This window comes from Phoenix dactylifera, chromosome 2 (assembly GCF_009389715.1).
Source record: "Phoenix dactylifera cultivar Barhee BC4 chromosome 2, palm_55x_up_171113_PBpolish2nd_filt_p, whole genome shotgun sequence".
Classification (NCBI taxonomy): Eukaryota; Viridiplantae; Streptophyta; class Magnoliopsida; order Arecales; family Arecaceae; genus Phoenix; species Phoenix dactylifera.
The window spans coordinates 19,369,788-19,441,876 of NC_052393.1; the positions used below are offsets into that span (position 1 = coordinate 19,369,788).

Here is a 72,089-nt window from a genome sequence, read left to right on the forward strand (position 1 = left end):
CCTGCCCAACCCAAACAGCGCACCAAAAGCCGCATTTGTCGGTGCCGAACCGAACCCAGAACACTAGGCAACCACTAGTTTTTTACGCAGGAACGCAACCGGCCATTGGACAAACGGAGAGCACGTAAGCAGAGACTAGATCTTTCGATGCATATTTACCCCAAGGCGGACCAATTTGTTCACGACAACGACAAGTTGCTCACGGTAATAGAAATCTGTTTGGCAACTTTATAAGTTATACCTTCTCTTGCGGGCTTTGATTCCAGTTGGAACCTGAGAGAGTAGTGTCCTGCAATGGCGTCGAAATTCCCAGCGCTCAGAGTTCTGGAGAACTCCCGGGTCTCTCCACCACCCGGATCAGTTGCTCCTGCATCTCTCCCCCTCACCTTCTTTGACGTAATCTGGTTAGTTCAACACCCTGTCGAGCGCCTCTTCTTCTATGACTTCCCCAATCCAATTGCTCATTTCATAGACTCGTGCCTCCCCAACCTCAAATCCTCGCTGTCTGTCACCCTGCACCACTTCTTCCCTCTTGCCGGTAATATCCGTCGCTCCCCCGGCAGCGATGACCGGTACGAGATAGCCTACGTCGATGGCGACTCTGTCTCCTTCACCGTGGCGGAGCACGACGGTGATTTCCACGATTTCTCCGACGACCATGGATGCGACATCTCCAAGCTCCGGCAGTTGGTCCCCCAGCTGCCGAAGGCCCAAGATGCTCAGCCTTCGCTAGCCGTGCAGGTGACCGTGTTCCCGAATCATGGCATCGCCATCGGGGTCTCGATCAACCATGCTGCATGTGACGGCTCTAGTTCCATGCATTTCATGAAGTCATGGGCCTCCGCATGCAAGTCGGGAGGCTCGATGCCCGAGGTGGCGCCGCCGCCCCTGTTTGACAGGACCTTGATCTCCGATCCTCGAGGGCTGTACTCGGTTTTCCTTGATGATGTAGCAGGAATGAGTGCTCCTGAACCATCAGCGGAAATTCCTTTCGCCGACATGGTCCATGCCACGTTCTCTCTCAAACAAGATCAGATTCAAAGGCTCAAGAGACTGGTTCTGGCCAGAGCCGCGGAGCGGGAGACATCGTTCCATTGCTCGACGATCGTGGTTGCGCTTGCTTATGTATGGGTCTGCTTTGTTAAGATGAGAGGCCTTGCAAGTGATAGGAAAGCTTATTCAGGATTCCCGGTGGATTGCAGGGGACGACTGCAGCCGCCACTCCCGGCATCATACTTCGGAAATTGCGTAGGGCCTTGTTTTGTAGAGGTAGCAGTAGGCGATGTAATTGGAGAAGAAGGGTTTGTAGCAGCGGCGGAGGCAATTGGGAAAGCAATTGAAGGAATAAAACACGGAATTTTGGATGGTGCAGAGATCTGGCTACGAAGATTTGTGTCTGTATTGCCTGAGCAACCGATGACCGTTGCGGGGTCGCCAAAGTTCAGAGTTTATGAGACTGATTTCGGATGGGGAGGACCAAAGAAGGTTTTGGTGACGTCCATCTCGGGTCCCCGAAACATTTCGGTGGCAGAGAGCAGAGCAGAGCAAGGTGGAATCGAGATCGGTATGGTACTCCCGAAGCATGTGATGGATGAATTCAGTGCTCACTTCTTTAATGGCCTGAAACTGATCGCAAAATAATCCCCAGGCCAGTAGCCGACAGAATTGGTAACCATAATGTTTGTGTGCGTCCGTGTGTGTGTGTGTGAGTGTGAGTGAGTGAGTGAGAGAGAGAGACTTGTTCTTCTCATAATGCAATGTATCCGTCCAATTAGCAGAAGGAATTGCTCTTCAAGTCATCAGCATAAGGCTGGGCTAGAAAAATAGTTTGGATAATTATTCTTCTCGAATATATTATGTGAAAGCCGAATTAACTTTACATGTATGAATGAGAGAAAGGTGCGCAGATTAATCCTCAAACAATTTTTTAATTGTTTATTTATTTATTTAGCGCCTCTAAGGTTAATTAATTCAAACTTCCACATTCAATCCGCTGGAATTTAGTCATATGGGTAGTTTCCTTTTGTCTTCTCCTTGGATTCGGTCAAATAGTTCTAGATGGTCACTGTTGAACATATGGCATATGCTTCTGTCTAGCTATCTTGCCGTCTACGAGCGGCTGTCTTTACTAATCCGGTCCTTTTCACCAACTTGCACATTTTTTATAGAAAATGTTGAAGAAAAAATAGTAACAAAGAGTAGGTGATCATAACGTGTGGTTTTTGATAGAGCGAGACAAAAAAGTTTGGATCGCCAATTTATTGTTGTAATTATTCCTCTCCAATATATTGTGTGTATATATGTTGAGGAACACATGCTCACACTTGTAGTCCAAAATAAAAAAAAATGTGCAAATATGCTAAAAAATTAATTATGATTATTAACAATTTGATTTTATAATTTGTTTCGATAGATATTTAGGATAAAAAGGATGAGAATGGTTTGATTTTTTTTCTTTTTCCTTCTAAGGAGGTGGGTTGGGGTTTGGAGAAAAGTGGTGGAGACTAGCACAAGGGATGGCAAGGTAGAGTCAAGGTTAGAAGAGTAAATGAGTATGACAGATTAAAAAAATAGAAAGGACCAGGTAGGACCGTGGGGAAGTAAATTGATTGAGAGAGAAAAATTAAAAGAATTATCTTAGAATAAAATTATTTTGCACATTCATGAAATTACATACTAGGGATACGACAACCATTATATACTCAAAAGATTTTTCTTCATTAGAATATTTTTTCTAAGAATTAAGCTGATGCTTGAGTATATAATGTCTAAAAAAATAACTTTTTTTATATTTAATTAACTATGAAAAATGACACATTCCATAATAACTTATATTTGGTTGAGCATCTATTTTTTTAGAAATATTATGTAAAATACCTGTTATGCTCTTAGAAAAGAAAAAGACTTTACTCTATTCTATCTAAAAGCTTGAGGATATTTTTTTTGAAAAAAATATTTCAATTTTCAGTTGGTGAAAGTTGGACTTTTTTACATCCTATATGAATTTCTCTTTTTAATATAGAAATTTTATTTTTATTGGAAAGCTACTTTTCTATCTCTCGCCTTTGAAAATTCTATCCCAACATAAGATATTTTTTCATTATTTGTTGACCATAGTTTCTCTCGTCCTCTTCGCACGAACCAAACAAGTACATAGGGAACTCTTTCCATAAGCATGCAAGTACACGACATTTTATCATGATATCATAAATTAAGAAATAAAATAAATTTAAATAACTAAAGTTCAAACTTTAATTTTAAATAACTAAAATCCAAACTTTAATATCTCACACAAAATTCAGAAGTTTGACATCAAATTTTAATAAAATTCTAATCTAAAATAAACAAACTAAAACTTTGTTTCTAATCACTCTATCGAAGCATAACCCTGTGCTAGTATAGTTCTTAGGATCTGTAAAAATAGTAAGATATTTTAACTAGATAACTCAAACAATAAGATAAATAGCGGTTTTACAATAAATAAGCATATGAAAATGCATTAGTTCAAAAATTAAATCTAGATATGCAGCAATATCAAAACATCATACACATGAATCATATTCTTCTCAAAATTTAAAATTTACTTTCACAAATTCAAATTTACAAAACATCAAGTTTATCTCAGCAGCCATGAACTATAATGATACTTATACCATATGGTTGGGCGAGATAACAAGCTCAGAAATAAGCAAAGTGTTAACGTATAACCTATGATGGCTGAGTATACCCTCATTATTAGTGTACCAACATATAAACTCCACTGGCAAGCTATCAATGTGCCAATATATAAACTCCCACTAGTAAGATATTGGTACATAGTCGAATAAAAGCACTTTTTTCTTAAAAAAATGTATTCCATGTTCCAAATTGAAAGATACATAAAACTATGCGATATCAAAAATCAATCGAATATAATTTATATCAAAATCAATATGTTTGATCATGAATCATATAATGTTTCAAAAAAAAATATACTCAATAATAACATACTATGCATTAAGTTCATAAATTATGAATAATTTATTTTAAAAATATTTTATAATTTATTGATAAATTTAGAAAAATGGTTATATTATTTATCTTGCAAACGATTAGTCATTGAGTCATCTTCAACACCAGAATACACATAACATAACAAGGATGGAGCTTAATGGGGCCGATATGCTGCATAGCTTCCGGGGTGGTTCTGAATCCCTTTACAAGGTCAATCAAAGTTGTAGGGAGGGACCCTTTTTTTTTGGGTAAATCGGCTGCTCACACTACCCTAGCATGAGCACAACCAGCTATATCAGCATCCAGCAGACAACATAAAGCGAAAGGAACGAAAGACTGCTGAGTCCAAAGAAACTCTCCAGAGTGGTGCGCAGTGAAGGAGACGATCCAGTCAGCAGCCTGATTTGCCTTCCAAAAGACATGCCTGACCTGAAGAACTCGGCACTCCTGTAGCATCCGACGAATGTCGCCCAGAAAAGGGTCCTCCACCTTCTCCCGCCCCTCTTCCCTAAAGTGTGCCATCAGGGAAGATGAGTCTCCCTCTAAAATGATACAACTAGCCTGCAGAACATATTGGAAAGGACCCTTTGTACCCAAGAGAGAATAGAGAAAAGATATATATAGAGAGAGAAGAGGAATAACAAACAGGGAGGGCCATCATGTCCTTAGCAAACCAAAGAGAAGATGGGAGGCGGTGGTGGTCTAGTGACGATGATGGAGCATGGCGACTAAAGGGCAGGTGGTCAAGGCGGCAGTGTGCAGTGGCCACGGCGGTCACCACTGGATGGCTAATGATAGATGATGGCGGTGGTGGTTGGAAAGAAAGGTAGTATGAAAGGAGGGAAAGAATACTCTGTTCAAATGACGCCACTAAAGGGTTGGATTTTAATGCAACCCAAAATCTGAACGAAGCAACCAAAAAGCACAAATATTGGATGACCTTCTTGCCTTCGGAAATAGGTTGTATCTTTGGCGCCAAAGAAGGATTCCCCTTCCTCGGTGCGAATCCACTGTTGGATCATTCCTTTTTTTTCTTTCTTTTTTTTGAAATGGATGATAATACATAGTGGATAGAAAGACACCCAAAAAAATCAAAAGATAACAAGTCTCGAAATGCACCGGATAGTCTCCTCTTCCCTAGCCACAGGATCTCCCCAGAGTGATTAGCTACTAAAAAGGCTACCCAATCTATTGCTCCGTTGGCCTCTCGATACATATGCTTGGCCTGCAGAGCTATCCCACCACTCACCATCTCCTAAATATCACTAAGGAGAGGATGGTAATCACCCACCTCTCTCACACTCTACTGGATCCAACCAATGACAGTAGCCAAGTCGCTAGGCAACCACCAGTCGCAATCACCTTGGAGTTTAGATCCCTAATGACGAAACACACTCCTCCCCTACTATTAGCGCCAAAGAAGGATTCCCCTTCTTTGGTGTGAATTCACTATTGGATCATCCATTGCTTGCTGTGACATCAATGGAAATAGATAAATGATAGAGTTTGGGGGAGCTTTTGGAGGGCCAAAAAGCACTTTCTGGCCCTCCAAAAGTACTTGAGGATGAAAAAGGATGTTCGGTAAAAACTTTGAAAAGTTGATTTAGCTTTCTCAGAAATCTGAAAAATAACTTTTCGGGAGAAGCTCCATTTTAGAGCTTTCCAAAAACACTGTTTTAAGCTGTGTCAAGAAACTATTTTTTTGACCAAAATACCCCTATTTAAAAGACCTTTTTTTCTCCCAAAACCTTCCATCCCACCGTCTCTTCCTCTCTCACCCTTCCCTCTCTCTCTCCCTCTCTGTCTCTTCTTCTTCTCAACGCCGTTGCCCCCTGATCCTTTTTTTTCCTTTGTTTTGGGAGGCAGCCCGTGGCTGCCCACGGTGGTAGCCACCACGCCGGCCATCACCCAAGGCCAGCGACACTTTCGTAGGTCGTGCCAGCCCGTGGAGGGCCGGGCTCGACCATGGGGTGGCCGGGCCTCCGCCAGACGCTGGACCACGGCGTCCCAGCCGCGGGACCGAGAAGCTGTGGGGCAAGCCGCTTCGGCTCCCTTCCGCCGAGCCCGGTCATGGCATCCTAGCCGCGGGACTACGGTGTCCCAGCCGCAGCGAAGCCTCCATGGCAGTGGAGCTGTGGGGCGGCGATGTCCGCCTGCGGTGGTGGCGAGCAAGCCGCCTCGGCTTCCTTTCGCCGGGCCCCCTTCGGGGCCCCCTCCCGCGGCCGCCGCAGCCCGGCCCCCTTCCAGCGCTGCCGGCCTCACGGGAGGAGAAGAAATGAGAAGAAGGAAAGAGGGGAAGGAACGAGAAGAAGAGAAGAAAAAAGAAAAGAAAAAGAAAAAAAAGAAAAAGAAGAAAAGAAAAGAAAAATAAATAAATAAATAAATATGTATATAAATGAATAAATAAATAAATAAATAAGATAATAAATAAAGATATTTCAATAAAATAGAATAATAAATAAATAAATAAAATGAGTGAGTAGCAAATAATCTGATCTAAATAAATCAATAAATAAAAATAAATAATAGTAATTATTTAATTAATTTTATCATTTAGCTAGAAAATTTGTTAGATAGATATATAAATGGTCATCAGAAGGGTGAAAAAATAATTTACATTAATAATTATAATATTTTATATATTTATTATTGTATTATACTATAAATATAATATTATATTATATTATATCATGATATATTGATATGTTATGTTAAATAATTTAATATTATATTAAATTATCTTATAGTATACAATGTTATAGTACTATATTATAATAATCTTATATTACATTACATTAATATTATACTATATCATATATTTATGTATTAATATATATTATATTTTATTATGCACTGTTGTATAATACTAGTAATATCCTTTATGGTCATTTTGTTACACAAAAGTACTTTTTCAGTTTGTTTATTAAACATATGTTAAAATGCCACAGCTCTTTAGAAATGTAGTTAGCAAACAACAAACCACTTTTTATAAAAACTCTACTTCAGACAGTTCTACTTCCAACAGTTCTATTTCCAAAAGCTCAACTGCCAACAGCTCCCCCAAACAGGACCTTAATGACCTGTGCAATGTGTGAGCGATCCAATGATGGATTCGGGCGAAGAAATAAGAGGGTTCTTTGGAGATCTAATGGTGGACACGTACGATCCTCCCCTTCCTTCATCCTTGCCTCTTGGGTCCTCAGCAATGTACATCCACGAACTTTTTATTTTTTATTTTTCAGAACAGAAGGGATGTTAAATCCCGCTGGCGTTGGCTTTATGCAGTTGAAAAGGAGAGGGAAAAAAGATTTGTGAACTCTATTCATCTTTATGAATTAATATACCACCAATATTTTACAATTTTCTCATACTAAATTACAAGAAAAGAAATTAAAATAAGTTCCTGCAGCAATTATTTCAAGCAGGATGGACATAATCTCTTGTATGCACACATCCGTATTAATAACCTGGATATGATATCCAACTGATTCATATCAAAAATATCTTCTTGAAGATTCTAGCTAATGAAATTTTGCATATCAAACCCATTATTTGAGGTTCAGTTTGCATCTTCCGTGTGAAAAAAATGATTAGTATTTTTTTTTTGCAACGTCCACTGTTGGAGTGCAACTTGCGCAGCACTCCAATTTTGTTTTTGAGCACTCCAATGTATAGACCTCGAAATGGCTGCTGTGTGATCCAACTGTTGATGTCATGAAACAAGGAGAAGCATTTTTTCATGAAAAAGATCGATGCAACAAGAACGCTTTTATTTGAATGTGGTGAAGAATTCATTTTGATTGATTTTAACTTATGTACATCATCAACTCAGGAGTAGTCTGGCCCTTCCATAAATCTCTTTGGAAAGTTCACGTGCCTCCAAAAAAAACCAATACTTTCATGTGGCTAGGGTTGTTCAGTAGATTGCATGCACTGAAAATTCTTGCCAAGAAGGATTTATGGACGGTGCTCCTTATGCGACTCTAATACCAAGCCGATAAACCAACTCCTTGTCTTATTCTGTTGGTATGAAGACTTGGGACCAGCTAGCTGCTGGCTTTCTTGGAATGAGCAATGCAGAAGAATCTTCGTTGACCAATTGCCTCTTGTTATTTCCGCTGTCATGCATCCTGTTCAAACAGTGGCGAGCTATGAAAATTTCTGATGCTCGGTTTTGTTCCTCCCCAGACACAGGCTTACTGCCCCAACTTGATATGTTAGGACTTAAACTTCCTTCTCTTTCTTTGTTAATATTTTTAATTTTCTAATAATAGTTGGGGAGGGGTCTTAACCTTCCTGAGAGAGGCACTGGGGCCAAATTTTCTTTTCTTTTTTTTTTTGGCTAAAAATGGAAGTATCATACATAACGTGTACGGATACCGCCAAAAAATTAAAAAGTAAAACATCGCGGAGAATCCTGGGCAACTCCGTCTCTCCCATCAAATTTTCTTTGAGCACCTCACTTTTCAACAGGAGTTCCATACTCCCAGCCATCCATTAATTGCATGCACTCCCATGTACAACGTGACCATCGTGCAATACATAGATGACCATGATCATGAAATTGGACCGTCTAAATTTAATCCTTATCCAGAAAGTACCCAAGCTTGCCATGAAGGATCGATCTATGGTTCGGTTTGCTCCAACCACGAGCTTTCACATCAAACAGTCACAAAGAAAAGCCATACCCTGCCCAACCCAAACAGCGCACCAAAAGCCGCATTTGTCGGTGCCGAACCGAACCCAGAACACTAGGCAACCACTAGTTTTTTACGCAGGAACGCAACCGGCCATTGGACAAACGGAGAGCACGTAAGCAGAGACTAGATCTTTCGATGCATATTTACCCCAAGGCGGACCAATTTGTTCACGACAACGACAAGTTGCTCACGGTAATAGAAATCTGTTTGGCAACTTTATAAGTTATACCTTCTCTTGCGGGCTTTGATTCCAGTTGGAACCTGAGAGAGTAGTGTCCTGCAATGGCGTCGAAATTCCCAGCGCTCAGAGTTCTGGAGAACTCCCGGGTCTCTCCACCACCCGGATCAGTTGCTCCTGCATCTCTCCCCCTCACCTTCTTTGACGTAATCTGGTTAGTTCAACACCCTGTCGAGCGCCTCTTCTTCTATGACTTCCCCATCCAATTGCTCATTTCATAGACTCGTGCCTCCCCAACCTCAAATCCTCGCTGTCTGTCACCCTGCAGCCACTTCTTCCCTCTTGCCGGTAATATCCGTCGCTCCCCCGGCAGCGATGACCGGTACGAGATAGCCTACGTCGATGGCGACTCTGTCTCCTTCACCGTGGCGGAGCACGACGGTGATTTCCACGATTTCTCCGACGACCATGGATGCGACATCTCCAAGCTCCGGCAGTTGGTCCCCCAGCTGCCGAAGGCCCAAGATGCTCAGCCTTCGCTAGCCGTGCAGGTGACCGTGTTCCCGAATCATGGCATCGCCATCGGGGTCTCGATCAACCATGCTGCATGTGACGGCTCTAGTTCCATGCATTTCATGAAGTCATGGGCCTCCGCATGCAAGTCGGGAGGCTCGATGCCCGAGGTGGCGCCGCCGCCCCTGTTTGACAGGACCTTGATCTCCGATCCTCGAGGGCTGTACTCGGTTTTCCATCATGATGTAGAAGGAATGACAGCTCCTGAACCATCAGCGGAAATTCCTTTCGCCGACATGGTCCATGCCACATTCTCTCTCAAACAAGATCAGATTCAAAGGCTCAAGAGACTGGTTCTGGCCAGAGCCGCGGAGCGGGAGACATCGTTCCATTGCTCGACGATCGTGGTTGCGCTTGCTTATGTATGGGTCTGCTTTGTTAAGATGAGAGGCCTTGCAAGTGATAGGAAAGCTTATTCAGGATTCCCGGTGGATTGCAGGGGACGACTGCAGCCGCCACTCCCGGCATCATACTTCGGAAATTGCGTAGGGCCTTGTTTTGTAGAGGTAGCAGTAGGCGATGTAATTGGAGAAGAAGGGTTTGTAGCAGCGGCGGAGGCAATTGGGAAAGCAATTGAAGGACTAAAACACGGAATTTTGGATGGTGCAGAGATCTGGCTACGAAGATTTGTGTCTGTATTGCCTGAGCAACCGATGACCGTTGCGGGGTCGCCAAAGTTCAGAGTTTATGAGACTGATTTCGGATGGGGAGGACCAAAGAAGGTTTTGGTGACGTCCATCTCGGGTCCCGGAAACATTTCGGTGGCAGAGAGCAGAGCAGAGCAAGGTGGAATCGAGATCGGTATGGTACTCCCGAAGCATGTGATGGATGAATTCAGTGCTCACTTCTTTAATGGCCTGAAACTGATCGCAAAATAATCCCCAGGCCAGTAGCCGACAGAATTGGTAACCATAATGTTTGTGTGCGTCCGTGTGTGTGTGTGTGAGTGTGAGTGAGTGAGTGAGAGAGAGAGAGAGACTTGTTCTTCTCATAATGCAATGTATCCGTCCAATTAGCAGAAGGAATTGCTCTTCAAGTCATCAGCATAAGGCTGGGCTAGAAAAATAGTTTGGATAATTATTCTTCTCGAATATATTATGTGAAAGCCGAATTAACTTTACAAGAGAAAGGTGCGCAGATTAATCCTCAAACAATTTTTTAATTGTTTATTTATTTATTTAGCGCCTCTAAGGTTAATTAATTCAAACTTCCACATTCAATCCGCTGGAATTTAGTCATATGGCTAGTTTCCTTTTGTCTTCTCCTTGGATTCGGTCAAATAGTTCTAGATGGTCACTGTTGAACATATGGCATATGCTTCTGTCTAGCTATCTTGCCGTCTACGAGCGGCTGTCTTTACTAATCCGGTCCTTTTCACCAACTTGCACATTTTTTATAGAAAATATTGAAGAAAAAATAGTAACAAAGAGTAGGTGATCATAACGTGTGGTTTTGATAGAGCGAGACAAAAAGTTTGGATCGCCAATTTATTGTTGTAATTATTCCTCTCCAATATATTATGTGTATGTTGAGGAACACATGCTCACACTTGTAGTCCAAAATAAAAAAAAAGTTGCAAATATGCTAAAAAATTAATTATGATTATTAACAATTTGATTTTATAATTTGTTTTGATAGATATTTAGGATAAAATGGATGGGAAAGGTTTGATTTTTTTTTTTCCTTCTAAGGAGGTGGGGTGGGGTTTGGAGAAAAGTGGTGGAGACTAGCACAAGGGGTGGCTAGGTAGAGTCAGGGTTAGAAGAGTAAATGAGTATGACAGATTAAAAAAATAGAAAGGGCCAGTAACGTAGGGAAGTAAATTGATTGAGAGAGAAAAATTAAAAGAATTACCTTGGAATAAAATTATTTTGCACATACATGAAATTACATACTAGGGATACGACAACCATTATATACTCATAAGATTTTTCTTCATTAGAATATTTTTTCTAAGAATTAAGCTGATGCTTGAGTATATAATGTCTGAAAAAACTAACTTTTTTTATATTTAATTAACTATGAAAAATGACACATTCCATAATAGCTTATATTTGGTTGAGCATCTATTTTTTTAGAAATATTATGTAAAATACCTGTTATGCTCTTAAAAAAGAAAAAGACTTTACTCTATTCTATCTAAAAGCTTGAGGATATTTTTTTTGAAAAAAATATTTCAATTTTCAGTTGGTGAAAGTTGGACTTTTTTACATCCTATATGAATTTCTCTTTTTAATATAGAAATTTATTTTTATTGGAAAGCTACTTTTCTATCTCTCGCCTTTGAAAAATTCTATCCCAACATAAGATATTTTTCATTATTTGTTGACCATAGTTTCTCTCGTCCTCTTCGCACGAACCAAACAAGTACATAGGGAACTCTTTCCATAAGCATGCAAGTACACGACATTTTATCATGATATCATAAATTAAGAAATAAAATAAATTTAAATAACTAAAGTTCAAACTTTAATTTTAAATAACTAAAATCCAAACTTTAATATCTCACACAAAATTCAGAAGTTTGACATCAAATTTTAATAAAATTCTAATCTAAAATAAACAAACTAAAACTTTGTTCTAATCACTCTATCGAAGCATAACCCTGTGCTAGTATAGTTCTTAGGATCTGTAAAAATAGTAAGATATTTTAACTAGATAACTCAAACAATAAGATAAATAGCGGTTTACAATAAATAAGCATATGAAAATGCATTAGTTCAAAAATTAAATCTAGATATGCAGCAATATTCAAAACATCATACACATGAATCATATTCTTCTCAAAATTTAAAATTTACTTTCACAAATTCAAATTTACAAAACATCAAGTTTATCTCAGCAGCCATGAACTATAATGATACTTATACCATATGGTTGGGCGAGATAACAAGCTCAGAAATAAGCAAAGTGTTAACGTATAACCTATGATGGCTGAGTATACCCTCATTATTAGTGTACCAACATATAAACTCCACTGGCAAGCTATCAATGTGCCAATATATAAACTCCCACTAGTAAGATATTGGTACATAGTCGAATAAAAGCACTTTTTTCTTAAAAAAATGTATTCCATGTTCCAAATTGAAAGATACATAAAACTATGCGATATCAAAAATCAATCGAATATAATTTATATCAAAATCAATATGTTTGATCATGAATCATATAATGTTTCAAAAAAAAATATACTCAATAATAACATACTATGCATTAAGTTCATAAATTATGAATAATTTATTTTAAAAATATTTATAATTTATTGATAAATTTAGAAAAATGGTTATATTATTTATCTTGCAAACGATTAGTCATTGAGTCATCTTCAACACCAGAATACACATAACATAACAAGGATGGAGCTTAATGGGGCCGATATGCTGCATAGCTTCCGGGGGTGGTTCTGAATCCCTTTACAAGGTCAATCAAAGTTGTAGGGAGGGACCCTTTTTTTTTGGGTAAATCGGCTGCTCACACTACCCTAGCATGAGCACAACCAGCTATATCAGCATCCAGCAGACAACATAAAGCGAAAGGAACGAAAGACTGCTGAGTCCAAAGAAACTCTCCAGAGTGGTGCGCAGTGAAGGAGACGATCCAGTCAGCAGCCTGATTTGCCTTCCAAAAGACATGCCTGACCTGAAGAACTCGGCACTCCTGTAGCATCCGACGAATGTCGCCCAGAAAAGGGTCCTCCACCTTCTCCCGCCCCTCTTCCCTAAAGTGTGCCATCAGGGAAGATGAGTCTCCCTCTAAAATGATACAACTAGCCTGCAGAACATATTGGAAAGGACCCTTTGTACCCAAGAGAGAATAGAGAAAAGATATATATAGAGAGAGAAGAGGAATAACAAACAGGGAGGGCCATCATGTCCTTAGCAAACCAAAGAGAAGATGGGAGGCGGTGGTGGTCTAGTGACGATGATGGAGCATGGCGACTAAAGGGCAGGTGGTCAAGGCGGCAGTGTGCAGTGGCCACGGCGGTCACCACTGGATGGCTAATGATAGATGATGGCGGTGGTGGTTGGAAAGAAAGGTAGTATGAAAGGAGGGAAAGAATACTCTGTTCAAATGACGCCACTAAAGGGTTGGATTTTAATGCAACCCAAAATCTGAACGAAGCAACCAAAAAGCACAAATATTGGATGACCTTCTTGCCTTCGGAAATAGGTTGTATCTTTGGCGCCAAAGAAGGATTCCCCTTCCTCGGTGCGAATCCACTGTTGGATCATTCCTTTTTTTTTCTTTCTTTTTTTTGAAATGGATGATAATACATAGTGGATAGAAAGACACCCAAAAAAATCAAAAGATAACAAGTCTCGAAATGCACCGGATAGTCTCCTCTTCCCTAGCCACAGGATCTCCCCAGAGTGATTAGCTACTAAAAAGGCTACCCAATCTATTGCTCCGTTGGCCTCTCGATACATATGCTTGGCCTGCAGAGCTATCCCACCACTCACCATCTCCTAAATATCACTAAGGAGAGGATGGTAATCACCCACCTCTCTCACACTCTACTGGATCCAACCAATGACAGTAGCCAAGTCGCTAGGCAACCACCAGTCGCAATCACCTTGGAGTTTAGATCCCTAATGACGAAACACACTCCTCCCCTACTATTAGCGCCAAAGAAGGATTCCCCTTCTTTGGTGTGAATTCACTATTGGATCATCCATTGCTTGCTGTGACATCAATGGAAATAGATAAATGATAGAGTTTGGGGGAGCTTTTGGAGGGCCAAAAAGCACTTTCTGGCCCTCCAAAAGTACTTGAGGATGAAAAAGGATGTTCGGTAAAAACTTTGAAAAGTTGATTTAGCTTTCTCAGAAATCTGAAAAATAACTTTTCGGGAGAAGCTCCATTTTAGAGCTTTCCAAAAACACTGTTTTAAGCTGTGTCAAGAAACTATTTTTTTGACCAAAATACCCCTATTTAAAAGACCTTTTTTTCTCCCAAAACCTTCCATCCCACCGTCTCTTCCTCTCTCACCCTTCCCTCTCTCTCTCCCTCTCTGTCTCTTCTTCTTCTCAACGCCGTTGCCCCCTGATCCTTTTTTTTCCTTTGTTTTGGGAGGCAGCCCGTGGCTGCCCACGGTGGTAGCCACCACGCCGGCCATCACCCAAGGCCAGCGACACTTTCGTAGGTCGTGCCAGCCCGTGGAGGCCGGGCTCGACCATGGGGTGGCCGGGCCTCCGCCAGACGCTGGACCACGGCGTCCCAGCCGCGGGACCGAGAAGCTGTGGGGCAAGCCGCTTCGGCTCCCTTCCGCCGAGCCCGGTCATGGCATCCTAGCCGCGGGACTACGGTGTCCCAGCCGCAGCGAAGCCTCCATGGCAGTGGAGCTGTGGGGCGGCGATGTCCGCCTGCGGTGGTGGCGAGCAAGCCGCCTCGGCTTCCTTTCGCCGGGCCCCCTTCGGGGCCCCCTCCCGCGGCCGCCGCAGCCCGGCCCCCTTCCAGCGCTGCCGGCCTCACGGGAGGAGAAGAAATGAGAAGAAGGAAAGAGGGGAAGGAACGAGAAGAAGAGAAGAAAAAAGAAAAGAAAAAGAAAAAAAAGAAAAAGAAGAAAAGAAAAGAAAAATAAATAAATAAATAAATATGTATATAAATGAATAAATAAATAAATAAATAAGATAATAAATAAAGATATTTCAATAAAATAGAATAATAAATAAATAAATAAAATGAGTGAGTAGCAAATAATCTGATCTAAATAAATCAATAAATAAAAATAAATAATAGTAATTATTTAATTAATTTTATCATTTAGCTAGAAAATTTGTTAGATAGATATATAAATGGTCATCAGAAGGGTGAAAAAATAATTTACATTAATAATTATAATATTTTATATATTTATTATTGTATTATACTATAAATATAATATTATATTATATTATATCATGATATATTGATATGTTATGTTAAATAATTTAATATTATATTAAATTATCTTATAGTATACAATGTTATAGTACTATATTATAATAATCTTATATTACATTACATTAATATTATACTATATCATATATTTATGTATTAATATATATTATATTTTATTATGCACTGTTGTATAATACTAGTAATATCCTTTATGGTCATTTTGTTACACAAAAGTACTTTTTCAGTTTGTTTATTAAACATATGTTAAAATGCCACAGCTCTTTAGAAATGTAGTTAGCAAACAACAAACCACTTTTTATAAAAACTCTACTTCAGACAGTTCTACTTCCAACAGTTCTATTTCCAAAAGCTCAACTGCCAACAGCTCCCCCAAACAGGACCTTAATGACCTGTGCAATGTGTGAGCGATCCAATGATGGATTCGGGCGAAGAAATAAGAGGGTTCTTTGGAGATCTAATGGTGGACACGTACGATCCTCCCCTTCCTTCATCCTTGCCTCTTGGGTCCTCAGCAATGTACATCCACGAACTTTTTATTTTTTATTTTTCAGAACAGAAGGGATGTTAAATCCCGCTGGCGTTGGCTTTATGCAGTTGAAAAGGAGAGGGAAAAAAGATTTGTGAACTCTATTCATCTTTATGAATTAATATACCACCAATATTTTACAATTTTCTCATACTAAATTACAAGAAAAGAAATTAAAATAAGTTCCTGCAGCAATTATTTCAAGCAGGATGGACATAATCTCTTGTATGCACACATCCGTATTAATAACCTGGATATGATATCCAACTGATTCATATCAAAAATATCTTCTTGAAGATTCTAGCTAATGAAATTTTGCATATCAAACCCATTATTTGAGGTTCAGTTTGCATCTTCCGTGTGAAAAAAATGATTAGTATTTTTTTTTTGCAACGTCCACTGTTGGAGTGCAACTTGCGCAGCACTCCAATTTTGTTTTTGAGCACTCCAATGTATAGACCTCGAAATGGCTGCTGTGTGATCCAACTGTTGATGTCATGAAACAAGGAGAAGCATTTTTTCATGAAAAAGATCGATGCAACAAGAACGCTTTTATTTGAATGTGGTGAAGAATTCATTTTGATTGATTTTAACTTATGTACATCATCAACTCAGGAGTAGTCTGGCCCTTCCATAAATCTCTTTGGAAAGTTCACGTGCCTCCAAAAAAAACCAATACTTTCATGTGGCTAGGGTTGTTCAGTAGATTGCATGCACTGAAAATTCTTGCCAAGAAGGATTTATGGACGGTGCTCCTTATGCGACTCTAATACCAAGCCGATAAACCAACTCCTTGTCTTATTCTGTTGGTATGAAGACTTGGGACCAGCTAGCTGCTGGCTTTCTTGGAATGAGCAATGCAGAAGAATCTTCGTTGACCAATTGCCTCTTGTTATTTCCGCTGTCATGCATCCTGTTCAAACAGTGGCGAGCTATGAAAATTTCTGATGCTCGGTTTTGTTCCTCCCCAGACACAGGCTTACTGCCCCAACTTGATATGTTAGGACTTAAACTTCCTTCTCTTTCTTTGTTAATATTTTTAATTTTCTAATAATAGTTGGGGAGGGGTCTTAACCTTCCTGAGAGAGGCACTGGGGCCAAATTTTCTTTTCTTTTTTTTTTTGGCTAAAAATGGAAGTATCATACATAACGTGTACGGATACCGCCAAAAAATTAAAAAGTAAAACATCGCGGAGAATCCTGGGCAACTCCGTCTCTCCCATCAAATTTTCTTTGAGCACCTCACTTTTCAACAGGAGTTCCATACTCCCAGCCATCCATTAATTGCATGCACTCCCATGTACAACGTGACCATCGTGCAATACATAGATGACCATGATCATGAAAATTGGACCGTCTAAATTTAATCCTTATCCAGAAAGTACCCAAGCTTGCCATGAAGGATCGATCTATGGTTCGGTTTGCTCCAACCACGAGCTTTCACATCAAACAGTCACAAAGAAAAGCCATACCCTGCCCAACCCAAACAGCGCACCAAAAGCCGCATTTGTCGGTGCCGAACCGAACCCAGAACACTAGGCAACCACTAGTTTTTTACGCAGGAACGCAACCGGCCATTGGACAAACGGAGAGCACGTAAGCAGAGACTAGATCTTTCGATGCATATTTACCCCAAGGCGGACCAATTTGTTCACGACAACGACAAGTTGCTCACGGTAATAGAAATCTGTTTGGCAACTTTATAAGTTATACCTTCTCTTGCGGGCTTTGATTCCAGTTGGAACCTGAGAGAGTAGTGTCCTGCAATGGCGTCGAAATTCCCAGCGCTCAGAGTTCTGGAGAACTCCCGGGTCTCTCCACCACCCGGATCAGTTGCTCCTGCATCTCTCCCCCTCACCTTCTTTGACGTAATCTGGTTAGTTCAACACCCTGTCGAGCGCCTCTTCTTCTATGACTTCCCCCATCCAATTGCTCATTTCATAGACTCGTGCCTCCCCAACCTCAAATCCTCGCTGTCTGTCACCCTGCAGCACTTCTTCCCTCTTGCCGGTAATATCCGTCGCTCCCCCGGCAGCGATGACCGGTACGAGATAGCCTACGTCGATGGCGACTCTGTCTCCTTCACCGTGGCGGAGCACGACGGTGATTTCCACGATTTCTCCGACGACCATGGATGCGACATCTCCAAGCTCCGGCAGTTGGTCCCCCAGCTGCCGAAGGCCCAAGATGCTCAGCCTTCGCTAGCCGTGCAGGTGACCGTGTTCCCGAATCATGGCATCGCCATCGGGGTCTCGATCAACCATGCTGCATGTGACGGCTCTAGTTCCATGCATTTCATGAAGTCATGGGCCTCCGCATGCAAGTCGGGAGGCTCGATGCCCGAGGTGGCGCCGCCGCCCCTGTTTGACAGGACCTTGATCTCCGATCCTCGAGGGCTGTACTCGGTTTTCCATCATGATGTAGAAGGAATGACAGCTCCTGAACCATCAGCGGAAATTCCTTTCGCCGACATGGTCCATGCCACATTCTCTCTCAAACAAGATCAGATTCAAAGGCTCAAGAGACTGGTTCTGGCCAGAGCCGCGGAGCGGGAGACATCGTTCCATTGCTCGACGATCGTGGTTGCGCTTGCTTATGTATGGGTCTGCTTTGTTAAGATGAGAGGCCTTGCAAGTGATAGGAAAGCTTATTCAGGATTCCCGGTGGATTGCAGGGGACGACTGCAGCCGCCACTCCCGGCATCATACTTCGGAAATTGCGTAGGGCCTTGTTTTGTAGAGGTAGCAGTAGGCGATGTAATTGGAGAAGAAGGGTTTGTAGCAGCGGCGGAGGCAATTGGGAAAGCAATTGAAGGACTAAAACACGGAATTTTGGATGGTGCAGAGATCTGGCTACGAAGATTTGTGTCTGTATTGCCTGAGCAACCGATGACCGTTGCGGGGTCGCCAAAGTTCAGAGTTTATGAGACTGATTTCGGATGGGGAGGACCAAAGAAGGTTTTGGTGACGTCCATCTCGGGTCCCGGAAACATTTCGGTGGCAGAGAGCAGAGCAGAGCAAGGTGGGATCGAGATCGGTATGGTACTCCCGAAGCATGTGATGGATGAATTCAGTGCTCACTTCTTTAATGGCCTGAAACTGATCGCAAAATAATCCCCAGGCCAGTAGCCGACAGAATTGGTAACCATAATGTTTGTGTGCGTCCGTGTGTGTGTGTGTGAGTGTGAGTGAGTGAGTGAGAGAGAGAGAGAGAGAGACTTGTTCTTCTCATAATGCAATGTATCCGTCCAATTAGCAGAAGGAATTGCTCTTCAAGTCATCAGCATAAGGCTGGGCTAGAAAAATAGTTTGGATAATTATTCTTCTCGAATATATTATGTGAAAGCCGAATTAACTTTACAAGAGAAAGGTGCGCAGATTAATCCTCAAACAATTTTTTAATTGTTTATTTATTTATTTAGCGCCTCTAAGGTTAATTAATTCAAACTTCCACATTCAATCCGCTGGAATTTAGTCATATGGCTAGTTTCCTTTTGTCTTCTCCTTGGATTCGGTCAAATAGTTCTAGATGGTCACTGTTGAACATATGGCATATGCTTCTGTCTAGCTATCTTGCCGTCTACGAGCGGCTGTCTTTACTAATCCGGTCCTTTTCACCAACTTGCACATTTTTTATAGAAAATATTGAAGAAAAAATAGTAACAAAGAGTAGGTGATCATAACGTGTGGTTTTTGATAGAGCGAGACAAAAAAGTTTGGATCGCCAATTTATTGTTGTAATTATTCCTCTCCAATATATTATGTGTATGTTGAGGAACACATGCACACACTTGTAGTCCAATATAAAAAAAAGTTGCAAATATGCTAAAAAATTAATTATGATTATTAACAATTTGATTTTATAATTTGTTTTGATAGATATTTAGGATAAAATGGATGGGAAAGGTTTGATTTTTTTTTTTCTTCATGGGAGGTGGGGTGGGGTTTGGAGAAAAGTGGTGGAGACTAGCACAAGGGGTGGCTAGGTAGAGTCAGGGTTAGAAGAGTAAATGAGTATGACAGATTAAAAAAATAGAAAGGGCGAAGTAGGGAAGTAAATTGATTGAGAGAGAAAAATCAAAAAGAATTACCTTGGAATAAAATTATTTTGCAGATACATGAAATTACATACTAGGGATACGACAACCATTATATACTCATAAGATTTTTCTTCATTAGAATATTTTTTCTAAGAATTAAGCTGATGCTTGAGTATATAATGTCTGAAAAACTAATTTTTTTATATTTAATTAACTATAAAAAATGACATATTCCATAATAGCTTATGTTTGGTTGAGCATCTATTTTTTTAGAAATATTATATAAAATACCTGTTATGCTCTTAAAAAAGAAAAAGACTTTACTCTATTCTATCTAAAATCTTAAGGATATTCTTTTTTGAAAAATTTATTTCAATTTTCAGCTAGTGAAAATTGGACTTTTTTACATCCTATATGAATTTTTATTTTTCATAAATATACAAAATTTATTTTCATTGGAAAGCTACTTTTCTATCTCTCGTTTTTGAAAATTCTAACCAAACATAAGGTATTTTTTCATTTTTTGTTGACCATAGTTTCTCTCGTCCTCCTCGCACGAACCAAACAAGTACATAGGGAACCCTTCCCATAAACATGCAAGGCATTTTACTTGATATCATAAATCAAGAAATAAAATAAATTTAAATAACTTAAGTTCAAAGTTTAAATTTAAATAACTAAAATCCAAACTTTAATATCTCACACAAAATTCAGAAGTTTGATATCAATTTTTAATAAAATTCTAATCTAAAATAAACAAACTAAAACTCTATTTCTAATCACTCTTCCGAAGCATAACGCTATGCTAGTATAGTTCTTAGGATCTGTAAAAATAGTAAGATATTGAAATATATAATGAGATAGATAGTCTAGTAAGCAATGAATATTTTAACTAGATAAATCTAACAATAAGATAAATAACGATTTTACAATAAATAAGCATATGAAAATGCATTAGTTCAAAAACTAAATCTAGATATGCAGCAATTTCAAAACATCATACACACGAATCATATTCTTCTCAAAATTTAAAATTTACTTTCACGAATTCAAATTTACAAAACATCAAGTTTATCTCAGTAGTCATGAACTATGACGATACTTATACCATATGGTTGGGCCAAATAAAAGCTCAGAAATAATCGAAATGTTAATGTATAACCTATGATGGCAGAGTATATCCTCATGATCAGTATACCAATGTATAAACTCCACTGGCAGGCTATTAATGTGCCAATATATAAACCCCCACTAGTAAGATATCAGTACATAGTCAGACCGTAAGTGCAAATCCGCCTCAAATAAAAGCACTTTTTTCTTTAAAAAATGTATTCCATATTCCAAATTGAAAGATACATAAAACCATGCGATATCAAAAATCAATCGAACATAATTTATATCAAAATCAATATGTTTGATCATGAATCATATAATGTTTCGGAAAAAAATATACTCAATAATAACATACTATGCATTAAGTTCATAAATTATGAATAATTTATTTAAAAATATTTTATAATTTATTGATAAATTTAGAAAAATAGTTATATTATTTATCTTGCAAACGATTAGTAATTAAGTCATCTTCAACACCAGGATACACATAATATAACAAGGATGGAGTTTAATGGGGCTGATATGCTGCATAGCTACGAGGTGGTTTAGAATCCCTTTACAAGGTCAATCAAAGTCGTAGGGAGGAACTTTTATTTTTTGGTGAATCGGCTACTCACACTACCCTAGCATGAGCACAACTAGCTATATCAGCATCCAGTAAACAACATAAAGTGAAAGGAGCGAAAGATTGTTGAGTTTAAAGAAACTCTTCGGAGTGGTGCGCAGCGAAGGAGACGACCCAGTCAGCAGCCTGGTTTGCCTCCCAAAAGACATGCCTGACTTGGAGATATGCATGCGACAACGTGGATTCGCTTGAATCCTCCCCTTTCCTCTTCTTTGCTTGTGACCTTGAGACCAATTTCTCCTTCGAGCCTATTTTTTCTTCAAAAAAATACGGACTTCCGAGGCTACACTTCGCTGACCTATCGCGTGGTAAAGAGAAGAGAGTAAAAGTCTGATCCAGACTTGAAAGTTGGAAGGCTTATACTTTGTCCTGCAGCCTTGCAATTAGTATATGAAAGAGAAATTCATTCGTATTCGGCACACTATTTCGCACAAAAAGCCTTTCTAATCTCGCATCCACAGAGGCGTCCGAACAGCAAATCTCTTTTAGAGAAAAAGAAAAAGAAAGTTTGTGAACGCTATTCATCTTTTTAAATTAGTATTTCATAAATAATTTATAATTTTCTCATACTAAATTACAATAAAAATAAATTTCTGCAACAATTTTTATATATCGGCTGGACATAATCTCTTGTATGCACACATTCATATTAATAACCCGAATATGGTATCAGGTTGATTGATATCGAAAATATCTTCTTGAAAATTCTGGTTAATTTTTACTTTCTACTCTTTGGGCACTACTCACCCTCCTTGTATGTGAGATACCAAAAAAAAAAAAAATGGTTAATAAAATTTTCTATATCAAACTTATTATTTCGGTTCAGGTTGTATAATTTATGCGAAAGAATGATTGATCTTTTTTTGGAATGTCAAACATATTACACAAATTTCAAAACACTTTAATTTTTTTTCTTTTATCTATCTACACAGATCTCAATGCGGTAGATGATGTTACTGGGGAAGAAGGGTTTGTAGCAGTGGCGGAGGCAATTGGGAAAGCCATTGAAGGAGTAAAAAGATGGAGTTTTGGATGACGCAGAGAGGTGGCTATGAAGATTTGCGACTATGACGCCTGAACAACTAATGACGGTAGCGGGTCACCAAAGTTTAGAGTTTATGAAACTGATTTCGGATGGGGAGGGCCAAAGAAGGTTTTGGCGACGTCCATCTCAAGTCCTGGAAACATTTCGGTGGCAGAGAGCAAAGAAGAGCAAGGAGAAATTGAGATTGGTATGGCACGATCCCAAGCATGTTGTTAGAATTACCACTTGTTCCAAAAGCTTAAGCTAATAGAATGATGTTGATTTATTTATATATTTTATATTTTCTTATACTCTTCCTTACATGTGGGCCGAATTTTTTTTGAGCCTAAGAGGACTTCTGCTTTGATACCATATTAAAACCACCACTTGTCTCAAAAACTTAAGTTAATAGAATGAGATAAATTTACTTATATATTTTATATATTTTATATATGTGATGGATGAATTCAGGACCTACTCCTTGGATGGTCTGAAACTGATCGCAAAATAATCCCCAGCCCAGGAGCCGACAGGATTGGTAACCGCAGTGTTTGTTTGTGCGTGAGTGTGTGTGTGAGAGAGCGACGTGTTCTTGTCTAGTTTGATAAGAAAATCATGTTTGTCGCTAAGCCTACACCTAGCCAATAGGTGAATTACAAGAGGATAGGAATTCTTCATGTAAACATCGAACTCTGGGATGACAAGCTCCTTGTCTCTAAAATCTTCACTAACAATAATGGATGACAAATTCTTGTAGAGAAAACCGTTTAGAGAGCAGACCAACCCGGATTGGTGGTTTTGATGCTTACAAACCTAGCATTAATGAACACCTTTTCCATAGAGAGGAAGGACCCCTCTCCTGTGTCTCTTTTATTCTTTTACCCAGTACATTTTTCCTCTCGGTTTTAGCTAAGGGAGAAAACTCTTTTACCGTACCAAGAGGAAGGGCCTGCTTGGAGAAGAAGAAAATTTCAGTCATCCAACTATGTGCAGTTCTACGGTGGGAGGCATGGAAGGAGAAAAATGTGAGAATATTAAGTAAAAGAAGCTCTTCGGTGCACGCCAACTTACCCAAGACTTCTCATATATTCAACAATTGGGAGCATCTATGTTCAGCAAAGAGGATGGATGGTCACAGGGCATTATGGAATAGATTGATAACTTCTGTACATCAACTTCCTAGCTGAATTCTGCATCTTGGCCTTTGTAGCTTCTCTTTCTTCTTTCTAGCTTTTACATAATAAATGGGGGGGATGCTCCTTGCTCCCTCCATTCTCTTTCAAGTGGTATAACTATTTTACTTGTGGTTCAAACATCGTTTTTGTGTGACGTTGAGCCATTAAGTGTGCTATCACCTGACTCGTGACCAGGTGCGAGAGTAATCTCTACAGAGAAACGTATGCTCTCTAACCCTCCACCAAGCCCAACATCGAAGATTTCTGTCTTCCTCTTTGACAGCCAAACACAAAGGTTTAAGGCTGGCTATATTTATCCATCATTTTTACATCATTACTCGAGATTACTTGAGAATAATTTGGCAAAAAATACCAATATCAAACTCAGGAACAATAACATATGGTGTCATCACTTTGTAATTTATATATATTTTTTTTCAATCAACATGAAGAATTTACAAATACACTACAATTCAATCACAGGTAAATAAATAATGCATAATTAACTCAGATACCGAGAATATTTCAGAGAAACATTTTGACTGAGGAAACCATCAACGATGATGAACAAAATTGTAACCTTTTGGATAATGTTGTTGCCGAGTTGCGCTCCGATGGCGATCCGAAATTTTGCAGCCACAGACGGAGCGACAAAATTATTGGACGGAAATAATTGATAATGGGTCCGATTAGTCCCCACGCAATACTGTTTCTTCCTCGCAGATCGCCGTGGGTTCGCTTCTCTTATTGGACAATCTTAAAGTGGGCAGGATTGTGTCCCCTGGGCTGGACGAGTCCTATCTTTATGATTGTGTCCTAAAGAGCTACAAAGTTTATTATTTAAAAATATAAAAAAAGAAGAAGAAGAAAACCAAGAAAAAAAGGGGAAAAAAAGACAGCAGCCATAATGTCTTGGATCTTGAAGAGGTGCCAGCGTTGATTTGTTCAACAATTTAGAAATAATGAATATCTAGCAAATAAGATATCTAGGTTTTCTTTCCCCCGTAATCAAACAAATAGAAAATCTTGCTGCTTTATTACAATGTCATCTTCTTTTAGTCAAACTAGCCAACAGAAGACTTACCATATATTTGCATAGTTGGATGCTTCAACTATATTAATTGTAGTAAATAATTGCGGTGATTTAGGCTTGGGAGTTGCAATAATGTTCATCCATCCGCTTCCCAATTAATGAGATTACTATTTTAACTAATGACATGGGAATCACTTGTGCGACGCACGGTTTGGTCAGACCGCATGCCATCAGTGAATAAACGACACCAAATGTTACAAGCAACTTCCATATGTTCATACATACGAATAAATTTGTACAATCAAAGATTTATAAATTATAATAACAAAGTCTCTCTACAGCTTAATTTTATGGATTCAATCTTCAAAAAAAATTTAAAATGAATAATCATAAAATCTAGTTTCTGTAAATAAATTTATGACAAATAGAGATAGAAAGACAAGTTTTCCATAAAGTGATGCTTCTCATATCTTATGATTTGCCAGCTTAATTTGTAGATATGAAAATAATCAAACAGGCATTTTTAATCTTATTATTTATATTATATTTTATATAAATATATTTTAGAAGGACACTACAACGAAACAGCTGGCCTTCAAAAGTTGGATCTAGAATATAGCTGTGGTGAAGCTGAATCTTGGGTAAAATAAAAAATAAAAGTGAGATTTAAAAGGACTATCAAAGCTTCGGCGGGCATATCACCTCCTCAAAAATAATACAAGGCGCTCAAAAACCAGCCTTATAATGCAGCATGACTGTTGAAAGCCACAAGACGAATTCGATGGAAACAGCGCACCAGCTGCATTATTGCTGTCCTCACTTGATGTTGCGATGGAAAAGAAATAAAAACATGCATGTACTTGCTATACTCCGAGCACAATTACATGTCTCAAGATGTTCTCGGAGCTTGGAACTTGCCCAGGAATCTCTCCCCCTGGCCCTTTCCCACACGAAAAGCACGACCCATCTTTTATCTATATATCTCATCAATGAACAGAACAGATCGAGAAGTATTAGAACTTTGATAGGTTATCGGCACCTAACAGTAGCAGCCATGGCACCACTCCACAAGGCTAAGGTATTGGAGCAGTGCCGGATCTCTCCTTACCCGGGTTCCACCGCCCGGCCGTCGATCCCCTTGACCTTCTTCGACCTCGTCTTCTTTCGCTTCCACCCGGTGCAACGCCTTCTCTTCTACGAGTCACCCCAATCCAAGTCTCACTTTCTCCACTCCGAGCTGCCCAAGCTGAAGCACTCCTTGGCTCTCACCCTCCACCACTTCTACCCCCTAGCTGGAAGCCTGACGCGCTCATGCGGCGGCCAAAAGCCCGAAATCCTTTGCTCCGATGACGACTTTGTTTGGCTAAACGCGGCGGTGAGCGAAGGTGACTTCTACGAGCTCTCAGGAAGCCATGCTCAGGATGTCAGGAGGTTCCATTCTTTGGTCCCTTCGCTGCACTCCTCCGGCGACAGGCAGGCCGTGCTAGCAATTCAGGCAACCATATTCCCGAACGCCGGCGTCGTCGTCGGCACCACGTTGCACCATGCTGTCGCCGATGGCTCCACCTATGCCAGTTTCATGAAGACATGGGCATCGATACACAGATTCGGCGACCAAGCAGCAGATTTGGCCGGACGGCTCCCGTTCTATGATCGTAGCGTGATCAAAGATTCCAAAGGTCTCGAAGGGATCTTCCTCACGGACCTCCAATTACTCGCAGACGACCAAAGTCTCGAGGCATGGGATCTGGATGGCAGGTCCGACATAGTGCGAGCTACATTCACGTTCCGCCGAGACCAGCTTGACGGTCTCCGGCAGCAGGTGGCGAGCAAGACATCGGCGCAATGCTCGCCGTACGCTGCGGCGTGTGGCTTTGTGTGGGCGGGCCTAGTCCATGCCCGAGGAGGCACGAGCAAGAAGAAAGAGCATTTTGGTTTCGTGACCGGGTGCAGAGCTCGGCTGGACCCTCCAATCCCATCAAACTACTTCGGCAATTGCCTTGGTATCTGCTGCGTCGAGGCGAAGCAGAGCGAACTCATCGGCTGCGACGGTCCGCTGATTGCCGCCGATGCTATTTGGAAGGTCATCAAGAGCTTGGAGGAGGGTGCATTTAAGGATGCCGAGAATTGGATCAGGAATGTGTACAAATATGCGTCGGTGGGAGCATTGACGGTGGCGGGATCGCCGAAGTTGGGAATGTACGAAGTCGACTTCGGGTGGGGGAGGCCAAGGAAGGTGGAGGTGATATCGATAGAAAGGACGGGAGCGTTGTCGCTGGCGGAGAGCCGGGAGGAGAAGGGAGGGATAGAGGTGGGGCTGGCACTGCCCAGCCACGAGATGGAGGAGTTTGTCTCGTTCTTTGTCAATGGGCTTTCGGGGCTCTCGTTGCCTCGGTAAATAATCCGGCAACGTCGACGTTCCCTATGTTCTCTTTGCTTCGAGTAATGGTAATATTATTTTTAGTTTACTCTGTACTTTTTCGTTAATAAAGTTCAATGGTAAAAGACTGGAAAATGAGTGCGATGGTGCAGAAATCCTGGATGGTTATTTTGGATGAAAGATACCAAAGATTGGAGCTTTGTCCAACCCACCCCTCTGGGTAATTATTTCCCGTTGATGTCTGAGAGGGTGGTTCGAGATGTTACTCCACATTGTTGTGAGAATAAATGACAAGGGACTACACTGTCTGCAACTCCATTCGGACAAAGCGGGAGTTTTCCCAGAAGCTTCAAGTTTCTTTGTTTCTGGTAAGATGTTTTTATTCCCTGCACGATCCCGTACAAAATGGCGTCCGTGACTCGTATGGCTTGGGATACCCTGCTACAAACTTCATTCAATGGGTAGAGGAATGTTACTGGGGGAACCGACTCACCGTGATCCGATGGAGGGTTAGGTTTTTTTGTGGTAAGGTAATGACTGGCTGCAAGTGAAGGGAATAATTCCTTAAAAAAGAAAAAAATAAATCAATCTTTTCATCCTCGAAACAAGACAATTATTCTGTCAATTCTTACTACAAATTCATCAATTGTGGAGGGATCCTTCGGTCTTTCTACAAATCTAGGTGGAAGGCAGCAGCTCCAATAAAGTAAAAATTGTTCACTTTTTTTTTTTTTTTTTGCCATAACAAATGACTTATAAATTTCTAATATGAATGCATATAAAAAGTTAAAAAATAATAAATTTTAGAGTGCTCTAGACAACTCCCCCTCACCAACCTAGAGAGCTCCTTCAGAATGGTCAGCCACATATGAGGTCATCCAATCCACAGCTCTATTGGCCTTCCTGCAGACAGGGCCGGCCCGAGCCCTAGGCGACTGAGGCGGTCGCCTAAGGCCTCGGGCCAATGGAAGGCCTCCGGGAGCAGAAGCTGGCTACGAGTCTTCCCCCTTGATGGAAGGGAGGTGGAGGGTTTCCTGGCCTGCAGAGGGGCAACTGGGGAAGTTGGGGACGATAGTTTTGTTTTGGGTGGAGAGAGAGAGAGAGGAGGGATTTGGTTGGCTTGATACACGCCTGAAGCCACTCTTATCTTTCATCCCTTCTCTTTTTTGGTTTTGGTCTTGGTTTTCCTTCCCTCACAAGTCATTACTCCTGATCCAGCTGGGCCATCAGGAAGAAAGATAGGGGGATTGGAGATGGACTTCTTGGAGGGTGGAGATTCTTTTAATTTTCTCCTCTCGGTTTCTTCTCCCCTCTTGGGTGGTAGAGAGAGAAAAGGAGGGAGGGGGTTGAATGGCTGCTGTGCCGTGATGTTGCAGTTGCAGCTTCGGTGCTCACTTGAAGGGGGAGATGGTCCTTAGCAAAAGAAAAGGAGGGTAGAGAAAGAGAAGGAGGGAGGGGGGGGTTGAATGGCTGCTGTGCCGTGATGTTGCAGTGGCTGCTTGGGTACTCACTTGAAGGGGAGATGGTGGGATGGGACTTTTACTAATTAGATAGAGTGAATTTTTCACAATGGCCCTACTTTCTCTTACAGAGAGGTTCCTTTCTGGACAAATTCTTTGACCGTGAAGCGCCATGGGATGACCTTTTCCTATTCTGCTCTTGCTTCACAGAATAAACAGTATTGCCAAGAACAGTTTTATGGGCCTTTTTTTTAAGTATTTTTTTTAATATTTTCATTCAAAAATTATATTAAACTGAAGAGACTTTTTGTCTACCTTTATTAGATTCATGCATCTTTGTTGAAATAGTGTACTTGACAGCAATCTATTTCCATAACATTTTTTTAGGTATTTTATATTTATTAAAAAAAATTATTATTTAAAAAAAAGAGGCCTCATTTACTGAATTTGCCTTAGGCCCCCAGATGTATTGGGCCGCCCCTGCCTGCAGATATGTTTGGCCTGGAAGGCAACGTCTTCACCTATCATGACCCAAATATCTCAAGCAATGGATGACAGCCACCCATATTGCCCGTGCACCGCTAGATCCAACCGATCGCCATAGCCGAGCCACCTTCAAGCAGGACTGCGCTGGTCCGTAGAACACATCGGGCTTGACACAGACTAGCCCAAACTCTCTTTAGCTCCGCCCCAAGAACAGAGATGCGATAGATCTAGCACCCACTAACAACAACTACCCTGGAGTCCGGGCCTCCGATCACGAAACACGTATCACCCCTCCTGCCACCATATAGCATGCATCCGTCAAATTTGATCTTGAGAAAACTCGGAAGTAGGGGCTCTCAGATGAAAAACACCATTCGTAGTGCTACAAGAGCAGATATAAAACTCCAGATGCCCAAGCTATCAAAGACCTGTTCGATAGACCTGCATGGGTGATCCCTGCCGTATGTACAGGGCCCGCTCCACGACGAACGTGAGTGTAGGGCTGCTCTCTTTAAATATCTATGGTAAGCAATATATATTGCCCCAATGGCCACATACCGGAATTGAGGGGCGGTGGCCCACCGTCTGAGAGCCTGGATGAAGGGACTCGATTGGCACCGAGCATCCGATGGGATATCGACAAGTCTTGAAACTCTCCTAGCTCGCCCACATTGAAACAAAGTGTGGTCCATGGTCTTCTCCATCCGCCACCCAGGGCACTACAGTTGGATACCTAGACCTCGCCTGCTCAGCACAAATCTCGTTTGATAGTTGGCCAAAAACCACCTTCTAAAGGAACAGCGCAACCCTCAGGTGAAGACCGAATCTCCAAATCCAGGCGCAGTTCTGCCTTGGGTGTTGTTTACTCTGAAGAAGGCTATAGATGTCTCCTTCTCCAACTCTGGGGCTCCATGACGTACACCAAACCCTCACATCCGGACCAACACTCCCCAGAACTACCAGCGATTGGACTCTCTCTGCAAAGTCTTCACAAAACAGATGGTTGATCCGGCTGGTATCCCACCCTGCACTGTCAAGGAGGAGAAGATCGCAAACCCGTGGCCCGTCCACATCTTCAACGTTGATCATGGTCGGTCAGAGCCCCACCAAGAGAGTATTCACCCAAGGGTCCTCCACGACATCCACACTGCACCCATTATCCATCAGCCACTTGGTGTTAGCCAAGGCAATAGGCATGTACCTGCAGATCTTCTGTCAAAGGAAGGAGCATCTCTGGCCACTCTGAGCTACCCCGCCCGCTGTAACCGGTCCTCATGAGAAGTCATCATCTGACTTCAGAAGCACTATGGCTCATTCACCTTCAGAAAGTATTGAAACTCCCTTCTCTCCACCTTGTCAGTGTAAGCCCTACCACCTCTCCTCACTGAGCCCTAGATGCAGTTGTGTTGCCCAGATAGACAACCCAAGAGGGGGGGGTGAATTGGATTTTAAAATAATTTGAATAATTAAAACGATGTGGTTGACTAATTAAAAACTATTGCAAGTTATTTAATTATGCTAAGTGCTGTGAGTGATGTGAGGGGAAGAAGAAGAGAGACAATCCAACGCAAACACAAGGTTTTATAGTGGTTCGGAGCTAACCCTTGCTCCTACGTCCACTCCCCAAGTCTCACTTGGGAATTCACTATAACCCCCTTGGATTACAGCCGGTTGTTTTCCAAGCTCACAACCAAACTTGTTGTTTTACGAGCTCACAACGAACTCGGTCGGTTTTCCCAGGCTCACCGACTAAAACCGCCCCGATTGTTTTTCCGGGATCACAATCAAACCCTTACACACGTTGGTTTTAACTCGGCTCACCAACCAACCACAATCCCCTTGATTCAATCCCCGATTGAACCAAGTAAATACAAGTTGTAGAAAGAAAATAGAAAATGAGCTTCTCAAAAAGCAGATGAAAACAATATGAACAATAAATGAAGTTAAGAAGCCTCAAACGCTTTTAGATTGGAGATGAGGAATGGCTTCTTAAACTTCTGGTCTCCTCTTGAAAGAGTAGTCGACTTGAATGCAGGAGAAGGAGGCTTTAATTGCTGGGAAGATGTAGTTGGAAGCAGTAAATGCAGATCTTCCTCTTTTTCGTTGAAGAGCACGTTGCAGAGCTTGAATGCTTGATTAGTTGGAGTGGAATGGTTGTTCTCTGCCTTGCTACAGTCCTCTGTAGCTATTTAAGCCAACCCCCACGGAAACTAGCCGTTAGAGTGCTTTTTCTGCCCGTTCTGAACACTCTACGCAGCCTGACAATATGACCGTTGGTGGGTTGGAGTCGACTCGCGCGATCAGGAGTCGACTCGGCTGTAGCGGGAGTCGACTCAAGCTTTTCCGGAGTGGACTCGGCAACTGTTCCAAATTTGAATTAAAGTTGCCTTCACGACTGGGAGTCGACTCGTCTTGACCTGGAGTCGACTCGCCAACTTCTGGAGCTGACTTGGCAATTTTGGAGTCGGCTCATCCACTGAAGTCCGTGGATCCAATTTTGAATTTTGTCCACTCGAGTCGACTCGACTGTCCTGGGAGTCGACTCGAATCTCAGAGCCCGAACTCCCGATCCTCTGTCTTTTGGCTCGTCCAGTCTTGGAGTCGACTCGAACTTCCTTGGAGTCGACTCGGCTCTCAGTTTCCGAAACTTGGTCTTCTGCCTTTTGATGTGAAGCTGTCTTGGAGTCGACTCGAGATGTCTGGGAGTCGACTCGAATCTCAGAGGCAGTAACTTGATCTTCTGTCTGTTTTGGGGTCGCGGTGTCTTGGAGTCGACTCGCGTATTGCGGGAGTCGACTCGAATCTCAGAGTCCATAAAATGCTCTCTGACTTTTTCTTTGTGTACCGCTGAGAGTCGACTCTTGCTTTCTCTGGAGTCGACTTGCCACCTATCGGAGTCGACTCGCGTTCCACTGGAGTCGACTCGAATCTCAGACCCGAAAACTGTTCTCTGACTTTTCTGCCTGTGACTGCTTGGAGTCGACTCTTACTTCCTTGGAGTCGACTCGGTAAACATCGGAGTCGACTCGCGCACTTCGGGAGTCGACTCGCTGACAGGTTCTGAGTTGAAGCTTTCTGTCCTTCTGTCTGTTCTCAGTCGGAGTCGACTCGTACTTATCTGGAGTCGACTCGAGCTCGTGCCAGTGAACTTGATACGCTTGGAGTCGACTCGTGATACTCGGGCGAGGACTGCAGCCTTGAAGCTTTTTACCATCCATCCAAGTCCAGTGGCATGCTAGGGGAACTTGGATGGTTGGGCGAGGACTGCAGCCTAGAAGAGGTTGACTCGGTCGTCTTCCTCGGCCGCGGATGCCACTTCACAACTCATGGTGACCGAATCCTCGTGGCCGTGTGGCAAGGACCAAAGATAGATCGTCAAGTCTCCTTGCCAAAGCTCGAGTCCGGCTCCCCATGGTCTCTGCTGGTTTCCACCACCATGGGGGCAGGGGACCACGTCCGTTCCTACCCATCCTCTTCTATCGCCAGCGCTGAAAACCTACAGGCCACTTCTGCGTGCCTGATTCGCCTGCAGCCATAGCAAAAATTGGGCACATTCTTGTAGACGAAAGGCTGCCACAATACTCTCGCCTTTCCTTTGATCTGAATGTCAGGCAGCAGCATCGCGGTGGCATCAATGGCCACCTTGACATTGGTGAAGCCCATCACCTTCTGTTGCTCCATTATCCCATTGACGACCATCCATCGTAGTGATTTGCAGGATCATCTCGCTCGACCAATATTCCACTGAAAGCCTCGGCAGCTGGATCTAGACCACTGCTGCCTTCCCCGCATCTAGACCGAAAATAAAATAAAAAAACTAAGGCTCTATGGCTAGTAGCTGCTCTGCCACCACCTACGGTCTGCCAGTGAGGGCGAGGTCCTGGTTAGCTGTTGTCTTGAATCGAAGAGCGAGGTGGTCGTTAGTGAGCGGCATCACTTCCACCTCATACTCAGTGTTTCGTCGGAGAGCGACGTCTCGGCCTATCCATTCTAATGGCACCCGGTGGCCAAGGCTCCGGATGGCCAAGGCCCTTGATTCAAAAACAAGGTGATGCGGAGACCAAGGCGCTTCTTATAGTGGAACGGGTTGGAGGACTAAATTATCCTCCAAATTTCATCAAATTTACGCAAACAGTCCAGAACCTAAAACATAGCCTTATCGCAATTCAGTTCCGGTACGAACTGAACCGAAGATGTGCTTGGTTTGGTCATGGTTTATTTTGTGAGCATATTAGCTTGCACATAGGGGTGCAAATGGGTTGGGTCGGGTCGGGTTATGAGTGATCCCGATCCAATCTGGTTTCTTATTTGGATCTTAATTTTGGACCTAGGGTCAGATCCACCGCTACAATTTTTGACCTAATAGATCATTCGGGTCGGGTCAGTTCCGTGTATAACCCGGACCCAACCCAAAAAATTTGGATCCGGTTCGGGTCTGGGTCGGGTTCGATTTTGGTCAACCCATCCATGGCTTCAGAACTTGTGTTTGCATCCCTACAAGCTACAGCCCACAGGCCCAAATAATTTTAAAGATTTGGGTCGGATCGGGTCGGATCATAGGATTGAAAATTCAAAATTACCCAAATTTCAAATAGGTCGAGTCGGATCAGGTCGGGTCTGAATTCAGTAAACCCAAACCCGATCCGAAAAATATGACGGATTCAATTTTAGGACCCAATCCGGCCCCACGGGTCCTCCAAAATGGGTTGGGTCAGGTCACAGGTCAACCCGGCCCATTTGCATAGCTACTACAAGCCTGCTACCTTGTTTGTTTTGGTATCACACGTGCGATGGTGATGGTCTCTACATTGATACATTTAAGTTTGCTTTGCCGTCTTTCATCTTTCTCCTGAACTCATTGGGAGCAAAGAAAGACCTGCGCATACCATACTGTATACACCTGCTTATACCATGCTGTATACACCATATTTGGCTGCTACTATTCTAACACGAAAGCTCCCGGATTGAGACTTGAAGCGCATGTATTCCGTGGTACGCTGGATTACTCAACATGGAACGCGTCCAAATCAAAATCTACTACATATCGCTAGAGTGCAACTAAGCCAAACGTGTAACGCTTTCTTGGGGTAAAGTCTTATGCTTAGGCAAGACAACGATTTGCCCGTACTCAAAAATATCAGCTGATTTCCTACGTATGTATTTACAATAGTTTGTTATAACATATTTATTTTTACCAAAAATAGAAAAGACAGGCGGGTCGTGTGATCATTTCCTCAGCAAAGATTTTGAGTGCAATCAACTGAACATAAGAAATACAAGAATAAGGTTCTATAATATGTATGTAAAATTGAACTGAGCAAGAAAAGATGCGCACGGATGCAAATACCAGCAGAGTCGACCATTAAATGAATGTGTCACTGTGTATAAATTGTAGATACCTATAAAGCCGAAGGTGATGACTCCATTAATATATTTTTGGGTTTTACATGGAAATACTTGCATGTGGTTGAATTATGTAAGCCAGCAATTATATAGGAACATGTTGGTCTACATTCTTTTGCCACGGAGATAGAAATAAAAGATTTCAAAACATCAACAAATCAGTCATGCTTAGAAGGTGTGACTCTACTCTGCTAGACCAGAGGGTCGGTGAGAAATCAACTTTCCCTTTAAGATCAACCAAGCTGTTTATTTTTAATTTACATTATTGCTTTTTTTATGCATTTATTTTGTTCATTTTGAATATGGTAGAAACGCCACCTTTCAGAGACATATCCCAAGCTACCATAAGACAAAAGATCGTCTTTCTAAAAAGATTCGATACGAAACTATTGGATGTGCAAAATCCAATATTGAAATCATTTCAAAGATTTTTCTTTATTTTGTCCGTATCAACAAATAATTCTAAATACTTCAACTCCCAATCAAATAGCAATCATTCAATGCACTTCTTTTCTTATTAGATTGCAACAAGATGAGCTAGCCATGCTAGAGTTGTCTAACCAAGCTGGTGAAATGAAGATAGGTTAGTTTTGCAATCGTAAAACTCCGCCGCACAACCTTTTTAAAGGAACTTCTTTCCTTTTAACCGAGGCTGCAGAGAATTCCCATCCAACAACGGGATAAGATCAGGGGAGTCTCTATGGTGCGACTCATAAATTCACGACTTGCTACCTTTTAAAAAAACTGCGAAACCGATGAGCTATGTCTCTGTTAATCCCACTTGCTAACAATCAAACCACATGGCACTGTTACGGAATCCACAAAACATCTACAGATGAAATTAATGAAATATCAATTTTTCATTGAGGTCTCAAAAATCTGAACGACGGGGAAATGAAAGAGAGCGCATGTTTAAAATAGAAAGAGCTGGAACTTACCGAATGCCAGTGAGCTTTCTCCATCAAACAGGGATGACATAATCTAATCAAACCAACAGAAAGAGAAGTTTAACAAACAGTACAAATCTAAAACATTCCAGACGGTTTCTCTCACCAAAACAAGGAAAAAAGATCCAGACAGTAATTACATAACCATAGTTTGCCATAGTTCCCCAAGGACTAAACAAACAAGATATCTTCCAACAGAAGTTCTGAACAGACATAAGTCGTCGACCACATACTGGAGTCGAAACATTCTGAAGCAACATGACAGCCATCTAAAAATCTCTGTGCATAGGCAATATATTTTCTATACCTTCATTATCTTGCGGTGTTTCCAGCTTTGGTTTGCCACAAGTCATTGGTAGCTGCTTCAAAAGTTGAATGAGATACCTGCTTTGGCCTCTGCATTTTGTATCCACCTCTATAATTTCCTCGATGCTCTGATCCAACCAAAATCCATGTGGTGCCACTGGGAACAACGTCACAGGAGCCTCTGCTTTTGTCAAGAAGTATCTTAACAATAATTTCTCATAAGGCAAACCGGTAAATCCAGCAATTCTAAGGAATACAGGATGCATCGATGCAATATCAAACAATTTAAGAATTGGTGGGCGTTTTGAAGCAGCAGCAAGACGCGTCTCAGGATGACACTGCATAAATTAATTCCAATTCAATTACAAAGCAAGGGATATACATATGCAATTAGTTGAAGAGACTTACAGTGACAAAAATTCTCTCAACAGAAGGGCTGATGCTCATCAGCCAACTCAGAGCAACAATATTTTCCGGGCACACATAACCCATTTGCAGCTGGATCTCCTTTAAATTTGGAAACCAAACTGTATCCAGCTCATTTTCACTCTTACATTTTTCCCTTAGGAGGCCCTTCACACAAAACATCAAATATGAGAGTGTTTGCAGTTAGATTCTAGATATTTGCATCGACAAACAGTACCTGATTCTAACTAACACATTTCATAACAATCCTTGCTGTTATCTAAGCTAATAGGCAACAATTTAATCTATATAATTAGAGGGCTAAAAAAGGAGATGCAAGAGGATAGCTTACCTCCAATAGTTGTGCTTGCATGGTCAACACTTCCACATTTGATGGTGAGAGCAGTATTGTCCTTGTTCTTTCAGTTTTATATTTTCCAGTTATGTCGATAAAAGCATCTCGAAGCATGGTAATATCCTTCATGTAAAAATTTATCTGATGCCCTGTGTAGTGAAAGCTTCTTAGATGTGGGGCATCTATCTCAATACAGGACAGAATATCACATTTAGATGCTGTAAAATTTTTAAAAGCTGGATTCAGAGTGATGATCTTGATGTTATCTATAAGAAGACATCCATCCAAATGCATGCTCTCAAGGTGCCGGCATTCTCTAAGTATCTTCGGAAACTGTGCATCTCCTATTGCGACCCACTTAAGATAAAGTATCCTCAGGTTAGGCAAACGTCTGAAACTAAGAGAATTTCTCATCCAGCAGAAAGACAGGCGAAGTGAGGTCATGGATCTTGAATTTAACATATAGCTTGGGAGCTCGAAACGTTCTTCTCCTTGAAATCCAAAGTGGAGCTCCTCGACTTGTTTCTCCAATGCGGTTCTTATCCACCTTTTTACCAAAGATCGACGCCCATCCACAGCCACACGGATCTTTAATGTCCTTATAACAGGACCATTATGCTGTCGCAGGAACTGGTCCACAAATCTGACGTAGTCTCTTGTCATCAAGTCAACACGATCTTCTCCATTTGGATATTTTTTTCTTTTCAAATATTCCCAGATGCCTTCATCAAGATCAAGAACAGGCACTGCTTTCCAGAGGTGCCTCCATCTTCGTGCCAGGGCACTGGTTCTCACAGCCATTTTTGTGGGCATTCTAGAGAGAATGTTGTGCAACAGAGTATCTGGCAAGCTACTGATTCGGTCTTCACTTACTCCCATGGTCTTTTCTTCTTCTTTGCTGCTGGTGATGTGTAAGAAGCTGCAAAAAGAAATATACATTTTAGTTATGTAGATATACCAATACCTTGATAATTTTCTTTCTGAAAACTGCAGATAAATTCATAATTAGACATAAGAAAGCAATGTTCTCTTAGATTATAAAATTTATAAAAAGTAAATTTTCAAACAATGCACCGACAAGCTTTCCATTTATTAAAAATGTCATAAATTAAGTTAAGACCAAATAACAAAAAAAATCAAAAGAATAAAACAAGCTCCCTGTATATTAAAAATGTTATACATTAAGTTATTGTAACATTCCAGTTTGATTTGTATAAGTGCCCAAAATCTACCCAGTGAATAATCGGATCCTCACATACTCTCTCCATTTAAACCCTGATATCTTCGTCAGGCTAAAGGTCCAAATCCATTCATACCTAATCATAAGCACCACAATTGGCACTTGGTCAGCCTCAATGAGCCTGTGCTGTAGTGTCCTCTAGTCCACAGGGGCAATATTATTTGGATTCGTTGATCTTGTATAACTACCCAAGATCTACTCAGCAAATAACCGATGTGGGACTAAACACACACCCGCACGGTTCCTCACAGTTATTGCCAATGATAAAAACGTGGATGCGCTACTTATGTTGTAATACATTGCGGTGACAAAAGAATTTGCCATGCATAACAAGACTGCAGCTGGAATTCACAGCAGAGGCATTAGCTTCCTCTAGGTGGAATTAGAACACAATGTTGTAATGAAGATACATAGTAGAAACATAAAACTATGGGACAAATGATGGAAGAAATTCATGTCAATAATGTTATAGTATATAGTTGATTAGTGCATGAACTTTTTGTAAATGCCAAACAAATAAGATATAAAGCAGCCCAAAAAAGTCACCATAGATGATGTTTATCTAATAAAAGGCATGCAAAATGTATTATGTACCATTGAAGTTGTGGTACCTCCCTTTAACATCAATGAAGTATATAATATGGGATGCTTCCGAATATAGATGTCAACATATACTGATACCAGTGAATAGGCAGGCTTTATCAGTTTGGCATCTGCTAACAATCTATGGCATGAAAGTCCTAGATTCTGCACATACGGACGTAGTGGTGGTGATGATAGGAAATGCGCAAAAGGATAGGGCAGATTTGGGGATTAATATAACAAAAGGAAGGTAAGCAAAGGACATAATCAAAACTTAAAAAGAGAAAGGAAAAAATTTTAAGGCGGGAAATTATGCAATGTAATCCAAAAGTCACCAAAAAGGAGTTACTGCTGTAAGGAACTATTGCTAACAACAATATTGAAGGCATTGGTATCAATGAAATTCAAAAGATCCTAGAGAGATGGCATGTTTACTTTGCAGTGTGGAATGATTGAAGAAGGCAACTCTACAAAGGATCTCCTACGATTATTTCTAGTATGGAATGAGTCAATCATCCACTTTGGTATCTTTTTGAAAAAAAATGGCAATATTGTTCCTCCATTGATCAAGAATTTCGGTCTGATGAAGAGCAACAACTCAAGTGTGCAATTCTTGGCACTCTGCAACAATACATTTGAGATGTTGTAGTTCAGCTTGTAGATCACATGACAAATATCAAATCCACATGGTCGAGGCATGGAGAAGAACCCACTACCTGTCACATTCTTCTAAAAATTTTTCTAGAAGGTAATAATGAGTAATTGATAACAATCCCAACAAGTCTATGATCTGCTCATCATTATTCTTATCCTCCAAGATTTTCTAGTTTTGCCTTCTTTAACTTAGATGTAGCTTATGTCCACGCCTACCGTACATAACATTTTTCTGGATTTAGAACTACAATCATATATTAAGCATGATAACCCATAGACTACTTCCGAATCTCAAAGTGTGCCATGTGTGGTAGGTGGGCCCAAAATAGAAACAAAGTTTCTAATTCATAGCATACATAAACCACACCTTTTGACTTGGTTTTTGTTGATCCGTAATTTCTTCCTCTAAGGACACCATCAAAATTCTTGTTTTGCTTTTATATTCCTCTGTAAACTGATAGGGAGGCAATGTATCAATTTGATATTGTTAACTAATTAGTAGAGTGGACAGATACGACATGTTGAATTTTTTATTTTTTTAATGAAAAGCAGACATGAGATCTTGATGTGTTATATTTCTTATCATATCTGGTTGGCCAAAAACGAACAAATTTTCCAAAATGTGGTTCGAAGTCCCAGACTGGTTATCATGAAAGCCTATGTCTAGGCTCAGGAATTTATTTAGACAATTGCTTTGGATAGCTCTTTAACAGCAGAGGAAGTTCGTAGCTCTTCTTCAGCAGGCTCTGTGAACCCATAGTAGATTTATTTCTCTTAGGAGCCACCACCCCTCTATTTCCTTAAGATCAACTTCAACAACAGCATCTAGAATAGAGGTGCTTATGGTGGCTCGGGTTTTCTTATCAAAAACTCTACAAGTCTTTTCATTGCTGCAGGTGGAGTTAAAGGTCTTTGATACTATGGTTCTGATAGTTGAACTTCATGCAGCACAGAAAGGTTTGACATGCTATTAAAATTTCAAGTGCCCCTCAGATTATCTTGGACGGAAGGGATTCTTTGACAGTTGTTAGGTGGTTATCAGCCTCCCACCCCAGATGTTCCGTCTCACCCTCTGGTACAACACTGTTGGTGAATGATTGCTTCTCTTTATTCTTTTGAGGTGACTCATGTCTATCGAGAATCAAACAATGCGGTTGATAAGGTTGCAGCTTACATGACCAATTGATATAGAAAGATCACGACTCTATATGGAGCACTTTGACCACTCTAAGTAGGCCTGGATAGAGTCCACAAGCAAGATTGATCACATCAGAAAGCCGAATCGTATGCCAAACTTCTAAAGACCATAACTTGGTCATATAATACCCGATTGAGATGATTTTTTTTTTAATCAAATAATAAAACTGAGTAACAATATCTCTATTTATACTAGTGAAGTCTACCTTACATAGTACAAGTTGAATTGCTCTTCTAGTTAAAAAGAAATACAATTTTCCTAAAATATACATGACTAGAGAAATAATCATGAAAAGTTTAAACGCTATAAAAGATAGATCTCAACTTCTACATCAATTTTGTCTTCAGTTGTTTTGCATAATTCTTCTCAAATTAAGAGATATGTCTAGATAAATCTTTTTTGAAAACAAATTTTTGCTTTAATTCGAGGCCCAAATAATGAAATTTGGATCTAATCACTTAGTGTGGTGAGCCCTCATAAGGTGGCACCATATCATAAAGCTCGAAAAACCATCCAAGTTCAGAAAAGAGCACCTCATTCAGATATCATACAGGGAAGTAAAGGTCTCTAAAGATTTAACATGCGATTCAACTTTCTAATATGGTAGATTTCACTCCTAAACCCAGTGCAGTCCTCTACTAGTGGCTCAAGTAGTTACATCGAGTCTGGCAATCTCCTAGATCCAAGCTTCAACATCCACCCCAATCCAGATCATAATAGATAATTAAGAGGTTATATGAACCAACTTATAGAGTATGACAAGGCTAAAAGTTTCTTTTAAGTATACAAAAATATGCTTGATCACTTGGAGCTGCACAGTGGCCGGAGATCGCAGATAAGGACAGATTTATATCAAAATGTATGCTTGATCCCTTGGGCATGGATAGTGGTGGGAGCATGTAGATAATAACAAAGACAAGCATTGCCTCATAATAAACAATGCCATCTTATACCTTGATGTAAATTCTACATTAGCACTATTCCTCTTCAAAAATGGAAATAGCACAAGATCTATTTCTCTAATAGTTTTCTATCAATCTATTTGATTTCTTTACTTTTAAAGAGGGTTATGATAGGTTGTATCTAGATTTACCCAAAGATATGGCTTCACAAGTTCACCATGGTAATGCCTTTAACCTTTTGCTCCTTATATAACCCTATTGATGCCAAGTTTTATGTGTTATAACTGGAGAATTAAATCAATATTTATTTTGAAATCCAAAATGATGTACAAACAACAGAGAGTGTCCCAATTCACCATGGTAGTGCCTTGAAACTTTTAATCCCTATATAACCCTATTGATGCCAAGTTTTATGTGTAATAATTGGATAATTAAATCAATATTTTTTTTAAAATCAAAAAAATGATATACCAAAAAAAAAAGAGTATCCTAATGCATGAGGCTCCCCTGCTGCAGGTTCTGGAGAGGGTTCAATGTATCCAAGCTTGCCCTCATGAGATTAGGCTATTCCATGTTCGAAGTATGGGATGCCCAAGTCAAAATAGAGCAAGCTTACCGTTCCCCAAGGTTCACCCTCCATAAAAATATTAAGCAAAATTCATGATTATTCTACGGGTATCCTAGAATTATGCAAAATCAGAAGCAGGATCGGCGGAACCGTCCTGAATCGGACGGTTCCAGCCGTTTCGAGTCATCCCGGCAGCTCACCAGGACGGTTCCGGCAAGGAGGGAGGGAAAGGGAGAGGAGGCCGGCGGAGGGTGGCGAGGTAAGCGGAGGGCTGGGCGGAGGCTGTCGCAGGGAACAGGATCCGACCGCTAAAAAATTTTGCAATTTTTTAGTAAAGTCGGCAAATTGCTTGCTGACTTTACTTAAAAATCGCAATTTTTTTAATTTCGCAAAAAATTATCAAAACATGTCTATCTTGGCAATAAATTATCAAATTTGTATTTGGATTTGTCAATTATTTTAAGAGAAAAATGGTTTTTCATTTTTGCGGATTATTCTATAAAATTCTCGTAAAGTTCTCTACTTATACAAATTGGGCCTTTCTCTAGTTTTCATTGATTGAACTCAAGGTTAACCTAGCTTGCAAAAGTATAAAAATGTCCTTATCTTAATAGCCAATGAGGCTCGGGACTTGGCCTCTTCTCACTCACTTTTCCCTTTTCTCGCTCAGGACTTGGCCACCACAAAACCAATCGTAAAAGGGTGTGGGTTAAGGGATCAATTAAGTTTGAGAGCTAGGAGCAAAAATGTCCAGAGTATATGATATTTTAGGGACTACTCTATATAAATATGAACGACCAATGCTTATAAGTTTAAAATGAAAATAAAAGGCCAAATCTTTCATTGCACTATCCTACATGTATTTCAGAACAACAAAGAACAAAGGTCCTTTTTCCGAGTATAAATAAAGAATGAAAGAAGAGGCCAACTCTACTACAAAGAAGGCATGATATAATACATCAGACTAATTTGTATCGTCTAATACAAGAATAAATATTGAGCATCTTTAGTTCATGATGAACTATATCACATCATCCCAATAGGTTTCAATCATGCGGAGCAAAACCAATTAAAGATACAAGCATCTTGGTTCATGTATGATCAACCTCCATCATAAGTCCTCCATTCACATATCTCGCCATCTTTGTTATAGCCTCTTCCACTGCTCCATCCCCCTCCACATCTATGCTCTCCATTTTTACTGTTGCTTTAACTTCCATACAAGCTGCCATGGTTGCTCTGGTGATGCAAATTTGATCTCTTTCACGGCCTATGATGTCTCCTTTTTCCTTAACATTTGTTTTTCTTCTGGTATGGTTTCTTTGTTCCCTGTGGTTGCATGTAGCACATGGTGATTAGCCCACATGGTGGGGAACCATGCACTGCATATGGACCGACTAGATCAAACAATTCAATCACCAAAAGAGCATGCCACAGAGAAAGTGTCATTCACTTTTGCACGTGAATCCATATTTATTGTCATCATTTAGCAGTGAAAGTGGACGTTAAATATCCTTTTGGATCATTTTTATATCCAACTTTACCCTAATATAGATACAAGTTTGAGTATCCAACTAATATATATGCATATCTGTACCCATACAATCCGTCAAAAAAATAGATATGAATATGGATAGATTGGTATCCAATCCATACTCATATGTCCATTTTTGTTAGTAATCCTATTTAATTTCATATAGTACTCATGAACCTTTAAGGAAAACAAATGACAATATTAAAATGTTAATAGATGAATTTACTTTCCATAAAATCACATCTTTGATTTGATGGTCATGATCTTTAACTATCTAACTTATAACAATACTTTCAATATCTAATATATATCCGTATCTATTTAAAACAAATAAGGATATGAATTTTGCATTTGATTAATATTGGTATGTGCATCCATATTCGCCAAATTTAAATGGATACAGATATGGATAATTCCCTCTCCTTCCATTTCCCTGGGAAATAGTGTACTCAAGATATACTGATACCCAATTTGTATTTGATCCATTTTCAGCACCTATCACTACCATCACTAGAGTCTTACACATGCGATGCATGTCCGTTGTTTTCCCAACAAGTAGGGTCAGGCGAGCAGAGGAAGGGACATGAGCTACAATTTTTTATTCCTTTCTCTCTCCAGTTATGTGGTGGAACCAAGACCTACTTAATCGACAGGCTAGGTCGGGTTCATACCGAGCTCCGCCTAGGATACCACTTGATTTAGTCAGGTTGAAGCCCAGTCTGCCCGTCCTTCAGCCTACTTTCAAGCTCGAGGTCGCTATTTATCAGGCTTCAAGCCTTCAGACTAGGCCTCAGACTTCCTTCCTCTCCTTCACAATACTGTCTGTCTCCTCCCTGATCCCACCAAGCTCATCCCACCGAAGACGCCATCGCCATCTATGCTATGAGTGATGGGCGAAGAAGATGGGGAAAGGAACTGCGAGGGAAGTATTTGAAGAGCGGATGGGGGCAGGGAGAAGAGGGGAAGGGGTGGGGGAGGGGTTTGAAAGGGTCGAGGGAATGGTGGGAGAGGGATTGGGATTTGGGAAAGAATAGGGAGGAGAGGGGAGGAGTGAGTGATGTGGATGGAGACAGGAAGAAGATGAGAAAGCAGATGAAAAGGATATATTTTATATTATATATTATATTATATATTATATATTATATATATTGCAGAAAATTAGAAATACTAGGCTCGAGCGGGGTCGATGTAAATCTGAGCCCAACTGGTTTAATGGGCGAGCTCAATTTTCAGGCTCGGTCCCGATCTGTCGAGCTTAAAAACTAGGTCCAAGCCCATTTTGGATGCATTGGGCTCAGACGGACTGCCTAGGATTTTGATCAGATCTAGACTGGTGCCAAGAAAAATTAATAAATACAATCAATATAGTGGAAGCACGGGCCAACTCAATATAGTGGAAGCACAAAAAGCAGACCCACCTGATGATTGACTATTTTTTAAGTTACCTGCAGATATCTTGTTGTCTCTATGATGCTTAGTTCTATGGCTGCCATTGGTCCCCAATCCAACGTCTTTTTCTCTTACTACCAAAAAATGAAACATCTTTCTCCAAGTTTTGCACTCTTCAATTGAGAGATGCCATCATTGCCTTCCTCTGCCATATGGTTGCCAATGTACTCACTGTCATCATACAAGCTAACAATAATTCTTTTTCCAGCTGCTCTTGCCAAGATAGATAGTAGGGTTGAATTGCATATCAAGTAGCACGTGTTAAACATGCACCACATTCAAACCCTACCTACACCTAAATAGTTGGTTGAGCAAAGATAAAATAAAGATAAATGATAATTTGATGCTAGATGTATATGCATACCAATAGAAGATTTAGCTCACTAGCTAGAGTATTAATTGTGATAAGCCATTTATAGTCGGTTCCTTATCTTTAAGACCTGACCAACTCTCTCTCTCTCTCTCTCTCTCTCTCTCTCTCACAAACACACCCTAGTATTGGTGGTGGGACTTCAACACAGAGTCACTAGTACCCAAAGTCTGTAATTTTGCCAATTGCTATACTCTTTCCTAGATGTCTGGTTTTCATGATGTGTTAATTCATATCCTACCAGCACATTGCATACATTGCGTTAATCTATGAGGAAACATTATTGTATTACATGTAAATAGTCATTCACCTACCATGAAACTTAAATGGCCAGTCTTACAAAATATAGTTGCTAAGTATACTCCTTTTCTTTTCATAGTTGTGAATTCAATTGCCTAGAACATAATAGTGACTCAGACAATCACAAAGAAAGATATCATTAGATAATTCCATAATTATAAAATCAGAAAGAAAAATATTTTTTATAAGAAAGATAAGATTCAGACACTGTGTGACTATCCCACATATCTCGTTCGTGTATCATTATTTACTAAGTACTTGCTAGTGGAAATGTCAAGTATATTCAGTTACAAAAGGGATCAGATGTTGTAATGGATTCATGTTAACCTAAGCTAGTGAAATTAAATAACAAAAACTTCTTTGCATGTTAATCTACTAGAAGATTATCTCAAAATATAAGTTTTGTTTGCGAAAATTATCTAAAGATATTCTTTTTGTTTGAGGAACTTATCTCAAGGTATTCAACTATCTATCCTAGAATCTTTGTAAAATTTTAACATGAAAAGTATCCAAATTATTCATCATACACAAAATATAAACCAAATAATCTATGAAAATTGAAAGAGTGAATTTCAGACGTAAGGGAAGATATTGAACGTGTAGTTCATTAGCAATCATAAATTTTAAAATTAATGCTGATATTACATTTTTTATATTTACCAATGTGAAAAAGGAGATGAATAGCACCATTAGGTAGCGGAATGCAAATAAAAAGGAAACAGTGCATCATGGAATCCCTCTCTCTGAGGATCAAAATAGATATTTCACTTGTTTAATATTTAACCAGTTAATAATGTCAATTGAGTACTATTTTTTTAAAGATAAGTCAATGCTAGATTAGAAAGTTAGGATTAAAGTTTGAAATAGTGCATCATGGAATCTCTCTCGCTAAGGATTTATCCTGGTCACACTCTCTCTCAAATGGAGAGAAGGAGAGGAAGGAGGATATTAGGTCGAGCGAGAGAAAGAGAGCAAAAATGAGAGGGACAGGGAGGCAGGGGAGAGAGATCAGGAGAGAAGGGGAAAAGAGAAAGAAGAGAGTTAGATCCGAGACAAAGGTGTGTGCATGCCCTCGCCGGTGAGAAAATTTTCTTTTCAAATTTCCTAATTTGATTATATAAATTCTTCTGAATTAGGACTGTTGTTAGTCATAAAAAACCTCAAAAGTCAAAAAATTATACATACTTCGCTAATATTGAGAGAATAATCAAGTATCAACTTGTTAGAAATAAATATCTAAACCATTCATTTTAAACAAATGGATAGTTTGGGGAAATATACTGAAGCAAAACTTTTATATAAATCAAGATCCAGTCAAAAACCCAATATATGGAACCATATTTTGCATACTATTTTTTCTCAAGTTCTATAATAGGTAAACTAGAGAAGATTAATGGGTTATCTAGTCTAGGAAAAGAAAAATATGAATCATATAAGAGATACAAAACCTAAGATTGTACATAAGATAAGAAATGCAAGTTTGGGAACATCGATCTATCGTTTCTAGGTCAAAACATGATAATACACAATGGTCCTCTACGAGAAGAAAATGAAACAAATATAAGAATTTTATCTTACCTGATAAGAGTAGAGACGCTTCTTCGTGCTTGGAATTGCTTCCTTTGAGTAGAGAGAAGGTGGACGAAAGTGAAATAAAAAGAAAAGAAAGGAAAGGAAAGAGTTATTTAGACAAACTAAATGCACTATCTAGGCTATAGCTGTAAAGGGGGATGTATCCATTTAAATTAGAAATATATTTATGAGGTGTCAATAGTTGGGGTGCCTTGACGCATATGCAATGATGCACATATACATGGTATGCAATGTGTACCAAAATAAAATTACTTTTGGGCAATATGTACATTTAAGAAATATCTAGTCCTATAGATGGAAATAAAAAGGAAAGAATTTATTATAGTAGATTAAATGCTTTATCTAAGCGATAACTCTGATGGAAGAAAGTGAAATAAATAGATAGGAAAGGACAGAAGTTGTTAAAACAAACTAAAAATACTTTATCTAAGCGATAACTCTGATGGAAGAAAGTGAAATAAATAGATAGGAAAGGACAGAAGTTGTTAAAACAAACTAAAAATGCTTTATCTAAGCGATAACTCTGATGGAAGAAAGTGAAATAAATAGATAGGAAAGGACAGAAGTTGTTAAAACAAACTAAATGCACAAGCAACAGATGTAAAAAGGGATGTATCGATTAAAATTAAAAATATATTTATGTTGTTGAGAGTTGCGTTGCATGTACGCAATATCTAATGATTTACATATACATCGGTAATAATGCTCATATGTAATGCGTAACAAAGGAATTATTTTTTTTGTGCAATGTGTACACTTAAGCAATATCCAGTCCAACATATGGAAATAGAAAGGAAAGAAGTGGTGACATCAGATTAAATATGTACGTTTAAATGATAGCTGTCAAAGAGAATGTATCCATTAGAATTAGAAAGATATTTATGAGTCATTGAAAGTAGTGATGCCTTTGTTCAATGTGTAATAATGCACATATGCAACGTGTTGCAGTGTGTTATGCAACATGTTGCAGTGTGTAATGCAACATGTGTCAAGGAACAATACCTTACGCAACGTGTATATTTAAGCAATGTCGAGCTTTACAAGTGGAAACAAGTATTTTGGTTCTTAGGATTCCTCCTTTGGTTGGAATAAAGGACGAAGAAAGAAAAGCAATAAATACAAAGAAGAAAAGCAATAACTAGAAAGGAAAGAATTTCTTAGGACAAATTAAATGCTCTAAGTGATAACTATGAAGGGGAGAATAAATCCATTCAAACTAGAAATATATTTGTGAGTCATCAAAAGTTGTGATGCTTTATGCCATATATAACATGCTTATCTGCAATGTGCAGCTATGCTCGTCTGCAATGTGTAGCAAAGTAATAATTCTTTTTATGCAATATATAATATAAGCAATGTCTAGGTGGAAACTGATTTTTCATTCTTAGAATTGACTTCTTTGATTAGAGTAGAGGTGGAAGAAAGTGAAAAAAAGAAAAGCAAAGAACTTGTTAGAACAATGCATTACCTAAGCAACAGCAATGAAGAAGAGTGTATCCATTAAAATTAGAAATATACTTATAGTTGTTCAAAGTATTTGATGTGTAACAATGCACAACATGCAACAATGCCCATATGTAGCTTGTATCAATGTCCATATGCAATATGTTTGTTTAAGCAATGTCCGATTTCTAGGAGGAAATAGATGTATTGGTGCTTAGAATTGTATTCTTTGATTAGAGAGGTGGAAAAAGCATGAAGTAAAAAAAAATGAAGGATTTACTAGGACGAATTAGATGCACTTCCTAAACTGTGAAGGGGAGTGTATATCTACTAAAATTAGAAATATATTTGTGAGTCATCAAAAGTAGGCGATACCCTATGTGATGTGTAATTTGTAATAAATATGGATGCCTATATGCAAAATGTACATCAACGTAATAATATCCTTTTTGCAATAACACAACATGTACATTTAAGTAACAATTAGTTTAAGAAGCGATGGCATGCGTCCAAATCATATTGGACTTTTATGTGAGTTTGGTTAAGAAATGTCATATATTAGAAATATAAATCTAAGGGTAAGAGCATATTGGGTGAAGTCATTCTTATTGTTGTTTTGGGTAACAAATAGAGTAAAAGTAATGCTAGGGATCTGTATTTCACAAAACCTGATGCAATACATGATGTTTGGTTAGAATATTGAGTTGTGAAGCTAAAATTAGGTGTGCTAAGAAATTTCTACTGTGCACTAACAGGCACCACAAATTATGTTAAAAAGGGAGAGAAGCCAGCGATAACTACAAATTAAACGCACTCCAATCTTCACATATATTGACCACAAGATATATACAAAATGAGATGCACTTACTAAAGTCGTCAATGCATTTATAAATTACCAAAAAAAAATGTCATAAAGGAACGTGTATCTATTACAACAAGGAGCAAATTTATGAATCACCAAAAGAGTGATCCCTCTTCTTGAACTTAATATGCCCCTGTCAAGATATTGTGGTTAAAATCACTCATAAGTTTAAAACTTGACTCATAAGTTCCTTTTTTTTGGGTAAGTGTGAATGAAGGAGTACATAAATGAGAAGCAATAACAAAACCAAAAAAGAATAAACAAGGGAGAGAAAAAATGAAAACTAAGTCAAAAGCCTCACGGCCTGGGAAAGCCCATGGCGTCCATCTGCACAAAGTCGAGAGCTCCCCAAGTAAAGAGACTTGGAAACCAAATTGTCAATCTTCTTTCAAGGAGGCCAACTAGGTTTCTATGTGTTAGTAAAAGAAACTCATAGTTTAAAATTCTTTGGTTATTGACATGTACATATCTAGCTACTTAAATCTAGCTCGGCCTGATTATGGGCCAAGCACAGTTTTATAATTTATGACCCCAATAGCTCATCCACATATGTTAAGTATGCACATGTTTGTATCCAAGGATAACTCTTATGTTTGACAGATATATGTAGTTGCACCATGAAAGAACATCGTGGTAGCACACTGTATTTCCAACATGTAGTTCTAATAAATACACAATCTGAAATTGGGAGTGTATTCTTTTTGTGCTGAAATTCAGCATGGCCTGCCCATTGTTTTACAGCAGGAACAATCAATAAAGAAATTGGCTACATTTTTTGGGGATGGTTTAGCTTAGATAGATATCAAAACATGTATCAAAGAAGTAATGCAAATGTATAATATCTAGAAAGTGGCAAGGAAATAAAGGTTCTAGTCTTGGGAACCCCTTAGTACTAAGAATTAATCACAAATTTTTCAAACCATCACTCATTTCTGTTGCTTGGAATGTGAATGTTATAAACTAGCTACTCTATCATTGGGCATTTGCTTGAGCGGTAGCATAGCTTGCGATTTGAGAAAGTAGTGGGGATTGGATTCCTATTAGAGATAACCATCCAAAGGTGGGATGGGTATAAGTTAGAAAGGTGGAGATTAAATGTTCCTAATCTTAAAAATAGTTAGTATTCAAGTCCGGAGACATTGACAATAACTTCAAAGGATCGCACTTCTTAACCCAATCCCAGCAAATATATATTTTTTTTACGTAAATAATAAACCTAAACAACAACTGCGAGAAAAGAGAAAATTCAAAACAACGATAACCAATAATCCATCACGAATTGAGAGAAAAGTCTAATTCGAAACAGATGTACTCAAAATCAGTAAAGAAACCCAAGAAAATTCCCAAAAGAAATGGAGACCTCGACAAGGTAGTTGCTTAGGTATCTGATGGCGTTCTCCCTAAAATCTTCGTCGACGAACTCGACGATGGCCTGGGGCATGGTCATTAGCCTCTTCATCCACTTCACCTTGTGCTTCTTGCCCAACTTTTTCCCCTCCTTCGGCCCGGAGAGCTCTGGAAACCCGCCAAAAGGAAAGAGAGAGCGCCATCAAAGAATCAAGATGGAAGAAAGAAAGAAAGAAAGAAAAGGAGAGGAAACATGGGGAAAGGTGGGACCTTGATCGATCTTGGAGTCTTGGAGGAGGCTTAGAGTTCTTTCCTCCCATCGCTGTTCCTCTTCTTTCTGCTTCGGGTCGCGGAGGCATTCCTCCACCTCCGCCATTTTTCCCGGCCTTCAAATTTCTTGGGCTGAGAGAGAGAGGGGGGGACGTTGGAGAGAATGGGGGACAGAGAGACGTCGGTGGGAATGTGAAAGCGGGGAAGGGTTTAAATACGGAAGATGAGGTCAAAGAGATTTGGGCCTAGAGCTTGGTTTGACGGGCTTAGAGTGCACATCTATCAAGTTGACCTTGAGAAAATTTAGAATTGGAGACTCCTAAATGAAAAGCATCATCTGAGATACTACATAAGCAAGAAGAGAGCCTCAGGTGTACCGAGCTATCAAAAGTCCATATGATAAGTCAGCATGCTTGATCTCAGCCACTTATACCCCGGCACGCTCCACCACGACCCTCGGAGACGGACAGCTCTCGCCGAAGGTTCGAGTGTTCCTTGACAACCAGATCTGGTAAGCAGTATAGGTTGCCTCCACAGCCACCTGCCACGTCTGGGAGGCGTCAACCCATCAACAAATCGCCTGTAGGAAGGAGCCCAACTAGCCCGAGAATCCGTCGGGAACTCAACAGGCCTCCAGGCTCCCCTAGCCCGCTCACACTGGAATAGGGCATGATCCACAGTCTCCTATACTTGGCAGTCTGGGCACTGGGGTCGGATTCTCAATCCTCTTATGCTCAGCACTGATCTTATCGGCAGTCACTCCTAAGCCATCTTCCACAAAAATAGTGCCTCCCGCGAGTGAAGACCAAATCTCTAGATCCAAGCGCAGTCCAGCCTCGGCCCATGCTTGCGCTAGAAGACATGATAGACACACCCACTCTGACACTGGCTCTGCAGGACGTGCTCTAAACTCTCACATTCGGGCCAGCACACTTCGATACCGAAAACGGCTGGACTCGCTCTGCAAGGTGTTCTCCGAATAGCTGGCCAATCGTGCCTGCATCCCACTCCGCCCCCTTCAATCCTAGCAGATCGCTAACTCGAAGGCCGTCCGCAGCCTCAGCACTAACCAAAGTTGGCCAAAGTCTCAAGAAAAGAGAGTCCACCCAGGGGTCCACCACGTCCACACTCTACCCATCACCAATCAGCCAACTAGTGTTCACCAACGTAATGGGCACATACCTGCATATCTCTCGCCACAAGAAGAAGTGCCTCTATCTTCTCGGTGCCGCCCCATCTGTCTAGGGGCGGCCATACCTAGCCGTCATCACCTGACTCCAAAATCTCTACAGCCCAAGGATGAGCCTCGTCGCATGACAACCAATCAGTGCCTCTCTCCTCACTAAAAGGGACTGTACGCCCAGTCCTCCCTCCTGAATCAGCACGTAGGCCTTCTCCCAAGCCAACAAATGCACCTCATGGCCACCTTCTTGCAAGTCCCAAAGGAAGTTCCAATCGATTCCTGATAGCACTGTCTTCGAAACCACGGTATTGGATATGAGGTAAACTAGCATGGAACTCAAAATCAACCTAACTAGTATCAGCGTGCCCATCATGGATAGAGAAGACGTCTTCCATCCCTCTAGCCGGTCATGGACCTATTGCACCACCCCCGAGCACTCCAACACCCGCAGCCTGCTTCCTGATATAGGGACCCCTAAGTAGCTCCACGGCCCCTTCTGCTCTCGCATCTTGAAGATTCCCCCTGATCTCCCGCCTCACCCGCAACTCCGTCCTTGGACTAAAGTAGATAGTAGATTTATGAAAATTCACTCTCTGCCCCAAAGGGTCACAGTAGTCCGCCAATACACCTTTGAGGGTCACCACATCCCTTGCCCTCGCCCTCATCAGGAGGAAGCAATTATCTGCAAAAAGAAGGTGAGATATCGGTCGAGCACCAGGACACGATGGAGGCCATCCCCAGACAGCCGCATCTCGCACAAAAAACAAACCTCCGGGTCATTCACTTGGATCAATCGTCTAAATTGACGACATGAAGGAGGGCTTGGCCGCCCCTACAATTCAATGCAAGAATCTTCATTCTACACCACCCTTATGAGCAAGCTCCCATACTCCCCCCCCCCCCCCCAGAGCTGCTGATTTCTCAACTTCAACCTGGGTCAGCCCATCTCTCGGTCCCTTTCCCTCACCAGATCCTAGTAACTCCCATCACCGCCGCTCTCACCCTTAGCACGACAGTAAGATGGTCCATGGCTTCCACTTCCCGACCCACAACCACCCTGCCAACTGCCGGTCCTCTCGCATAGTCCGCCATAGGTGCCGCATCCTACCCAATCCGCTCGGCCACTTGGGCCACTGCGTCCCCAGTTCCCAGACGTGCATCCTCTCATGTGATCGTGTCCGATCCCTCCTCTGAGCCATTCTCTAAAGAAGGTTGAGGGGGCTCGGGGAGGTTAGAGGTGGCCGGTGATGAAGCCAAGCTCGGGGCCACCTTCGCCATAATAGGAGCTGCAATCACAGCGGTGGGCAGGCCAGCCTCCAACTCCCCCACTCCTAAACCCCTATCGGTCCCATCCGCTGGCGACACGCCCGGACTGACCGCAGGTGACACTCGGCCCACGCTTCCGGGCCGCCCTGCTCACGGGCTTCTAGCAGGCCAGCATACCTCAGCCATTTGGGTCACGTCCGACTTGCCCTCCGGAGAGGCCTGACCCGTGCTCCCGAGCCGCCCTCTGCAACCCAGCCCGACCCAGGGACAGATGCTAGGCTCCTGGGCCTCTTGTTCGACGTCATCTATTTGAATCCCTGGGCTGCCTGCAGCCCGACCGGCCTAGAAGCCCCAGCCTCCTCCGTCGAGTCAACCAAGCCCGATAACGGGTCAAAACTCAAGCTGATCCGGTGCCAACTTAGCGTCGACCCCAAGCCCGATCCTAACTCGCCTCCCTCTCTGGTTGGATGCTCCTTCGAAGGCGAACGTCGACGAGCTACCTTCGCCGGCTTCTGCCAGCCGTTCGAGTCCAACGAGGATTCAGGCAAACTCGGATGGCCCAACAGGGACTGCTTGAGGTGGCTGGATCCGCGTTGCCACCAGCCAAGGACTGAAGATCAGCCTTCAGATCTCCTCCACCCAAGCTCGACTGGCTCACCGGGATCGCCACCTGTTTCCACCACAATGGGGGTGGGGGTCCACGGCCGATCTCGCCCCTCCTTCGCCTACGCCGGAGCTAGGAACTTGCAACCCGCCTCCACGTGCCTAATCCTTCTGCATTGCTGACCCAAAGATTGATTTTGATGATCACAAAATCTTGAAGTATAATTACTAATGTTTGTGTTGCAAAAAGAAAGATAATTTGTTTTGCAAGGAACGTAGTAAGTTGGAAGAATGCAAGAAGGCCTCAAAAGTTCTCAAAAAAAGTTAGAAGAAAGCCACACTTCATTGGCCCAAATTTCAAGTATAAAGAATTCAAGTTGGAGAGCAAATTCCAAGAAAAAATTCAAAAGAACAGTCCTCGAGTCGACTCCTAGAAGTTCAGAGTCGACTCTGGCACTCTGGAATTTCAAGGAACAGTGCTCGAGTCGACTCCTACTATTCACGAGCCAACTACCACAGAAAAAGACAGAGAACTAATTTTTAATGAACAGTGCTCGAGCCGACTCCTACTATTCACGAGCCGACTCCAGCTACAGTGCCAAGTCGACTCCTACTTCATTCGAGCCGTCTCTCAGTCAAGACAGAAAGTGGTTTTCAGCGCTACAGTTCTCGAGCCGACTCCAGCTACAATGCGAGCCGTCTCCAGCTACAATGCCGAGCAGAATTCTATTCACGAGGCGACTCCTGTTTCAGCCGAGTCGACTCGAGCACGCTGGAAGGCATAATGGCTAGTTTTTTCTCGACTCCAATGGCTCTATTTTTGTCTCTAATGGCTAGATCTTTGTTGCCACGCCATCCAAAGCTATAAAATCAAGGGGAGAGCAAGGGGAGAGGTAGAAAAGTGGGAGAGAACACATAGGAAAGAGATTTTAAGAGAAATCTCCCAAAAGTACAAAAAGGCCATTCAAAGCAAAAAAGAGAGAAGAAGAGCATCTGAGTGAATCCCAAAGCTTCCTCTCCAACTGTGTGCTGCCTCAGTGATCCTTTACCTCGTGCGAAATCAGAAGAGGGTCAAGTAAAGAAAAAGCCGAGTTCTTTCATCTGCAAAACTTGTTTGAGGGCTTCTTCTCATTACTTTATTTATTTATATTGTTATATCTGCTTGTTTGAGAAGTTTGTATTTGATTTAAACTCCTATTCTGACATCTTGTAACTTGATTCAATCAAGGGATTGAATCAAGGGGTTAAGGATTGTTGGTGAGCAGTGAAAACCAATGTTGTAGGTTGTAGTTGGTAATCCGGGAAAAAAGAACTGAGTTCGTTGTGATCTCATGAAAACAACAAGTTAAGTTGCGAGCTTGTAAAACAACCGGCTGAAATCTGAGGGACTATAGTAAAATTTCCAAGAGATCTTGGGGAGTGGATGTAGGTGTTGGGGTGCACCGAACCACTATACTCTTTGTGTTTGTGATGCCTTATCTCTTGTGCTTCATACCTTATATTTATACTTGATTGTGTAATATCTCTAGCTTTGTTCTCTATTGATTTATATGTGATTGTTTAGAGCTTGCTTAGCTTCCACTCCATTCATACCATTTACATAGATTAAAATTGATCATACAACTATAAGTTAATTTTAGATCAATTGCACCTTAAAACCATAGTGTAGTTGCTCTAGTTTAATTTTTCACTGCTTTACTTGTAATTGGCTAGAGCTTAAGTATGATAACATCTTATCATTCCGCTACATTCAATTCAAAGTTAATTAGGGAACATAATTTTTAGAAAACCCAATTCATCCTCCCTCTTGGGTTGTCATCTTGGGCAACAAGTGGTATCAGAGCATGTGCTCTTCTATTATTTATAGTCTTAACCGACTAGAGCCAAAGATTATGACAGCCCCACATAACATATTATTTGCTGTGGGACTTTCCATAAACAGACCTCCACTGTTTGATGAAACTAACTGTATTCAATGAAAAGCTAGAATGAAAATCTTTGTTCAATCACAAAACTATGAGTTATGGAATATCATTATAAATGGCCCTCACACTCTCTCTCAGGCTGTTAATGAAAAGGAACTTGTACAATTGAATGCTAATGCTATGAACATACTATATTGTGCTATCAATGAAACTGTATTTAATAAAATTTCTGCATGCTTATCTACTAAAGAGATCTGGGATACTTTAGAAAATATTTATGATAAATCCCAAATTAGCTCACATGTGCTTCAACTACATACTAACAATGAGACTGCAGGAAAAGCTTTTGAATCTCCCAATCAGGAAGAAAAAGCAATAAATGAAGAATTAGGTGATGAAAATAAGGATCCATCCTCAAACACCGAGAAATTCAAAAGCTTCTTAAAGACAAAGAAGAAGAGGAAGCAAGAAGAAAAAAAAAAATTAAAAGCAAGAAAGCCTTGACCAAGAGAGAGTCAAGCAAAATATTGAAAGCTAGAAGCAACAAAGATGACATCAGCTCCAAAGAACTACAAGAAGTAACTAACTTGTGCTTTATGGCATAAGAAGATAAGGTAAAATCTGAATCTAATTTTACATCAAATGAATTACAAGAAGAATTCTCTTATGATGAACTATTAAATACTTTTCATGATTTGTATGGCGAATATACAAAATTGTCTATGAAGAACAAGAATCTTAAAAAGCTAAATCTGAAAATTTCAGAAGAAAGAAATTCTATTGCTGAAATACAAGACAAATTAAATTCTAAAAATGAAAACTTAAAATTAAATTCAGAAGAATTGATTCAGAAAAATCATAACTTAATTAAAGAAAACCAAAACTTAAGTGAAGAAGTTAACCAACTAAAATCTCTTATTAACAAATTCACTGTAAGCTCAGAAAGATTAAAAATGATGTTTGAAAGCCAACATGTTGTTTTTGATAAATTAAGACTTGGCTTGACTCTTTTGCTTAACAATAAATCTCTAGAGAAAAAGGTTATCAATTCACTAAACAAACCATTAAATAAGATAACTTATTTCAAACATGAAAAGAATGGGCATAACAACTTTACCTATCGTTCTAACATAATTAAATCAAGTGGTAAAGTTATTACAATTAAACAAATTTAGGTTCCAAAAAGAACCATATGCACTAACCCTTTAGGAACCAAGCAAGTCTGGGTACCTAAAATGAAAATATGAGGGTGTAGATATAGATGTGCCAAGATACCCATGGAACAAATGGAACTTTCAGACAAATGGGTGTTTTAGACACATGTTAAAGAATAAAACTTAAAATGTGATTAAGAAAAGCAATTAAAATGGAAGAAAAATATTCAAAATACTCCATCTCTCTATGTTATACTTTACTTATTAATGGATGATTTGCTAATGCTTAATCTATTTTCTTAGAATAACTCTTTGAATTCTCTATATATTTGATTGAGAGTTGTTTTTTTATCCATAGCATCATCTTCTATTGATCATAGACATATGAATGTGTACTTGGTACTCTTGAAAAATATACTTTATGAATACTAAGATTAAAGAAACTTGTTTTGGCATATAAAATTAACTCATGCTAATATGAACATGATTTCAAAAGACATTATCATTGGTTTACTTAGATTAATTTCTGCAAGGTCAAAGTTTGCTATACATATCATCTAGAGAAACTAACTAGAATTATTTCTAAATCTGAAAACATTGTTTCCACTCCTTAGTCTTTGAAAATTCTCCATAAGAACTTATTTGGATCTCTAGGATTATGAACCTAGGAGATAAGCCTCTTGATTTTGTAATTGTGGATAATTTCTCAAAGCTAATGTTGGTTTTGTTCTTGGCACTTAAATTGAAATATTTTCTGCATTAGCACAAACTTACAAAAGGCTTCAAATGAAAAAGGTTTACAAACTGTGAAAATAAATAAGTATCATGGCATAGTTTTGAAAATCAATTTTTTGTTAAGTGCTGCATAGAAAATTATATTGAATACAATTATTTTTGTACCAAGAACATCATTGCATATTAGGTTTATAAAAAGTAAAAATAGAACCTTTGAAAAAAATGTGATGGACAATGCTATGTGATAGCAATTTACCTACTTGATTTTGATTATAGCTATCATCACAATTTATCATATTATAAGGTTTCTATTAAAACTCTTTTTTGAAGAAAACTCCTTATAAACTCATGAAAAATAAAAAAAAAATCTGAAAACTCAATTATAGTTGGAACAAAATTGAGTTCTTCGGAAATGTATTTAATGAAGTAGAATTAGTGATTACTAAGATTCAATCAAGAAAAGATAAAATTGATCTTGAAAAAATCTTTACATGATTAGAAGCCAAAGCTCACCATTTTTATTTGATTGCTTTATGAGCCTTGTATTTTATCAAATGAATGTATAGACTGCACTTCTGTGTGATTATATTATTGAAAAATTTTTATGTAAAACTAACTACCTATATTTGAAAAACATTCATTATAAACATGATAAAGTACTATTTGATTTAGAACAAGCACCAAGAACATGATATGAAAGTTTAAGTAACTTTTTGATAGAAAGTAATATTGATAAAACTATGTATCAAAAAGAAAATTCTGATATCGTAAATGCTCAAGTATATATTGATGACATTATTTGTCGTGCTACTAATGAAGCTTTATGTGAAGTTTTTACTAAGCTCATGTAGGATGAGTTCGAAATAAGTAGAATGGATGAACTAACTTTCCTCTCGAACTCTAAACTAAGACAAACAAGAAAAGGAAATTTCATTGGTCAAAGTAAGTTTACAAGAATATTCTTATAAAAGTTTGGTATGAAGAAAGGTATGTCTATGACCCCATCTTGTAGAGTTTGAGAATGATGAGCAAAGTAAGTTCTATTGTTTGAAGGTGTATTATTATATTATACAGCTTATAGGCCAAATTGTATGCTCATTTCATGTTTATATGCAAAGATATCAAATTAATTCTAATGAATCATATTTAATTGATATCAAAAGACTCATAAAAATCTGTTAAGAAAATAAAATCTAAGATTATGAATTAATGAAATACTTAAGAGCTTTGACATCAAACAAGATTCTCATAAGATGCAATGATTCTAATGTCAAAAATTTAATAAAGAATCTAATTCTGCTCTCTTTATTTAATTACATGAAAATAATGTTGGCGTCCGACCGCACCGGAACCCACTCACACCGGCACTGCCCACCAACGTCGGAAAACAAAGAGAGAATAACTCTCTCGCTCCCTCGACACCGGACTCAAGGATCACCGCTTCGCTTATCCCTACGAAGGGCAAAAGATTACCCCGTGGTATCAATAGGGTAAAACACTTGAGCACCGCAGCGGATTATCAAACCAAAGCAAGAAGAAATAGGAAGAAGATAGCAAAGCAAACACAAAGATGTAACGAGGTTCGGCTACAAATAGCCTACGTCCTCCACCGCTCCAAATCTCAACTAGGATGAATAGATTACAGAGATGGCACACACCCGAACGATCACACGAGATCGCTCTACAAGAGATTCACACAGAATTTCCTTTGCACAAGAAGTAGGATCCCAATCCTCTTCTTCTCTAGAACCCTAGCCTCACAAACAAGAGTCTCTCTCAAATATACGGCCAATCGCTATACCCTAGGGCTCTCATGAGTCCTATATATAGTCTCAAGACCTTCAGATGATCATAGCCGTCGAAACGCCAACAAAACACCAAAAGAAAACTCATCCGTATGATTTCCGCGAGCTCGAGTCGACTCGGCTTTAGTTCGAGTCGACTCGGGCACGTCTGGACAACTTCCAGTATGACTGGCACGATCTCGAGTCGACTCGACTGTGGCTCGAGTCGACTCGACGATGCTTCGAGTCGACTCGACTGTAGCTCGAGTCGACTCTGACAGTCCAGACAGAAGCATGGTTTTTCGGCCTTTCTTCTCCCGGGTCGACTCGATGGACCTCGAGTCGACACGACTGTTCCCGAGTCGACTCGACTGAAGCTCGAGTCGACTCCGACAGTCCGCCAGACAGAAAACTATGCAGAATTGATTTTTCTTCAATTCTCTTCATCACCAAAGGTCTCCACATACCCCAACAAATAAGACATTATTTCATAAAAGATCACACTCAAACTGAAAGGATCATAGTTGGATCAATTATACTAAAATTACATATTTAAATGAGGGGAGTTTATTTGAAAAAAAGTGATTTTGATCCTTTACATGATTATTCTTAATGCTTTAATACATAATGTTATGACGTAATACATATTATGTTGTGCATGTGATATGATATTTTGAATTATGTGTTTTCAATATTCAGATAACAAAGATCTTTTTTAAATATAATTTGTAATGCTCTATGCTTAGACAAATTGATTGAAACATGTTCTCACCAATGGCAATTTCATTTTTCTTTTGTGACATTCATAATTTGAAATGTGTTTTAACTTTGCACACAAGTTTTTGCTTCACTTTTGCCTTCAAAATAACTTGTGTTCCAAAGCTTAATAGAAATTATTTCACTTGCATTCTATACTCCTCAATAATATTTATTTTCCGAATTTATCCTGCACTTTTATGATCAAAAATTGCTTATTAAATTAGTCCCGATGCTTGAATGTTTGGAATACTACATAAGAATTTTTCTAAGTATCTTTGAATGAAATTTCAGATATGTTGTTCATGACCACCTTTGAAATCTGAAAATTGAATATATTTGCAAAAAGAAAAAGAGAAGGATAACGAATATCTTCTTAAAAAGAAAAGAAAAAATAAACTGAATTTGGAATTTAGGCAAAATGAATTGATTTTGAACTATCTTCCATCTTGCCTAAACTTTGGTACACAATGTCCTGACACATGTTAAATTGCTCCAATCTGTACTAAAATTCATGTTAATTACAAAGATTCTGAATGTGCTCTAATGTTATTGAAATATGTATTTTCAATCTTAGTGATTTAAGATAAGCTACAATGTAGAAGATACATATATCAAATTATATTTTGAAAGTGTCCTTGAAAATTTTTATGAAATTTAGAATCTAATTTTGTATAAAAGCTTAAACCTAATTAAATTGCTTATATCATTGCATTTTTGTAACTTTAGTTATATGCTTCAACGATCGCGTCATTCAGGAGAATAACTCAATTAAAATTTTTAAATGAAAATTATAACTTAAAAAAAAAAACAGAATTAATTTTGATGCCTTGGTTGATTGCTCCAATATGCATCTGAAACATATCATTTTTTATCTTTGAAGTGTACTAAAATTGGTCTAAATGATGTATTTTTCAATAATCTTGATTGTGAAAAAATGTTTCTAAATATATGATTTTATTTTGATATTAAAAAGATTCATTATGTTTCATGTATACATTGCTGTGAAACTATGATTAAGAAATTGAATTCTATAAATATACACTTCAATGATCATCTATATATTTTCTCTCCTGCATAATAAAGTGCCTCTATCATTTAAAGAAAAAGATTTTTTTTAAAAAAAAAGATATTTAATGATCTTAAAGCTAGAAACCTTTCAACTCACTCAAATAATTCTTAAAGAAAAGAAAATATAATTGCTTTTGAAAGAAATTTGATCTTCAAAAGAGTTATTTTCTGATTAATATTTCAGTGCATATTCTCAAAAATTAATAGGAAGCATGACTTATTCTTGAAAGATTAAAAAGAGTGATTGTTATAAATTTTGAAAAATTCTAGATCACTCCACATAAAATTTCAGTTTTATTCACACTTATCATTAAAATCTGAAATTCAACAAAAAAAAGGAGGAATGACTAAAGAAGAATGCATCTTTTAAGGGGGAGCTTTACATATTCAATCTCTTTGCAATATGCATCTTATTCAAAAGTCACTTTCATTCCTTGAATGTTTTGATGGATTGATTTTGATGAATCTCTTTGTTGCCATTGCTTGCCTTAGTTATATAATAACTTATACCTTAAGTTTAGTTCTATAGAGCTTTTCTTATCTCAAATGAATATGATTTAATACTTGAAAATATGTTCTCAATGGTTTAAGTTGTGTTGAAACTCAAAGAAAACACATTTCCAAGATTGACAATTTGAATATTCGATTGAAAATTTTCTTCAATTCTAAACTCTTAAATGAAATGATCAATTAAAGGAGAGAAAGAAAATTTCAGGAGGAGAGATCATATGCAAATTAATCGCATAAATCCATAACTAGAGGAGAGAGAAAGAATACTAAATGATAAGTGATCCTAATACTCTCCAATATGTATCATCTAAAATTTAAATCTGAGAATCTTTATGATACATCTTGAGGGTTGCTATTTGGTTAATATATCTTGTGTATCAATCATGAACCAAATTGCAATTCAAATAGTTGATCTTAAGTGCCTCTAATTTAATACAAAAAGGGGAGAAAAATAAAAGTAAAAAATCAGTTTGGAACATAATGTTTTATGTTTGATTCATGATCATTATTATCGATATCTGAAAAATATGAATAGATCTCAAGAGGCTTACATAAATGAAAGAAGAAATAAATGTTCTTAAAAGCTAAATCATTAAAGGTTACTCTATGTAAATTTGGCAAAGAACTTTTAGTATGCTTTTAATGTCTAATTAGTTTAAAATTGATACCAATTTAAGCAGCCAATTCAATTTAATTGATTTTGATGCTATTCTCTTTAAAGGAGTAAAAGAAAATCTTTAAAAGAGCTCTAAAAGAACTTTCAAAGTTTTGAATTTTATATTTTTTAGGTATATAAGTTTTGAAAATTAATTAGATTGCTCTCATGTTGATATATATTTAATATATTGGGCAAAAGATCTTAAATGAATAAACTTTCATACTTGTTATTAAAGCTCTTTCAAAAAAAAAATGGAAGGTTAGATTTTCATTCATGCTTTTTTTGAATATCATTCTTGACACTCCTTGAATTAACTTGAAAAGGATTCCACCTGCACTTGATTTAAAAACTATCTTTGGAATCATATTCGATGTGCTCACATTATAATTTGCTCTGAAATCATATTATTTGGCTCTAATCTATGCTCATTAATCATGTTGTCAAAAAGTATATGCGCATATACTTTGCGCTTAATGTTTTATTATTTTACAATCTTTTTGATGTTGTCAAAAAGAGAAAAAAATATCTGAGTAAGAGTATATGCTCATAATACTTTATGTATTTTCAATGGAATATAAATCAGCTTAGATTGAAATGTATTGATTGGGTTAAGCTGATTAAATCTAAAGCATTATCATGAAGTATGTTTTAAATATGCATGTTTTCTACTTCATGCAACTTAGCTATGTATTAGTTCTAGAACACAATCTATTTTATATTGCATATACTCCAAGTTTTATCATCATCAAAAAGAGGAAGATTGCTGACCCAAAGATTGATTTTGATGATCACAAAACCTTGAAGTATAATTACTAATGTTTGTATTGCAAGAAGAAAAATAATTTATTTTGCAAGGAACATAGTAAGTTGGAAGAATGCAAGAAGGCCTCAAAAGTTCTTAAGATAAGTTGGAAGAAAGTCACACTTCATCGGCCCAAATTTCAAGTACAAAGAATTCAAGTTGAAGAGCAAATTCCAAGAAAAAATTCAAAAGAATAGTCCTCGAGTCGACTCCTGAAAGTTCAGAGTCGACTCTGGCACTCTGGAGTTTTAAGGAACAGTGCTCGAGTCGACTTCTACTGTTCACGAGTCGACTCCCGCAGAAAAAGACAGAGAACTGATTTTTAATGAACAGTGCTCGAGCCGACTCCTACTATTCATGAGCCAACTCCAGCTACAGTGCCGAGTCGACTCCTACTTCATTCAAGCTGTCTCTCTCAGTCAGGACAGAAAGTAGTTTTCAGTACTATAGTTCTCGAGCCAACTCCAGCTACAGTGCGAGTTGTCTCCAGCTACAGTGCCGAGCAGACTCCTATTCACGAGTCGACTCCTGCTTCAGCCGAGTCGACTCGAGCACGCTGGAAGGCATAACGGCTAGTTTTTTCTCGACTCCAACGGCTCTATTTTTGTCTCTAATGGCTAGATCTTTGTTCCCACGCTATCCAAAGCTATAAAATCAAGGGGAGAGCAAGGGAAGAGATAGAGAAGTGGGAGAGAACACATAGGAAAGAGATTTTAAGAGAAACCTTTCAAAAGTACAAAAGGGCCATTCAAAGCAAAAAAGAGAGAAGAAGAGCATCTGAGTGAATCCCAAAGCTTCCTCTCCAACTGTGTGCTGCCTCAGTGATCCTCTACCTCATGCGAAATCAGAAGAGGGTCAAGTAAAGAAAAAGCCGAGTTCTTTCATCTGCAAAACTTGTTTGAGGGCTTTTTCTCTTTACTCTATTTGTTTATATTGTTATATCTGCTTGTTTGAGAAGTTTGTATTTGATTTAAACTCCTATTCTGACATCTTGTAACTTGATTCAATCAAGGGATTGAATCAAGGGGTTAAGGGTTGTTGGTGAGCAGTGAAAACCAACGTTGTAGGTTGTAGTTGGTAATCCGGGGAAAAAGAACTGAGTTCGTTGTGATCTCATGAAAACAACAAGTTAAGTTGTGAGCTTGTAAAACAACCGGTTGTAATCTGAGGGACTATAGTAAAATTTCCAAGAGACCTTGGGGAGTGGATGTAGGTGCTGGGGTGCACCGAACCACTATACATCTTTGTGTTTGTGATGCCTTATCTCTTGTGCTTCATGCCTTACATTTATACTTGATTGTGTAATATCTCTAGCTTTGTTTTCTATTGATTTATATGTGATTGTTTAGAGCTTGCTTAGCTTCCACTCCATTCATATCATTTATATAGATTAAAATTGATCATACAACTATAAGTTAATTTTAGATCAATTGCACCTTAAAGCTATAGTATAATTGCTCTAGCTTAATTTTCCACTGCTTTACTTGTAATTGGCTAGAGCTTAAGTAAGATAACATCTTATCATTTCGTTGCATTCAATTCAAAGTTAATTAGGGAACATAATTTTTAGAAAATCCAATTCACCCCCCCTCCTCTTGGGTTGTCACCTTGGGCAACATGCATCCAAAGCAAAACTTTGGGATGTTCTTCTAGGCGAAGGGTTGTCACAACACGCTCGTCTTCCCCTTGATCTGGACTCCAAGCAGCAATGATGACGTGCCATTGATGGCCACCTTCACCCGGGCAAAGCCCATCATCTTCTACTGCTCCGTTACCCCGTCGACGGCAAGCAGCCGACCCGCCACCGCAGGGATCTGGGGGATGTCTTGCTTGACCAATACTCCACCGGCAGCCGGGGTAGTCGGATCCAGACCATCGCCGTCTTCACAGCATCCAAGCTTGGCACGAAGTCAGAAGTCTGCGGCTCCATGGCCAGGAGCTGGCCCCCCACCACCCATGGCCCTCCGGTGAGGGCCCGATCTCAATCCGCTGTTGATTTGAACCTGAGTGCGAGGTGGTCATCGGCCAGGGGAACTGCCACCACCTCTGCTTCCATCTTCCCCTGAGCTGCGACGTCTCCGGCATCCTAGTTTGCCGGCACTCGACGGCCAAGACTGCGAACCACCACCACCAAGCCCTCCCACTCCTTCTGCGATGCCTCTATTGGTTCCTCCGCCAACTTGAGCACGGCCGTGAAAAACTGTCAGAGATTCTCCACCTTCGCCTTTCGAGACTCGATGGGTCACCTAGACTCCGGGCTTCGTCTGAGTGTCCGATTCTTTGTCCCGTGCCGGCTGCGCCCAGCCATCCCCCACGGCAGTGCTAGCCACCATCTTTTCAGCTTTTGACCTCCCCTCCATCTCCAATGTGCACGAAAATTGATGCAATCGTCTCGGAGCGAACTAGCCGTTGTAAGCCAGCTCTAGCCGAGAGCAATGATTTAAATCCTATGTACATCTAAGAAAAAAAAAAAAGGCATTCATCAGTAATTTTTTTCTTAAAAAAGTCACATGGTTGGAGAAACTGCAATGAGACAGCACTTGTACAACATTGATAAGCCAGTCCTGCCTAATCGAAATTACTATTAGTGGCATTCAAGAGAAGATGGTAAGAAGGTTACTTGTTCATGTGTAACAAGTTTCGGCACCATCAATTTTAGCATCTTCTCTTTCCCCGTATGCACTTGAAATGGATCTCTCAATACCGGATGTTCTACTATTTTGCCCACATTGAGGAGAAGCTGATGCATCAGGTTCGTGATTACTGGGAACTCCTACAGTTTTGCAACACAAGCAAATTGTTTAACTCCATTTTGAATACATATCTGACTAGCAATGTAAGCTTGAGCAAAATACCTCTTGTCACTTCATAAAAGGAACTATTTGTGAGAGCATGATCTGGACCGTTCATCACAATGACATATCTCCTGGAAACATAAACTTACAATGACTTGAAAGAAAGCAGAAACTTGATTATTGGGAGACTATTAATTCAATGCCCAGGTTATTTACCTATCATGTTTGCAGAGTAATGTAGTCAAGAAAACTTGGAGAAAGGTCTTGGTCAACAGCCAGAAGACTGACCTTCATAAAAGCCGCAGAACAAGAAAATGATATTCAGGGGGAAAAAAGAAAGGAAAAAAGTGCTAAAAAATGGAAGTTTGTGCCAACTAGGTAGCCAGTAAACATACGATATCCCGAACCCATCTTGAAGTATAGCTTTAAGGATGTGCATAACAATATGAAATTCAAATTCTATAGTCTTAATACCCCTCCACGAAATCTCTCCCTCGCCACCCACCTTCCCAACCACCCAAAAAAAAAAAAAAAAAAGCAACCCCTCAAACAACAAGAAATACATGAATAAATAAATAAATAATATCTTTTCATTTATTTGTAGGTGCATTTTTTTTTTTTTTGGTGAAAAAATTTATTTGTAGGTGCACTACATTCACAAAAGGTCACTGAATTTGAATATACTAGGTACTGGCATATGAGTTGATATCACTACTGATCTCAGTTAGGGCCCGCATTAATAATGTCACATCACCATGATATTTGATAGTCTCTATGGAATCAGGTTAACATGACAACTACTTAGGGAAAAAAAGAAAATATTCTACTAGTTTTTAATAGCAAACATCTGTCTGAAGAACATAATTTTCTCTTTTTTTCTTTGTTTCATGAAGGGGAGGTTTAACTACCTGGATTTTTATTCGAAAGAGAGTTTGGAGACAAAAGTTACAAAAAGTTGGATGACCATGAGAGTGCTACGAGAGGGAGCTTACTAAAGTTTATTCTACAGGCCTTTCAAAATAGCCAACTCAACCTCCCTTGAGTAGATAAAAGATTGAGATAAACCATTTTTCAACCTGTTAAGATGATCTGAAATCCCTCGTTCATGCTTCCTCACGTAAGTTGAAGTCCAGCTTTCCATCAAATGATGCTTCCTCATGCAATCATCGCTATAGCTTTTGGTAGCATTGCTTTCCAACTTGTCTATGTTCTTCAACTGTATTCGGCGTTCAGGGTAACAAGGATTTATCAACCCTTGACCTCCAAGAGCTTTTGGCCTACAAAACTGGGACCAACTCACCAAGCAGTGTCACCCATTGCATATTTTATTACCTCTCTCCATAGTAATTGTCTTCGCTTCTGTTCAATCTTCTTATTGGTTTCAGCTGGAATCCTGAGCGATGACATGCAGTATATCGGTGTAGACCCCTTCACTGCATTGATCAGCACTAACCTATCTCCCATGGACATTATTTTCCCTTTCCAGGCATATAGCTTGTCGTTGATTTTTTATACAAAAAAGTTTGAATCAGAAGTTTTGAGCCTTGTTGAGTGTAGAGGCAAACCGAGATAGCTTTCTGGTAGCTTGGAAAGGCTGCATCCCATAAATCCAGCAAAAACTTTGGCCTTTGATTCCAAAAATTCCAACCAATCACCGAACTTTCCTCAAAATTAATTTTAAGACCAGTGAGAAGTTTGAAAGGATACAAAATGAGTTTAAGATTAGATGCTTGCCTCTTGTATGCTATATAAAAAATTATTGTATCACGTAAGAAGATATAAAATATATAAATAAATCTACGTCATTCTATTAACTTAAACTTTTGAGATAAGCGGTGATTTTAATATGGTATCAGAGCACACATGTGAGGGGGAGTGCAAAAAAATATAAAATATATAAATAAATCTACCTCATCCTATAAGCCTAAGCTTTTTGGATAAGTGGTGATTTCAACATATTATCAACATATTGAATGCTGTTAATCTCGGCTGAGGCTTTTGTTTGCTTCAATCAGCTTGCTTCTTGCAGCCATGTTTAGCATTCTATCTAAGACATCCCTTAATAGAATAAATAACAGCAGAGAGAGTGGGTCTCTTTGTCTAAGACCCTTCTCTCTGCCTGGATCCAATTGATGGGTTGACCATCAAGAAGAAGGGCAATCTTGCTAGTTTGAAGAATCAACGCAATCCAGCTTGCTGCACCACTTGAAGCCGGAACCCCTTGCTCTAAGAATAGAGATGAGAAAATCCCAAGCAATATTGTCAAATGATTTTATGAAATCCACTTTTGTAGAGTAGTCCTTGCTGTTTAAATCTTTTGCAGGCCGCTATGATCAAACTTAACATGAAGGCATAATTCAGCTTACCAGCATCCACAGTTTTGGCATAGACGTTGAGGAATAGTTTGCAGGTGTCCGTTTTTAGAACCTCCTAGTAAGTGCTAGAAGTATGAGTTTGGAAACCCTTTGGAGATTGGAGCTCTCCCTTTGGAAAGATTGAAAATTGCCTTAACTTAGCACTAGGATGGGCTTAGGTAAGGCTGCAAATGGGTCAGGTTGACCCATGACGCGACCCAACCCGACCCGCGTAGATCCAACCGACCCAAATTTTAGAACCCGTGGAGCCGGGTCGGGTCCTAAATATGGATCTGTTCTATTTTTCGGATTGGGTTTGGGTCAACTCAATCTTGACCCGATCTGGACCCGACCCGACCCGTTTTTTTGGGTTAATTTTAGATTGTTTACTAGAATACCCGATTCGGCCCAATCCGACCCAATCCGAACCCGGATTATCCATTTAGATCCGCAGGCTGCAGCCCTAGATCTGGAGGCCCAGAGGCTGCCAGCTTCTCTTCTGAGGTCTCATTCCCCGAGGAGACCGGATCCTCGCTCCGTCTCCTCCTCGCGCACCGAGCAGACCCACTAGGGGATGTCAGCACCGTGCTCCTCGTCGAGGTCATGGAAGGGGGTTTTGTCGATCGAGAGCTCGAGGAGGAGGACGCCGAAGCTGCAGACGTCAAAGTGAGGGGTAAAGGAGCCGGAGCGGGGGTGGCGGGTCTCTGGGGCACGGTAGAAGAGGGAGGAGGAGGAGGAGGGGAGGTGGTTGTCGTCGTTGGGGGAGGGAAGGAGCTAGGGGACGAGGCCGTAGTTGGTGAACGAGGACTCGAAGTCGCCACCGGGGAGGATGTTGGACATTGGAAGTTTTGGAATCCGAGTCCCCTGTCGAGCGGAGGAACCCTAGATCTGGAGAAGTCGAAAGACCCCTCCTTCCCAAATCGATCTCCCCCTTCTGCGCGCCCAAGAGTCTCTTTGGCGTCCAACGACTTCGGCGTGCTTCATCCCTTCTCCCAAGGTATGTCCCTCCTCCGAAACCCTCTTCTCCTTAGATCTCACCTGCAACCCCAGACCCACCCTCTTCCTCCTCCTCGGATTTCACCTGCAACCCCAGACCTACCCTCTTCCTCCTTGGATCTCACTTGCAACCCAAATGCCACACTTTTCCTCCTCCTCCTTGGATCTTACTCCGATCACGACGCCATGCACCCTCTTCCTCCTCCTCTTCCTCCTTTGATCTCACTTGTGACCCTCACACCCCCTCTCTAGACACTTCCCTCCTCCTCCTCCTCCTCCTCCTCCTCCGATCTCACCTGCAAACATGATGCCGACCTCTCTTGATGCTGCTCTCTTCCCCTCCTCCTCTCCCCTCTTTGACGTGCCGCCGTCACCTACTCACTCATGCAGACCCGGCTCGGACCCAACTCGGATCTAGACCCAACCCGGACCCGAATTATTCTGGTTGGGTCCAAGTTATACATGGATCCGACCCAACCCGAATGACCCATTGGGTCCAAAATTATAACTGTAGACCTGACCCGACCCGTCCTGATCTTCAATTGGGTCGGGTCTAGGTCTAAAATTAGAACCTAAACGAGAAATCGGATTGGATCGGAGTCACTCAAGACCCGACCCAATCCGACCCATTTGTACCCCTAGGCTTAGGTGTTGCCCAATAGACAACCCAAGAGGGGGGTGAATTGGGTTCTAATTAAAATTAGATTCTTTAAATTTATCTATTGAGGATTATGAAAGCTTTCTTGATTTTAAACAAATGTTATTAAGTAACCTATAAGAAAGCAGTAAAGAAGTAAAGCAAGATAAACCACAACACAAACATAAGATTTTTATAGTGGTTCGGAGCCAACCTTGCTCCTACGTCCACTTTTCAAGCTTTCCTTGGAAGTTTACTATAATCTTAAGATTACAGCCCGATTGTTTTACAAGCTCACAACCCAACTTGTTGTTTTCACAGGATTACAATGAACCTGGTCATTTTTTTTGGCTCACCGACTAAAACCACTCCGTTTGTTTTTTCGAGCTCACAAACAACCCTTAACCCCTTGATTCAATCTCTTGATTGAATCAAGTAACAAATATCAAAAAAATAGAGTCTAAAGGTTACAAGCTTCTAAATAAGCAGATATAGCAATATAAACAAAATGTAAAGGAATAAGCCCTCCAACAGAATTTGCTGATGCAAGACTTGGCTTCTCCTTTACTGGATCCTCTCTTAAATGTGCTGGTAGTTGAGGATCACTTCAATGAGCCTTTAATAGGAAGAGTGCTCTGAAATCACTTGAAATGCAATAACTCCTCTTGTTTCGCTTTGAAAGGCTCTAATTTTTTTTTGGCGGTTGATTCTCTCGAATGCTCTATATGGAATATGTGTTATGTTGTTCTTTATACTTAGAACCACCTCTTATAGTTTAACTCCTCGAAAACTAGCCGTTAGAGAGGAGAAAAGAACCGTTCTGACAAAACTGTGCGTCCTGACAAAGTATCCGTTGGAATCAAAGTCGACTCGTCCGTCTTGGAGTCGGCTCGGCTAAAGCAGGAGACGCCTCGAGAAAATCAGGAGTTGACTTGAATTCGGACTCTTACAAATAGGCTCTCTATCGATCCTGTAAAAGTCGGCTCGAAGGAATCAGGAGTCGACTCGCCGACAGTATCTTTAGAAGTGAAATACCAGCTCTTTTCCGGGAGACGGCTCGAGTAATTCCAGAGTCGGCTCGCATTCTGGTCTGTGGAAAATGCTCTCGGCCAATTTTTGTAAGAGTCGACTCGTGAACAGTCCAAGTCGACTCGGCCACTATGCCGAAAAAATTACTTTGCGGCTTTAATTTGCGAGAGACGGCTCGAAACTTCTGGGAATCGACTCGCGCACTGCAGCTTGAAAACTCGTTCTCTGTCTTTCTCTGTAAGAGTCAGCTCCTGAACAGTTGGGAGTCGACTTGCCTCATCTGGAAGTCGGCTCGAAAAAGTGTCAAACAGTAACCATGTGCCAGAGTCGACTCGAGAATTCTAGGAGTCGACTCGAGTGTAGGGCAAAGACTTAAATGGTTCCAAACATGAGTAAAATCAACTTAAAATCCTTGAACCATTCTCTAAGGCATTCTTTCAAGTTTAAAAGTATTTTATCTGAAACACTCATTTGAATTCATTAGTACAATATGAAATATACTCAAGTGTTTTGGACTCATTAAAATCAAATAGAGAATCAACAATTACCCATCAATAGGCTTAAGCTAAGGGATGGCAAAAGAGAGAGCTTGGAAAGTAACATAGGATTGCAATAGCTGGTGGGTGACGATCTAAGCAGGTAAACCAGCCGGTTTACCTTAATTGATAACCAGCTATGGAAAATCTTATAATTTGCTTAAACTTTTTGATTAAGCCAAATAAGTGTCACTCTATCATATATCCTTGGTGGATGTTGAAAGTGTTAGCGCACTGTGCAGCCTATTGGGATGCAAGCGCACGTTAACCTCCCTCGTCGCGAATGAACTCCGTGGAATCAATGCCGTGGTTTGTCGGCAAGCATGGCCTTTGTCATTGAAATCAATTTGATGGAACA

The 72,089-nt window shown here is 40.0% G+C and overlaps 5 protein-coding genes across 9 annotated transcripts; 4 read left to right on the forward strand and 1 right to left on the reverse strand.

The window, feature by feature from the left end:
- The first annotated feature begins 208 nt into the window (after positions 1–208).
- Positions 209–1,881, forward strand: LOC103699484 (malonyl-coenzyme A:anthocyanin 3-O-glucoside-6''-O-malonyltransferase-like). The gene has a single exon (XM_008781505.4). The coding sequence runs from the start codon at positions 295–297 to the stop codon at positions 1,639–1,641; it is 1,347 nt and encodes a 448-aa protein (XP_008779727.2). The 5' UTR covers positions 209–294; the 3' UTR covers positions 1,642–1,881.
- Positions 1,882–8,975: 7,094 nt separating this feature from the next.
- On the forward strand, positions 8,976–10,576 carry LOC120109993 (malonyl-coenzyme A:anthocyanin 3-O-glucoside-6''-O-malonyltransferase-like). The gene is made up of 2 exons (XM_039123946.1): positions 8,976–9,085; positions 9,200–10,576. Exons 1-2 carry the CDS (start codon positions 8,976–8,978, stop codon positions 10,320–10,322), a joined length of 1,233 nt encoding a protein of 410 aa, XP_038979874.1. The 3' UTR covers positions 10,323–10,576.
- A 6,994-nt stretch (positions 10,577–17,570) lies between these two features.
- Positions 17,571–19,235, forward strand: LOC120109908 (malonyl-coenzyme A:anthocyanin 3-O-glucoside-6''-O-malonyltransferase-like). Its single transcript, XM_039123614.1, has one exon. The coding sequence runs from the start codon at positions 17,638–17,640 to the stop codon at positions 18,982–18,984; it is 1,347 nt and encodes a 448-aa protein (XP_038979542.1). The 5' UTR covers positions 17,571–17,637; the 3' UTR covers positions 18,985–19,235.
- Positions 19,236–25,418: 6,183 nt separating this feature from the next.
- Positions 25,419–27,401, forward strand: LOC103723926 (phenolic glucoside malonyltransferase 2-like). The gene has a single exon (XM_008815024.4). It carries the CDS (start codon positions 25,635–25,637, stop codon positions 27,279–27,281), a length of 1,647 nt encoding a protein of 548 aa, XP_008813246.2. The 5' UTR covers positions 25,419–25,634; the 3' UTR covers positions 27,282–27,401.
- An 8,151-nt stretch (positions 27,402–35,552) lies between these two features.
- On the reverse strand, positions 35,553–51,120 carry LOC103723927 (F-box protein At5g03100-like). 5 transcript variants are annotated; one of them, XM_039123615.1, is made up of 6 exons: positions 50,938–51,120; positions 50,681–50,835; positions 47,001–47,042; positions 36,623–37,544; positions 36,274–36,438; positions 35,553–36,203 (listed from the first exon to the last, which is right to left on the reverse strand). In XM_039123615.1, the coding sequence occupies exons 4-6, from the start codon at positions 37,502–37,504 to the stop codon at positions 35,829–35,831; spliced, it is 1,422 nt and encodes a 473-aa protein (XP_038979543.1). In that variant the 5' UTR covers positions 37,505–37,544; positions 47,001–47,042; positions 50,681–50,835; positions 50,938–51,120; the 3' UTR covers positions 35,553–35,828. The 5 variants fall into 5 exon arrangements, with proteins under 5 accessions (XP_038979543.1, XP_038979545.1, XP_038979544.1 ...); XM_039123617.1 differs by lacking the exon at positions 47,001–47,042; XM_039123616.1 differs by lacking the exons at positions 50,681–50,835; positions 50,938–51,120 and adding an exon at positions 44,749–44,923 and having other exon boundaries at positions 47,001–50,285.
- Between the last annotated feature and the right edge of the window lie 20,969 nt (positions 51,121–72,089).

Excerpts from the sequence above, each read along its gene's own strand:
- LOC103723927 (XM_017846836.3), bottom strand. The coding sequence starts at position 37,564 with ATGTATATTTCTTTTTGCAGCTTCTTACACATCACCAGCAGCAAAGAA. Across the intron at positions 36,439-36,622 it reads TGCAAGCACAACTATTGGAG|GGCCTCCTAAGGGAAAAATG; the intron begins GTAAGCTATCCT and ends TTTTGTGTGAAG. Across the intron at positions 36,204-36,273 it reads TTGAGAGAATTTTTGTCACT|TGTCATCCTGAGACGCGTCT; the intron begins GTAAGTCTCTTC and ends TAATTTATGCAG.
- LOC103723926 (XM_008815024.4), top strand. The coding sequence starts at position 25,635 with ATGACTGTTGAAAGCCACAAGACGAATTCGATGGAAACAGCGCACCAG.
- LOC103699484 (XM_008781505.4), top strand. The coding sequence starts at position 295 with ATGGCGTCGAAATTCCCAGCGCTCAGAGTTCTGGAGAACTCCCGGGTC.
- LOC120109993 (XM_039123946.1), top strand. The coding sequence starts at position 8,976 with ATGGCGTCGAAATTCCCAGCGCTCAGAGTTCTGGAGAACTCCCGGGTC. Across the intron at positions 9,086-9,199 it reads ACCTTCTTTGACGTAATCTG|CCACTTCTTCCCTCTTGCCG; the intron begins GTTAGTTCAACA and ends GTCACCCTGCAG.
- LOC120109908 (XM_039123614.1), top strand. The coding sequence starts at position 17,638 with ATGGCGTCGAAATTCCCAGCGCTCAGAGTTCTGGAGAACTCCCGGGTC.